The sequence below is a fragment of the Azolla caroliniana genome, unplaced genomic scaffold (assembly GCF_043228905.1).
Source record: "Azolla caroliniana isolate FFs.n. ecotype wild unplaced genomic scaffold, voAzoCaro1.0.p SCAF_1, whole genome shotgun sequence".
Lineage (NCBI taxonomy): Eukaryota > Viridiplantae > Streptophyta > Polypodiopsida > Salviniales > Salviniaceae > Azolla > Azolla caroliniana.
Window position 1 is genome coordinate 2,730,212 of NW_028230436.1, and position 58,062 is coordinate 2,788,273.

A 58,062-nucleotide genomic window follows, 5' to 3' on the forward strand; every position below is an offset into this window, starting at 1 on the left:
TGTGCCTTAAATCTTTTCTATGCTCAATATGGAGTTCAAAGACACATTCAACAATAAAAATGTAGATTGGTATGTCAATTTTCATTGTTAGAAACTTCAAGGAGAATGTCACAGGATGAATTAGGGATTTATCGATTAGCAAGGCAACATGTCCTTTTTTTGTATTGGCTTTTATCACATGGGACTATACAAGCTCATAACGATGCCATGGTAACCCTTGATTGATTGATTTTGTGGCGAAATGATATTAGGTTAGCATATATCCATATATTGTAATTCAACTTTCATAGTTAATACATAACTGACTACGAAAAAAAAGGAAGATTTTATTGTCTTCTCAAAGGTCAAATAGGCCTTATGGGACAGGAAGTGAAACATTTTCCATGTTGAAGATATGAAGTTTATTAGAAACTCTCAAAGTTCAAGAGTTTCGAGACTACCATAGTGTGGCTTTGTGACAAAAATGTATGAAGGGATAGAATCAGCTCTACCATGTGTGGTAGGCAAACTCATATATGTGGTCGAAGATAGAGTATTGTAGAGTGTCATGGTGAAGCAATAAAACAATAAAATACATATCAAGAAATGAAATCTAACAAATCATGAAAAGAGACAAAGTAAGATAATTTGGTCATGTTGATCCATCCCATGGCCATATGACATGCCTCATCTCCATTTAAAGCTTTTTATGGTTACCTTTTATGGCTCTCTCTTTTTGTTTATAGAGTGGGTGTCTCATTCTTTTCTTTTCTTTTCCCAAAAAAGAAAGATACTACATCAGTATTAGAAAACGCCATAAGGCTAAACATACAAGATATCCACAGATGCCCTATATTTTCTAAATTCTAATGATCAGCTTAAATAAATACTTTGGTGTTGAGTAAAACCACTCCACCGTATCAAAAAGCCGTCTATAAAATATACATATGTCCTAGATGTCATGAAACTCCAAACGCTTAAGGTCCGTTTGGTGCGTATTACCTTTTATACTATCAAACAACCCTTTGAGATTATGCACAATCTCTATCCAAATTCCCGAAATAATTTGGGCATGTCTTTTAGCCACATTTTGAAACACCTTCAAACATCGAGCCTTCCAAATATACCAAATTGTAATACTACTTACCAATTGCCATATTTGAGGTTTATTCGTTTGTATTTGTGGATTCAAAGGGATCAAATTTTTTTTTCCATCAAACCGTGTCTCATCACAATAGCATCTGCAACCTCCTCCTGTTCATATACCATAGGTTTATCATGTACCACCGCCCATAATATTGCACCCCATGTATACACTGCTCTAGGATATATTGGCGTTAATAATTTTATGATTCGTTTCCATATGTCCATAGCAAAACCACAACTCCACAAAGAATGTTTAGCAGACTCTATTAAATCCGTACAGAAAGGGCACATCTTGTCTACATTTCGTTTTTGCCACCCATTAACTGGTATAGCTTTATGAACCGTGGGTGTCTCATTCTTTCCCAAGTGATCACTGGTATTGGGCATCTCCTAGCCTTCAGTTTTGCAAAGTGATCTCTTAAAGTATCCTCACTTAGTCATTAGTCTCCAATTAGAGGAGGATTGTGAGGTTATATTTTAAAGTATGGAACTGCATAGCTATAAATCGCGAGGTTGTGAGGTCTTTAAGGATTCATCATTACTATTAGGTCAACTACTAGAGAAGGAAGTATGTAGTGTGTACTTAGTATATAGGGGTGAGCATTTGTATTTAATACTCTAGGCATTCCTCTCATATGCCCATCATGATTAATGAAAGGGCATGTGCCAAGCGGCCTATAGCCTATAAAAGATTGCCCATTGTAATTGGATAAAGGGGATTCAATCATCAATTATTGATGCAGAAGTAATTACATTGCTATTATTCTGTCTTGGGTCTCAACCCATACATGATCATAGATTAATCATGATTTGTCTCCAACATTGATCAACTGGGATGAGCAAGCACTTCTGGAGTTTGTTACATACATGAGATCCTTCGGTTCAATCTTGAGCCAAAAAGCTGTAGCCTGTGAAGACTAATTCACATTAAAGACTCTCAATGTTGTAGCCTTACTCTCTCTCAATCTCTAAGCCTGATTACCCACTCAGGTGTGTATCAGTCTTACTTAATTTGGTCTTCACGGGGGTATCGGTCCGAGAAGCCTTACTTCTATCTCAAAAAACGCATTCACTAGACACAGAGAAGTGCAAGAAAACATAAAGATTCAAATGTGTTTGATCTTTTCGCTCAACAGGAACTCTGCTCTGACACTAAATCATAATCCAAATTTGAGATTCTTGTTTTGTGTTATAACCATAAGAAGCATGGATTTCAATCCCCCCTCAAAAAACCACAACTCTGATTTAAAATTTTTAAGAAAATAAATTAAAACTTTGATAACTGCATAATGTAGAGAGATCGTTTCATCTTCAATGGAATTGAGACAAACATTATATTAATTGATCTGCGGGATGTGATCGGTATGTATCAATATCAAAAGTGAGATCTGCTTATAATAAAGCCACGGAGGAGCTTGCTCTATATGGGAAGGAAATAATCCATCAAAATATTTTAATCATGAGATTGAACCAACATAGAATTATTCTGATACCACAATTGCTTCCGTTTGTGTTGGATGAACCAGTTGTTTTTATAGCAGACATGTTGAGAATGAACGCACATGAATTGTTTGTGAGAAATGGCTTCATGAACGAATATCTCAGTGTTTGTTTCTTTTCCTATATACCCTCCTCTGGAAGAAGTAATACAATAATCATCAGTCTTCTATTTATATCCCTTCCCAAATCGAAGAAAAACCATAACAAAGTCGCTAAAAACAAGATAGCAAAGCTAATTAAAAAAAACAAACCAACCGCAGAAAAGCAACTTTAAAAAAACGAAACAAAAATTGATTTCATGTGGATTGAATGACAAAAAACAAATTATACATATATGTATGTATGTATTTTTGCCTTTTGTTTTTGGGGAATTAAATTCAATGAGTTAAATGTAATATATATTTATATGCACAGATTTCAGTCCTTGCGTTGTTTAATGATTTGTTCTGATTCTAAAAGAATGGTTCTCCAAAGCTACTCTCTCTCATCTTCTGTTTTGTCCTTTGTTTTCCAGCTACCAAGAAGAAGAAGAAGAAGAAGAAGAATCAATCCATCCTGCTTTCCTTGCTTTGTTTGTTTTTCTGGAAACATGTGTTGCGTCTAAGTCAAAATGGTAGCTCTCTACTATTCTTAACTTCTACTCTACTCAAAAACCCTATATTTAGCAAATAGCATTGAGACTAACTTTAGTAATCGACCGATTGATCAATGAGCTCCAAAAAGACCTAACTCATTTAATTGAATAAATCAATCAATCATGAAACAATAAATAGCTCTCATATAATTCCCACAAATGCTCATTTCACGTCAATTCCTGGTCATCATAACTAGTTACAATTGTTTTATGAAGGAGGTCACATCAAATCATCATTGCTACATCATTACAGATATTGAACTATATGTATAGACACAATACATGTATAAAAAATATATATGCTCAGAGAGAGAGAGAGAGAGAGAGCGCTCCAAACTATGTTATATTATTAGCCACTATATTTATGTATTTCATCTTAACAAGAAAGACCATTCTAATCTCTCTAAATTAAATAACATGGATGTCCTCTATAGATAGATAGATTTCTAGCTTTCTAGATCCTAGGACCTACAGAAATGTTCCCCACACCCCAATAACAACAAAGGAAAGTGTGTGGATGGCTTGTTATACATTCAAACCTTTGTATGTATAATAATATTATAGTTTAAATAATTCAGTCCTCTTTAACTATATGTATATACTATTACTTCTACTACTACTATTGCTGCTGCTATCGTATAGATGGCTAGCCTCATCTAAGTTCATCTATTGTCAATAGCTTTCTTTTTATCAGAAACATCATTTCCCTACTATATTACAGGACTATCCATCTATCTGTCTATCTATTATATTTTGTAAATCAATCAATTGTCTCTTCATACTACATAATTCAAGTTGTGTAGGGATTCTAATATAAATTTCGCACCTTCTTTTACATTACATTACATTGCATCCATCCATATATATTTTATCAACTCTTTTACATATTCTTATTTATTATTATACACACCTAACTATCAGAATTTCCTAGATTTGTTTTCACTCACTCCATTGATCTTATAGTAGGAAACTTGCTTAATTTAAATTGCATGATTATTTCCTTTCACGATAAATTAGATAGTTAATACTAGTTACTCAGTTTCTATTTTGATAGTATTAATTCCCACATTGTATCCATTATATTTGTAATATAACCTTGTATCTATCCATTTATTATAGAGATAAGCCTAAGAGAATGTATAGAAAATGGTCTGAATGTAGTATTAATAGTTATTAGATGCTCAGTTTTCTCTATTCCAAAAAATAATTATGAATATGGACCCTCAATACTCCTCAGATGATGAATCAGACGATACTTTGATTACAAAGCTAGCAGCCAAGGATAATTACGAGGTGCAAATTGTATACTATCTTAATAGAGGAGGGCAAATCGATTACCCTCATATGATCGAAGGTTCTATCCCTGTGGATGGATTGCATCTTAGAGGTGACTGATAATTAATTATTGTAACCAACCATTATTCCTAATCAATCCAAATCAACAATGTAGTCTCTGTATCAAAACTTCTAATTCCTCTACTAATCTCTTAGAATTAGTTTTGTTACATTTGTAAACGCTTCTGTTAATATTACTTTTCAATGCTTTTCGGATATATATAGCAATTATATTTGTCAGGCAATTTGTGATCATTTGGATGAAAATATAACAATTGGTGATAATCAGACAAACAGTCTGGTTCTAATTTAAAGATGATTGGTTTCGTAGATTTCAAGAAGTGGTTAGGTTTGGTCCGAGGAAACTCGATGCCGAACTCATTCTCTTGGTCTTATAAGAGGTAAAAAAAACGTAATTTAACCAGTTCTGAAATCCATATGAAGGAAATTATATGGCCTTTCAATAATTTTAACGTTTCTTTCTTAATGGTAGACATTAGACTTGACTCGAAGACTTGTGTCAAAAAGTTTTTCTGTTTTGCTTTTAACGTCTCTAACTATTAAACATTATGGATAGGAATTACAAAGGTGGTTTCATCTGGCATGACTTATCAGACAATGACCTCATCTGTCCAGTGCAAAGGAATGAGTATGTCCTGATGGGCTCTGAAACCCCACATGATCATTTCCAACACCAACAAGGTATCATGTTGTGAAAACACGCACATAATTAATTACATATATATAGAGTATACTATATATATTGTATGTATATAAATGTCAATGTAGTAGCAGAGCCATCGATATTATAGCACATGTGATATAGTATGTAATGTATATAATGGATGAATATACATATTTGCAATGTATAATAATATATGTATGCCATAGGAAAGTATGTATCAGAAATTTATGGGATAGTATGAATGGAAATGTCTGTAATTCCAATGGATGGGATGTCTACAGGGTCAACTTATGGGCAGCCACAAGGTAAAGGCAAGGATGAGCTTAGGATGCATGAATTAGGAAAGGATCTCAGCATTAAACCACATGAGTTAGTCTACAAGACTACCATTACTTCCAAGAGCCCACCTTTGAATATCAAGATAAGTAGCCCTAGGGATATCCCTGCCGTGTCGAGGACTATTCTTAATTCAGACTCCGATGTGGATCAAATGATCCAGAATATGAATTATGGAGTGACAAGGAACCTATATTCGACATACACACCGGGTCGAGAGTTTGTATCGAGAACCAAGCATAGAGTTCCGACATATCTGTCTTCGCCATCATCTTCGGATTGTGAGAATAACATGAAAGGGCCAAAGTGTGAAACCATGTCGACTAGTCTGGGTTCGAATATCCGACACAACCCCTACCAGTCGCCGATCAAGGATGCAAAGTTCTATGGGCAGATGGTGGCGATCGATGCATCCACGCAAACCGGAGAAAGCAAGAGGAGCTCCATAGACAACAACATTCTAGCCAAAGAACAAACTGTAGCTAGACAAGTGCCCACAACTTCAGCTATTTCGCCCGCCACAACTCTCTTCTACCCGCATGTAGTCGAAGTGGAAGGAGGTGGTGCAAAGAGTGTTGATCTACTTCCTTCTTCTTATATTGATCACTCTAGGGCTAGTATATTAAATGTGGCTAAGTTTAACAAGTCGAGCTGCCAAAATTCTTCCAATAGAGCTACTACTACCGATGCCCTCCCGTATTTCACTCCAACAAGTTCCTCTTTGTTTAACACCTCTACTACTTCTAGTGTGGGTCTTCCAGACTATCTCGCGACTAGCCCCAGCTCAACTCGATCCTTCAAAAGCATTAACTCCACCAATATTTCTCATTCAAAGAGCATGAATAAGTACTCCATCAATCCTCTACATTCCAGTAGCATGAATAGCTCTTCTTTGGATATAAGTCACCAAGGACTAGTGCCTAACACTAAGTGTGATGATCATCCTCATCCTAGTCACCATCACTCGAAGAGGAATTTTTTCGTAAAGTATTCTGATCTAATCCAGCATTTCCTCCCTAGTGGTCTATGTGGGGGGGATGATATTGTGGAGAGTAGTATAAGTAATGGTATTGATGAATATTCGTCAAGTACTATCCACACCATGAATGACATAAAACCTCCTCCCAAGATAGCCAACAATCATACAAAAAGTAGCAAAATCATCAGCAATACCACTACTAGTCTACTTGATGACCATATAATTGTTGACAAGGATATTGGGTCATCACATGGACCAGATGATCAATATAGACAAGAAACTGTGAGTCCACAACCAACCCTGAAGTCATCATGGCTTTCCTGTAGCTCTTGTTGATTATACATACATACATACATACATACATACATCTATATATATATATATATATTTATGTATGCAATATGTATTCATCATCATCATAAGTCTTTTGCTAGCCTCATATGGGATCTCTATTTAACACTCGGCCCATTCATTCTTGTTTTCACTGAATCTACTCATTATTGAGATTGTGATTGAAGTGTGTCATGATTTTGCTAAGCCTTTACAGCAATCCATTTAAAGTAAAGTCTGTTGAAATCATGATATCGAAGCCTTCAAAGTCTGATTGGATTAAAAGATTCAGTACTAACAAAAACAATGATTAGGAGTGTCCTTCAATTATATCACGAAGGCACTTACATACTAGACCTAGGTTTACCTTATATGTACAACCACATGTTAGGTGCACAACCCGCTGCAACTTACATCCATACTAGCAATCAAACTCAGAGTATGTTACAATGGATAATATCCAAGTGTTAATTTTGATGCACAAACCACACAAGACAAAATTTGCTCACGATTTATTCTTTCATCTTGTTATTTTTGGGCGATGAGAGTATAGACGTTGGTCCAAATAAAAGGTGGTTCGTCTCCTGTTCCTGCATTCATAGCTATGACCAACTGCCACAAATTACAGGAAATGACTAGAATTTTGGCATACTACTATTTGATTGTTTATTAAAGGTTATCATCTTACATAGGTAAATGTGCAGTTTCAAAAGAATACATGTTACATTACTAGTCATCTTAAAAATACTGGTCATAGTTTGAGAAATATCACTATACATATACATACTGATGGTCAAGCAATCAAATAGTTTAGCTTTCAACCACATGGGTGTATGTATATCCATGAGTTATGGCACGCTGTTTTCTCGAACATTGGTCGGAGGAAATAAAGTGGCACCCACAAAATTCCAAATACAAATTAATCAGGAGAATCCATGTACATGTTGGAGGTGTTCATCATCCAACAAACTCTAACAACCATGTTAGTGCATTGTATTACAACCTGCTGTATAGCAGCAGTAATTCACCTTGCTGTGCATTGTATTGCAACCTGCTGTATAGCAGCAGTAATTAACCTAGCTGTGCAATATATACAAAATGTTTATGCATTATGTATGAATATGTGTGTTGCAGAAAATTGAACAGAACTTCAAAATAGATTGGTCAGATTACTATGTGGATGCTTTTTCTTTTGGTTGCAAGGTTCCCGTTAAACTTTTTGGATTGGACAATAGGTAGCCCCCTCTAGGCTGCAATGCCATAGCAGACTTGGGACATATCAAAAGTAAAATTTGGTGTTTTTTCTTTTCAATTTCAAAAAATGAAGAAAAGACATCACACATAATGTTATGCCTACAATTATCCATTGAAACTATGACACTACCAATCTATCCGAATAGATAGATCAATTTATAACCGTGGATAGTATGGAGCAATGGCACAATCGAGCAACCACAGAAAACTATAAAGGCGATGAAATGGTACTGTACATGCGTAATGTAGGAATGAATGTTTTACAAAAAATTTAACTAGAACAATTAATGTCACATGGTAAATTTATTTTGAAATAATTTCAACGTGAGTTTTTAAATCGACAATAAGTTCTCTCTAAGAAGTGATGCAATGGCAAATTTAGACATGGAAAGAATTCTTTCAAGTTCTAAAAGTGGAGACAAGCCAAGAGACTTATATTGTGCCTATGATATTGGAATTGAGGTAACATTGATCACATAGACTAAATTGGTCGATTAGTAGTCGAATGGGATGAAGAATATGAAATACTAATGGGCAAATACAAAATTATGGCATGTCTCATACCAAAGCATATCATTTAGAAGATTGAACGGTGTCCAAATTCAAGTCTCGATAGAGTGCAATGATAACATTGCAATTTCGAGAAAGAATTGAGGGTGATTGCCTTGCCCAACTTTCCAATATTCAATTCAACTTGATTACTTTTTAAGTTATGTCATATTTAAAACTTAAAGTTTCCCAATATTCAATACACACACTTATGTAATATTCCCAAGTTTAGGTTCCCAATTTCGATACATCTTATGTGCTATATTAATATATATATATATATATACCATATATATCTGGTATACAGAGCCAATGTTCAGACTTCAAAAATGCAACTTACATCTTTATTACTTTGGGTCTCACCTTGTTTGTTCTTTTTATATGAAAACACATTCATCTATGAAACTCGAAAATGGGTTTCAAGCCCAAAATGGGTTTTGTGTTTAAGCATTGAATTGCATGTATCTCATCGCTGTCCTCAAACCAATAAAAAGCATGGTGTGTATGCATAGGAACCATAAATATCCTCACACCATGATTTCATCACAAATCGAGGCATGACTAAGGATCAATGTTGGTCAAATGATCATCACAACCTAAAATGCATAACAGAACTAACTAGTGAAAACTTTTCTTTGACATTCATTAAGTTTTGATTGGGATACAAATTTCTTCACCCCACGTCTACAATCAATCTTAATATTTTGTAGTTATAGAGTTTTTGGTGCAATATTCTACGATACAATTACATATGAAAATATCTTATTCAAACAAAATACAGGTAAGCCATCAAATCCTAGCTTTGTGTTGGTTAAAGCTCTTTTAGTAATAGAAAGGCATGGAATCTTCAACAATCCTTGATACATGTTCAAACCAATCCCAACATCATGTCTTTGTTGCAATAATATTACATCACTTTCAATAACCCCAAACTTTCATATCCACAATGGACAAAACATTATCAATGCGAAAGGTGAAAGTCTTAAGAGCGACTCTACAACATTGGAAGTCACCACAAAAAGGAACCCGAGATAATAAGGAACAGCTCTTAGAGAAATAAGCAACGATCACGACATCGATGAATCACATAACCAAGTTGATCATCTCAACGGGTTTACACAAAGAACCCATCCAAGCAAACCAATGCACCCCAAAGAATAATCGAAATCTCTTAGCGAAATGGGGAAGAATCATCACAAGTCCCATAATTAGGATGAAGCATTAGACCAGTTCTCGTAGAACATGCCCGTGGAATCAACGTAGGGGCCAACAAGTTCTTTAAAAGGGTCAGCGTTAAAAATGTAAATAATGGGATTGATTGATTAATAGGCTCCGAAAGCACAACCAAGGAAAGAGGGCATGCGTCCCGTCCTTCGGATGTGTTGGGCATACTCCGAGGTCTTGGCCCCTTGCTCCTCTCTCCTAGCCTCTGCAGCTGCCCTCCTCTCCTCCCCCTTCCTCTTAGTCAACGCAATCTTGTTCATCATCTTCTCTTGTGCCACACACCTTATCCTCTCTAGCTTCGCCTACAATGCATCACCACACAAAATTGTTTTTCTTTTTCCTTTTGCCTTTTGATTCAAACACATTAGGTGTAAGGAACAACATTACCACGCATACATTCCTTTGCCTTACAATGCACGACCGCACAAATAGTTTTATTCTATTCAAAAGATAGTGCGTGTGGTGGGGATGTAAGATATGAGCATTTTGAAACAACACATTGTGTTTTTACACCAACATATCCAAACCCATTAGAGATGGTGTAAGAAACAGCTAAATTCTATTACTATGTACATGATGCTTGATGCATGCATGTACACATACACATGTATCTATTGCATCAACAATGAACATACACCATACCACTTGTGTGCTTCTCCTAATTTTAATACTTAGCATCACCAATGAGTCTCTACACCCACAAAATCATTAAGGATTCACTACACTTTTTAATCACACCCTAATGAACTAACCTCAATCCTTCTCATTTCAGCCTCAGCTTTTGCTTTTTGGTGATTCTCCCAAGCTTGGATTTTTGCCTCTTCCCTCTTGAATCTGCATCAATGAACATTAACACTGATCGTCATAAACTTAAAGCACCTAATTTCTAGAATATCAATGTAACGATAAATTCCCATCAAAACTAGAGAAAAACAGAGTAATTGAGAATAATTTGTTACCGTGCCATATATTTAGCTTGTTCAGCTTCTTCCCAGGCAATTGCTCTGGTTTCCAAGACACTTCTCTTCACCTCTTCCAGATCAAGATTCTTCAATAACTTAGAAGAGGATTCATGGCTATCATCATCATCATTATTAGCATTGCCATCGTGTTTAACTCTCCCTGTAGCACTATTAAGCAGTTGGTCATCTTGATGATAATGGTGGTTATGATGATCGCCGGTGTCTAATTTCCCACTCTTTAATTCAAGATTTTCGTTTTTATGGTGCTCATCATCATCATCATCCATTGCAAAACCTTCATTTCCACAGTGAGGGATGCCGATTTCTGGGAAAATGTCCACTGGGATGGATTGATGTGGGGTATTGTCTTCTTCGAATGCTTTACGCGACGACATTCGATCCCGTTGTGGTGTGGAAGAGGCTGAAGAAACAGGGCTATTCATTGTGGGTGTGGTGGCTTGGATTGGTGTGGCTGTTAGTGATGGCTCTTGACTTGTTATAGGTGTCATCTCTGTGCCCATGTCCCTCATAGAAACAGAGAGTAGAGCTGATGGTGGGATTCCATAGGAAGAAGCTAATCATAGTAATAATAACAACCAAATGTCAGGGCATTGTAAAGAATCAAAAGACCTAATAAACCAAATTCAATAGCAAATTGGCATAAATATCAATTTGAATTGTAAAATATCAATGGGCATAAATTTTGCCTGGCACACCATTGATGCATACATTTATGTGTATAAGTATGGATGGGCAATGTAGGTAAGTAATGTATTCTTACCTTGATCCCATGGGAGAGATTTCACAGGTTTGAAGAAGGGATCATCGGCATGAGAAGATTCATGTGAGACAATACCAACTTCCTTCAGCACAGCATCATTGTATGTTGAGTCTTCTGGGACCGGAAAGAAATCGAAGGAAGCAACATCATCATCATCATCATCCTGCCCTGCTGGGGGAGAAGGGAAAGCAAAGATGTTGGAGGAGGGGACCATATCTCGCGAAGACATGTCATGGCCATGGCCATGGCTATGGTCATGGTCATGGTCATGGTCATGATCATGTGGATGAAGATCCACTCTACAGCTGCTGGCCATATTAACAGCCCCATGATGGGACATTAGGCCTCCGGACCCACATTGGGCTAAATAATAATCACTATTGCATCTGGCTAGGCCCTGTTTTGATCTGGATAGGGTTATGGTTGATTGTGGAGGTGTTGGAGGAGGAGGAGGAGGAGGAGTATGTTTGGGCTTACTTGCAACCCATTTCTCAGCGTCATCCCATTTGGATGGACCAAACTTATGGCCACTTAATAATGTTGGCCTTATCAGAGATGGGAGTATTAATCCTCCTCTCTCTCCAGCCCCTTTATGGAACTCAAAGTTTGATGGGCTTCCCATACCATTATTCTCTGCATAATTAGTAGTAGTATGAGAAGCATTATTGTTATGGTACACTAAGGTTGAATCCATCATCACTACCACATCACTATTGGGAAGTCTCCCATTGCTTAGCGTGGAATCCATCACATTCAATGAGTGAAAAGGGTTCAAAACTACAATTGTAAAGTATATAGAGATGGCCTATCATAACATGAAGGCTTTTCATGTGAAATCAGTAGACTATGTGAGGTTAAGATAGATGGACACAAGACTGATGAGGGGAGGGAGGGAGGGAGGGAGGGAGGGAGGGGGATGTTATTTATGCATTAGAAAAGAGTGGTTATGTGCTTAAGTTAAGCATTAAGATTATTTTGTTTGGATAAATGGTTAAGTACATAGATATCCATTGATACATAAGCCACTGAGTTTCTTCTCCTTCTTCTTCTTTTACTTTTGCTAGTCCCATTGTCAATCGCTACCATCAAAAGAGAAACTCCAAAAAGCAAACTCTAAGATAATAATAATGGGGAGAAGGGGGACTACCGAGAGTGAAAAAGGAAGAGATCAAAAACAAAAAGAGAAAGAAAGGAAAGATGTGAATCTACGCATAGCTATCTCGAATGTGGACAGTTCAAAGGAAGCTAAGCCTCAGTAAAAGATGAAGGAATTGTATATAAGTAAGAGTCACTGTTAAGGAATGATTGGATTTGGGGTAGAGTTTGACAGACATCACATACATATATACACATATCAAAACAATGAAAGTTGTGTGTGTATGTATATATAATACATTTATGGATATATATATATATATATATGCTCTGGATTCATAGCGTACTGTGTGATTTAAACCATTATATGTTTAGAAATATCTATCTCTGATAAGACCTTTCAATCAGATGTGTAGAAATAAAGAACATAATAAGTTAGTTACATGGATGATGATGATGCAGAGATTACTATTGAACAGAATTGGAAATGTGGTCAGAAATTCGAATCCTCCCCCCTCGAACCTCCCCCCACTTGGCATAATGACATAAAAACAAAAGGAAATGGGGAATTAATGTCTCTCTCTCTTCCCTCTTTCTTCTCTATACATATGTGTATATATATATATATATGTATGTATGTGTGAGGTTAGGTTTGAAATGAAAACCGTATGTATTATATATTCTATGGATTTGTTTAGAATTTATGCTGCTCGTATCTACATATCTGTTATTTTGTGTTTTAAATGCAGAGTTTTTGCCGTGAATTTTGGCTCAAGGTCGCGCTCACATAACAGACAGACAGACAGACAGAGACTCAAGTATGTGCATATTTTGACTGGACTTTTTCTTTACTTGATATTTGTATAGTTTTTTTTAATTTTTAAATGGAGTAAAGTTTAAACAGAGAAGAGAGAAGAAGTAGTGCATGAAATAAATAAGTAAAAAGGTGCCTTGAAAGAGAGAGAGGGACACAAAGACAGAGAAAGGCAATTATGTATGTATGTATGTATGTTATGTGTGTGTATGTATGTATGTATGTGCATTGTTTGTATGTATGTATGTGCATTGTGTGTATGTATGTATGTATACATTGGAGACGGGGGGGGGGGGGTTCTTTTAGATTTAATGACTTGGGTTTTGGCACTTCCTCTGTTTTGGGTTTAGGGTTTTTGGAAGGGGGGGGGGGGGGGGGGGGGGAATTGATTGAGGAAGCACTGTGCACATACAATCCACCCTCCCTTACTTAATTGTGCTATTTAATTCTCCTTACAACTAAAATTTGTATGACTTCTACCCCTCTCTCTGTCTCTCTATTTCCTCTCAAATACAGAGGTGTTATAGAGAGAGAGAGAGAGTGGAGTGATGAGCGAGCGAGGTGAATGCTATACAAACTATGTATGTATGTACATGAGTCCGTCAGGCAGCTTAATGAGGAGGATTGATTCTGGATTTATGATATTTATCAGTGCCCCTCCCCCCCCCCCCTTCTTCTTTAAATGAAAATGAAGAAGAGTGAGGGAGGGAGGGAGGAGGAGGAAGGTGGAGTTGTGATTAAAGTCAGTCAGTCACACACACACACATCTCTCTCTCTCTCTCTCTCTCTCTCTCTCTCTCTGTGAGTGCGTGAAGGGGCAGGACATGGCACATGTGTGTGTACAGTAGTACAGCCCCCGCAAAAGCAAGAAAAACCTGAGTTTTTTCATAATATGTAATATGTATGGTATGGTATGGTATGGTATGGTATGTAAGGTTGACTGTGTATTAATCCCCCTCCCCCTCCCTTGATGAATGAATGAATGAATGAATGAGTGAGTGAATGGGTGAGTGAATGGGTGAGTGGGGGCCAGCCAAGAGACGACTACCAGTCACTCAGTCAACATCAGAAACCAAAATTCAGTCTGATTAAAGTCATCACACCTTCTTCTTTAACGGCTTCTCTCTCTCTCTCTCTCTCTCTCTATATATATATATATATATTCTTCTCTCTCTCTCTCTATAGATATACTGTATACATATGTACATACATTGCATGCATACATACATACATACATACATCCAATCTGTGCATGCACACATTTGTTCGAGCTACGGACCACCTCTCTCTTGTTAGCGTTATGCTCGAAACATGCCCCTTGAACTTCCCTACAAACCTTTTGCCTCTCTATCCATATTGCATAGAAAACTCTCGCAAAGTTTTTAACCCTCTTGGTTGAGGATCTCCTTATGGCCAGCCTTGTGTCACTAGCTTGTAGGTTGCGGTTAAGTCAAAGAAAGCTTGCAAGAGTTAGCTACATAGCCCTTAGTCTATCACTACCTCACGTAACAATGAGAGAGACACAAACATCCCCTAGATTGTAAGAAATGCATGCTTAAAAGTAAAACCTCTTCAATTCCCACTTATATCAATTGTGGTGAAGTATCAAATTTGTTCATGGGCCCCTAAAAATGCATGGAAATCCTTGCTTATGTGGTTGCATGTGTCTGGAAGTCCCCTTGCATATTATTTTGAGCTTCCCTATCATGCCAAGAACTGAACTTGATACCATGACGCTCTCACAACTATTCGAGAAATTCTTCTTCTTGTCATTTAACTGAAAAGAAAATGCACATTGTCGAGAAAGATGATCTTGTCATTTCATAAAAAACCTCTTGATCATTTGAGGTGTCTTTTTGAGCGACACAACTTGCGGAAGTTGATGTGTAAATGTAACAACGTGTTTTGACACTATCGTTTGCATGAGTTGCTTTGATGCGATAGGTTCTCAAAATAGTTTTCTTTATGAGGAACATATTCCAATGCCAATATGTAAAGTTTGGATAGTAAACGCGCAAAGTGAGACACAGAGAGTGTTACTACATCATGATGGTTCAGTATACTTTGCATTTCCTTTTATGCTTTATATAACAATGCATGTGAGTACGAAAATCAAATAATATGAGTGGGACTAGTTAGCTAACATTGTTAAAATTCCGTTCTTCTATACACACATTTTGGAGTTTCCAATCAAATTACCACCTTGCATTGCACAATAAATACATAAGTAAATGTGGATAACTAGGTCACGATTTATCTTTCATAGATTTTACAAGAAATGCATGGATTTTAACGCCAATAACCAATAACATTAAAAAAGCTTCAGAGGTTCTACTTTACAACAAAAGTTATATATTTCCTTGTGTGTAAGCTTAAGTAAAATGGAAAAGCCAAATGATTGGGATCGCTAACCTCATGATTTGTTGCCATTCACCTTTGACGTTTTTCATCTTTTTCAACCAACAATCAGCCAATGAATGGTAGACAACATAGATAGTATCAATTTAACTTATCTGTGTTGAAGAGCTTCCAATTTTTCAAATTGGCGCCTTGTTTTACCATGGGAGGCAATATGTTAAATCCACGAAGCATGTAATCTATGCCTTCAATGCAAAGGTTTTGCAAAGTCACTCGACAAGGCATCTTTCATGGCTTTATTTCATGAAGCTTCATGGTGGCATGTTGCCAACGATGGTAAGTCATTAAAATGTTTAGAACTTAATAAACTTGTATGTATATTTAAGAATCAATGCTTTTCCTCTTCAAAAAGTTATCTTTATAGTTCAAGTTCAACATCACTATCTACATTGTTTCTTCCAAGAATACAATTTGGAACAATCCTAACATATCGGCATGGGTAAACTCAACATCAGTCTCCATCATAAAAAAATCTATAAGACTGTGAGGTCACCTATTTCTCCTACCTCTCTTCTCAATCCTAGCTCTTGTCTCATTATCACACAAATTTCATTAATAGAATTGTAATTGCAATTAGCAAAGTCTCTCACTTCCATCATACCTTCGGTGTCCCTAGTCCAAAAGGAAGCTATCACAAGTGAGCCAAGCCTTCTTGTTTTTATGTTTCAAAAGTGTTCATGAACAAGGCTTCTTGTGGGAAGCTATCATGAATGAGCCAAGCCTTCTTGTTTTTATGTTTCAAAAGTGTTCGTGAACAAGGCTTCTTGTGGGAAGCTATCATGAGTGAGCCAAACCTTCTTGTTTTTATGGTTCAAAAGTGTTCATGACCAAGCCTTCTTGTTTATATGGTCCAAAAGTTAGCATAGTCGAAGCAAAGCCACTCAAAATCCTTATTGCACAACCTTGCCAAGCCTTTTCTATTATATATTTCAGAAGTTACGATTTTATGTTGTCATTATTAAAACAATTGATAGTACAATAAGTGAGCTTCTACCTTGCATAAGGTCAAAATGTACAACCTCTTCTTTGATAGTTATACATTTCAACCAACTGAGCAAGACTGCATTTATTACGAACACAAATTTTCTACCCTAGCGTTCCTTAAACAATGTACATACAAAACCTTTGGCCACTTTCTCCTTAGGACGAGGAGATGGATAGACAAGATTCAAGAAGAATAATTAGCCTAAATAAAAGAGATACAAAAGATTAGGGTGATGACAAAAGCACATGTTGGAGAGATTAGAACTAGGAAAAATTAAAGAAGGATTTGGCTAAAGGAAAGAGTTAATATGGAAGATTGGGGTGAGGAGCATAGCACATGCCAAAGAGATTCTAACATGAGACATTTATGTAGAGCCTAGTTATGGTTGACATACTAGATGAGATCCTAAAGGGGAATCTTGTCGTTGCAAGGGACAACTAAGATTGTTAGACCCTACTTGTGGTTGATTGATTACATGTTGACCATATATAGGAGATGATAGTTTAATCAAGATCATATTATGGCATGACCAATTGGGCAACATGTCAAGAACTAGAAATGTTCGTGCAATCAATTAGTGATGCATGCTTTTCGTTATCTTTGTGAATGACACAAGGTTTGGATATGGAGGAGATGTTCAAAATGTGATTGATGACCTTGGTGGTAAAGGCTCTAGCATCCTACAATGGTAGGGATTTTAAATCTAATGAATTCTAAATCTAACAAGAGTTGACAATCATGCAGTCTAATGCAAAGTAATGTTGTCAAATAAGCCATGACCTAGTTATGTTGATGGTGTGTAACATGTGAATCTCCTCCATTTTGAGGTATGGGTGGAGGCCATGCACATCACTCACCATGGTATAGGTAACACTTGAGCTCTAGACCAAGAAAGGCTTCCTTATAATTCTCTACGTAAAGCATGTCAATCTACCTAAGAAAACCAAATTAGCACATCACTCAGGATCCTAATTAAGTAGAATCACGAAGATCTAATGGGATCTAAGGAAATAAAGTGTCAGGTTACAAAAAAGACCTACATTCCACCAAACACTTTGAAATTCAACTCAACCACAATCACTAAACAAGTCTGTTCCAAGCAAGGATTATGTGATGTTGATTTAGGAAACCATCTTGCTACCAAAACCAATCAGTAGTCGAACCTATATTTACAACAAACACTCTTGCAAACAAATCAAAAACTGCATGTGGTTAACCAAGAGAACTATATATTATAGAACCATCTTGCGTCCACGAAACCATACCATGGTGGTTGAAGACAGGTAAAGGAGCCTCCACATGAAGAGCGGGTTGACACTGATTCAAAAGAATTAGGCATGGAACCATAGGGAGAGTGGGCTTCGCCATGTAAATGGATTTATCAACATAAGCACAAATCTTGGCTCACCACCAAAGGCTTCAAGAAGTAACATGGAATTGATTTTGATGTAATCTACTTGCTAGTTGTGAAGATGACAATGTTGACGATGCTATTTTTAGTCACAAACAAGGGATATATGGAGCTTGGGCACATGGATGTGAAGACCTCATGTCTTCATGAGGTAACAACCTATTGGGTTTGCCAAACCAAGAATGGAGGGATGGAGAGGAAATGGGTTGATGGTATAAACCAACCTACCAGAAAATGGAGCCAAAGAACTCAACTAGTCAATTGACTAACAAGCACTTGGTCACCTTGGGCAAATGGCAGACCTCGTCCAATGTGAGTCCCTTCCCATCATATAAATCTCGAGTTATGTCATGGGCCTCATAGCAAGTGAACTACCCTCAATTTGTATCATGAGGAATAAGGCACCCGGATTTAGAAACCAAGCATGTAATACCTCATCTGTGGAGAAAGCAATGTTTTTTTCAAGGGTAAACTATATCTGATTCGTCCATTACTTCCATCCTTTTTAGATGGGACATTAACCTCTTACTCTTTAAGCATCGATAAAGCCCTCAAGTATTTTTCATGTCCAACACCACTAAGGTTCGGTCTTTCACTCATAGGACAAGGCAGTCCCTCTGGCGAATTGCACTACAAACTTCCATGTATGAGAGTACATTGGTTGGTGGACTCAAGCTTAGCATTGTACAAAAGTGTCTCATGGACTCAACAATGTGAGCTCTTGCATCTCCAAGTCCAAGTTTATCTTTTGCCCCTTCAGTTGTTACCCAATGGCATTGAACTCATTTATGCAAGCGGTGATTGAATCAGGTTCTTTCATTCAACTCTCAAACAACCTCCAAATAACACAGATGTTGTTCAATGTAGTATTCTTCTCATATGAGTTGTGGTAGATTCTTCCATGTCTTCTTTGAGATTCGAAGATTAAGCTCTCAACTCAACAGAATCTTCCCCTTTTTCTCAACAATTGATTAATCACCCATGTTTCCTCGGCTTCCCTTGTGTCTGCTTTTGCATTGCCTTCTTGCAAGAGTTGTTGAGCCTTCAAAAGCTCTTCCATAGCCTTTTTGTAAACAAACCTGTCACTTGAATATCATGCTGGAGTTAGGGCTAACCCACAGTTTTACGCAATCCCTCAAAGACCTAAAGTTTTTACACCATGAATACAGCCAAAAATACAAAAAATGGCAAGATCACAATGGTAACACAACACTCTAAGGCACAAGAAGATCACAATGCACCAGAGATTGGTGCTTTATTATACACGATAGTAGGTACAAGATTGTGTGCAAGAGTTCTCTATCACAAAATCACAATTAAAAACGACCAATCTTGTGATGGGCCAGAAGTTCCTTATATACATACTTTGATTTGGAAAGTTCACATTAGGTCGATCCAACAGAGATGTCCGTAAAGCATGCCCTATTTACATCAATGTTCATTACAAATGTTATTGATGAACGCGTTCTGACTCTACCAAGTCCAAGTGAAATTATACTTTTCAAGCACGGTGTGACCAAGCTTATCAAAAGTTTAAAATTTGCTTAGAATTACTTTTCATATAATTGTTAGAATACATCAAATGAACAAAAGCTGCATTGGTACATAAATTGATAATCACTAACCGAATCACAATAGTTAGTGCTCAAAATACAGCATCTGCAATCATGGTATCCTCATGCATAATAAACATAAATCTACTAGGTGCAATGTAATGTAACTGGTTATAAATTAAATAATGTAGTAGTTGCAGCACAACAGTTAAAAAATAATGGCACCTATATAAAGTTATTTACCTTTTCAAATGGCAAACATTACCACAAATTTCCATACCAAAATGGAATACTTGTACATAGAGCCCAAACATTGCTACAATTTTGATTGCTATGATTTGGTTATTTCCATACAGGACAATACTCTTTCCACACATCTAGCAACAACACCTAACGGACTCACATTTATACCAACATTGCCACAAATTCTCAGTTACTACTTTGTCATCAATGCATAGATGGTTCATTACAACCACCAAATCTTTTCCATTACTATTTCATAATCATTGCATAGAGGAGTTCATTCCATGCATCTGGAACTCCAGGCAAACACCAATGGCTACAATCTTGATACCCATGCATGTTAAGAAGGCCATAGATAGATGGGTGGCCATCACTTCGAAAGCCTGAAAGTCGAGTAATATTAAGGAGTTTCACTGGAAATTTCATTTCTGCCAGTGTCTTTTCTAACACTGGCATCTTCTCTGGGTACCTTGGAAGCCATGATTGTTTAGAAATGGGTTGAGTCGCAGTAAGGCACTCTCCACCTAAGTTCCATTTTCCACCCCTACAATTTTAGGACACGCAATGCTTCAATATATATGGTCTATCATAATTGAGTTAGTATCATGGATCCTGTTAAATACAATGGATCTCCATATTTGTAAAGATAAGTCATTTGCTTTCTTAATATATTGCAAAGACTTTTAATCTTGACACTATGTGGTAAAATGGTCAAAGTCATGAAAGAGAATCTAATCAACCTGTGGGTAATTTCTGACTAAAGTTCAAGCATATTTCAATCGTTTCCTGTGCCATCTCTGTGTTCATAAATAACTTCAAATCTTTTTTATTTGGGATCATGGTGAAGAGTATTTATTCAGTCATGCTATGAAAATTTCACTCAATAGTGAATCCATGACCAAGCTTACCTCCAGGAGAAATTGCAATATACACTTTAAACTATAATATGTGTGCAGTATTGAAATTCTTAACTCAGTATATGTAAGCTTTGTTTAATTATGTTTGATCATACTCATTATTCAAACAAATAAATCTCGTTTATATTTTGTTTAACATGTATGACATTATATTAATTGGACGATGAATCGCATATATGTTAACTTACTTGTAATGCCCTGGAGAATAACCCGAGAGAAACACCATAGTCTTCGCTGGGTCAACATATTTGTCCACCCAAGTTGCCCATGTCTTCATTGCCTTTGTAAATGCTACCATCAAATTCAGCTTGGGATGGACATTCTCCCCCTCAATGTAGAAATTCTTCCTTCCCTAGCACAAGAAGAAACTTAGTGTTTTGCTTAATATAATTCAGTGATAACTATGGTCAAGATGAAGTGTTTCCTGAATATAATACAAAGAGAACCATTGTCTAGACTAAAGCAGCCACCCACCCTCTAGCAGTTTTCCCACGAGTCCACCAATGTCCAGTTGTGAACACGAGAATGTCTGCACGTTTCCAATAGAAATGTGATTCATGTGCTCTATCCAATCTCAATCTGGAGATCTTTGAGTTATTATATTCCTCATCTACCAGAAACCGTGAGCTATAATACTCCAAATGGAATTCATAATCCTGAAACAATGCAAGAAAACCTGACCTTGAGTACAAAGTTTATGGGAAATTGATCAAATTGAAGGGGAAGGGGCATGATTATTAAAGGTCTACACTGCATAAAGTTTCTTTATTCTAACGATAATACTCTTCATACACCTCAGAAGAAATTGTTATGCTCAATCCTTAAACATTACCAATAATATATAATTCATATATGTAATAATGTATTTATACATAGTGAGAGAGAAATTTATATTTAACTTATTGGAACTCTTTCATTGCTGGAAAAAAATAGTTTTTAGCATCAATCAGTTGAAGAAACCATTTCGAGGTACACTTCATATAATAAATTTCAATGCATGCAAGTAATAAAAATGAGCAATGGATAACGTGAAGAAGGACACCTGGAATTTGAATATGTAGCTACTCTTATGCTTCCCGATCTTTTCTCCATGTATTTCAAACACTCTACTCTTGTTTGGTAACGTTTCACTAAGTAAGCAAAGCATGGATTCCCATTGGTTGCGGCTCAATGAATCACCCACAAAAACCATGCGCTTACCCTTCATCGAAGTTAAGAAATATGTGCCATTGAACCTGACAGAAAAGAAAGCAATCAATCAATTGCATTGCCTCTCGTTCTTATAAGATCCTTGATTTTTGTAAGACTCGGGAAACGTTAGAAACAAAAACGCCTAAAAGAAGGGGGGGGGGGGGGGGGGGGGGATGGCCGTGAGCTTTTCTTATTTCCTGATTTTTGTTATTTCCCCCAAAGAGGGATGAATCAACCGTATACTGGCTCAAATCGGCATGTACAGTAACTGAGAAGAAGGGGATGTCCCACGAATTGACCATATAATTGCTTAACCAGCACACATGACCGAGGAATTTAACAGGATTAAAACATGAACGGACCACAAAATTTAAGAGAAATGAAGAAATAACATATATAAAAGAAATAACATAACTGACCTAGGAATATTGCAACCAAAAGGTTGCCATTTCCAATGAGTGTAGCTTGAATTATGTCTTCCATTAGCAAAGCAGCTAAAAGACTCTTCAACATAAGGGCAAGAATCAGGTTTATATAAAGGATAGCCTTCATCGACAACCCATTCACCTTCAAAAGCATTGCATTCCTCTCTACTAGATTTAGCCCACGTTCTAATGAGGCTTTTCTGAGTGCTTTTATTGAGCAATGTATCAAAAGCCATCATTATCTGGAAAGCACATCCCAACATCACTAGAGATGCAATGCAGACTACCCATTTCTTCATTTTAGTTTCTAAACCTGGTTAGTTTCTTAAACTAACTAGTAAACCCTTCAAAGCCCAAGCTCACAATTCCTATTGTATTATTCTGTCAGAAACCCTAATTTCAAGCTAGTTTCCTAGACGTACCTAATCTCCGTGAACTAGTAGTGACTCGTGAGTAAGCAATTCCTAGAAGCCTAGCTTCAGACGAGATGGAACGCAAATCGGCCACTTCTTCATTATTTCAGAGATCCTGATTTTCAAATTTCAACTAGTGGCTACTAGCTAACTAGGTGGTTCGTTACGGAAGGGAACACCCAAAAAAACTGAAGCCACAGGAACAGAAGTAACTCATTCCTTCATTCGTCATGAAACCCTAAAGACCTGAATAGCAGCCTGCTTCAACCTGATTTCTACTAACCAGCTGCTACATAACTAGATTCTGATGACCACATACCACTAGATCTTACAACGATCTTTCCTGTCTTTCCTTTTCCTCTACGCATAAAATGAAGTCGAAAACACGAGAAATCTATCACAAACTTTTATTTATTTTTACATAACTGTTTATGTGGCTCTAGCCTTTTTTTCTTTTTAGTGTGTACGTGTGTTTGTTCTATTTGTGTCTGCATTTTCATGCCTTAACTTCGGAGGCTCAAACTTTTCTCATTCTCATTCTGATCATTTTTTGCGTACAGTTTTGAAAATTCAAGATAACCCAAAATGGAAATCCATGGCACAAACGGCGGTGAGTTTTAATCAATCATTCAATAAGAAAACCTTAGCACTTTCGAGTTTCTACTTTTGGTCTAATGCTCCTTTTCATCTTTCAAATTCAGAAGTTCCAATAATAATAATAATCATATATATAAATATAGTATAGACATCAATTTTTTATACAATCATATACATAAATATAGTATACTATAGTATAGCATCATCATCTTTATCTTAATTCTAATCAATAATCTATAATCCACTTTTGGGATTGGTATATAAGACTCTCAACTGTAAATTTTTATAACTAATGGAAGGAGTTTTAATTTCAGGAAAAAAAGAAATTAGTTTTAATTTTAAATTCTATAATCAATCCGAACATGAACCCCAAAGATCCGTCCACTTCCAACTGTTCTTAATTTTCAATGGGGAGTGAAGAAAAGTATGCTGGCAAATTATCAGAATTTGACCTTTTCCCAATGCTCGATAACAAACAATATATTTATCGTATTTCGCCCAATTAGTTTTTTCTTTTTCCAATATAGGAATTGTCTGAAATTTTGACAATTGTGAAAGGGGATGTTGTGGAAATTGTATATTTGTTAATGTCGGCATCATCATTTCCAAAACATCAAAAACACTAAATATAAATTAAAAGGCTTGCATTCTTATTATATAGTTCTAACTTCTACCTCAAACTCCGCTACTCCTAATACTACTTATTAGTGATACTTTGAACATTTCATGCCATGCCATGCCCCATGGCAAAGAATTTTAAGGTATGGAATCTTTATAGAACCCTAAAAAACACTCTGTGTGTTTGATTGAGAGAGAGAGAGAGGTTTTTGTGGGTGGGTGTTAACATTCCCTATGAAAGATCAAGACACTCTTTCTCAAGCAAAAATATTGACAAAATTGGTGTTGCAAATATAGCCATTGATTTTTAGTTAGGGAGGAGACAACTCTATGTATGTTTGGGGAGGAGAGGTTGATTGGTTGGTCTTTTTGTAGTGTTTGTTATGAGAGGGTAAAGCTATTCACCTTGGCAATTTCAATGGTTGTGAAGCCACTTGCTTCTAGTTAGATGCACCCAGCTATTATTAGTAATGCATGAGTTCACACTGTAGTTATGAAATGTATGTGTATACTGAAGACATTGTCAAAGACTAACAACCTCTAGGTTGCAGGGTGTGAGCTCATTCGCGCATGACGTTGAACCATCACATTTAACTAAGTGATTAACAATTGCGAAAGGCCAAACATATTATATATATTGAGCAATGCTTTCCGAAATTGTGCATTCACAAAGGTGATGTCTTGCTGGAAACAAAGTACAAGGGTGCACAAAATCCGCACATTACCTAATATTGACGCGAAATTGAAATGATAGGAATCTTTCCAATCGAACATGTGGTTGTCCATTGTCCGCGACTTTTATCTATCTTGTCTTGGTAATCCTCTCCCCTATTACACCATACATGCATTAAAATCACTCGTGTATAATCTTTTGATCCAAAATTATTGTCTAATTTATAACAACCTCATTGTAAATCCCCCTAGCCCATTGAAGCCCTATCCTTTTATGCTACATGTCTCCACGCTCGACCCTCTGTTTCAATTGTTTTCTTAAAAGATAGAGTTTCCTCAGGACTTTATAAAACTTCTCAAAGAGAATTTTGTCATTGACAATGGTTAATGCAAAGTCCAATGCATTTCTAAACTTATGACTCAAAATCAAAGGCATCATTTATGCATTGTATTTTACCACATGATAGGCCGTCAATTTCTCTTAATCCCCAAAGTTTTCTACCTCCTATATATAAATTACAAAATGAACAATTGTTTGTGGTTTAATACGATGATTGAATATTACATGCACATTGTATAGCGTCAATTCTTCCATAACATGTTTATGTTGATCTTTAGGCAACACCTAGCCAAATATATTTTATGGTGCGACCAGAGTTGTCCAAAGACAACGTGTGTAGATGAGCATTTTTTTAAGACAAACTTTTAACTACATCTTATTGTTGTTCAATACCATTTGATCATGGGTTTTTTCCATCACCTCTAAGCTTTGCAGGTGCTAATACATGTTGATACAAAACACACAAGCCGCAAAAGTGGAAAATCTAGATTATAAAAGGGTTGTGTAATTATTGAATAACATCATATTATATTGATGGAGAACCGAATAAAGAATGAAACTCACAAGATTCTCCATTCTCGAGAATCATTTACAATGTTACCTATGAGAGGATGCATATTAAATATTGAATATACAAGGGATGGATGACGTCTTGGTACATTACTAGTGTTCATATTGGTTCATAACCATTTACAAGTCATCAAACTTGTACATGTCCTCATCAAACTCATACAAGTCCTCATCGCTCTCCTCGAAAAATTTATATGGTGGTTGATTTTGTTTTCGATCCTACCATAATGCAAAAAAAAAACAATATTGGGATTCAGTCATCCCTTATCCAATGGAAACATGCAGTGAAAAATATAATCCTATTCTTAATTTCCCCATTCCACATCAAGAGTGACATAAACCATACATTCAACAATATCATTATATCTCGTCTACTACCCATTGCAACTTACCTCCCGACAAGAAGAGCTAAGTCAACAACAGGCCTAAAAAACAATCAAGCAACAACAAACCTATTTCGGGTGTTTATATTATATACATAACTAACTACTGTCCCATCATTGACACAACCTAGACAAGTAACTAATAGCCCACCATGCCATAATTCCCACAAAAAAGAGAGTGTTGTGAATTGTGATCCTACTAAAATCTACGAAGAAATGTCCACTTGGATCAACTTACTAAGAATTTCCTAGTTGAATTTATGAAGAAGTGTTTGCTGGGATAGAGTCAAACACCAATTCGCACACACACAAATTTGATGAATCCCGGGGGGTGTGTGTTTGGAGTCTTGGACAGACACTCAAATAACATTGACACAAAATCTGGACATACCTTGGGTAAGAAGCGCATCAATCCTGCAAGGCCAGCCCCATCGTCTTTATCACTATCACGGCCAAAACTGGTACCAGTGTCACTCGTGTCATCATGGCCCTCTTCATCTTCATCTTCATCTTGTCGCATCTTGGTGAAGAAGCTGGTGGGGCGACACAGTACGTTGGTCTTGAAGAAAGCGATGAGCTGCGACTTGAGAAGCTTGACTTGCTCCTTGTTGTTCTGAGTGGATTCCCATAAGGACTTATACCCTTTCACAAACGACTGCAGGTGCTTTGCCTGCTCAGATTCAGAGAAATCCCTGCAGAGTCGAGAGTAGCTCTCCACGGAGAGGGAATCATCCCAGGACTCGCGAGTGGGCTGTAGAGCCTTCACATATAAGATGACACCTAAGACTAGCAAAGAGTAGGACATGACTAGGGCCGATGTCCCTCTCATTTGGGTGAAGGCGGACACTACAAGCACCCCGAGTACCGCGACCGCGGCCGCCCCGGCCGTGAAGACCGAGGCCGTAATTGTGCCCGCCAGCCCGATGGCCGCCCCCACATTGTAGAGGAGGTTCTTCAATACCCCGTGCCCTCCCTCGGTCAGGAAGAACTCCCTCAGTATCGCCTTCTCCATGTCCACTGGAACCCTCCATATCTTGCCCAAACCTTTGGTCACCGCTAACAACATGTAGCCTAGTTGGGTCTGTTGCAACACTGGCATTGCCCCTAGTAGGCATGTGCCGAACAACTCCGACCTACAAGGTTACAGCCAAATAAGCATCATCATGTGATTCGTATATCGATAATTGCGCATCATACCCTACAACTTGCATGCCAGCCTTAGGATTAGACTTTAGTAAAAGAGAGGAGAAATTGGTCTATGTAGGATACCATTATTTGTTTGAAGAGGAGTTAACCAGGGAAAGGTAGACGTGATTCAATAATTCTGAATCAAAGCATGCAAATTTTGCTCTTTGGACATGACTAAAACCACTTCGGCGATTAAACGCATACACACACATGTCAAATCTAACACATGGAAGACCATAATAGGTTTACCATGTCGGATAGATGTTCGTTTGGCCGGTTATCCCGGCCAAAGGCTCTCTTCTACAATTGGTTTTCGAAAGAAACCCAACACAAATGGTCATCAACATCCTCCCTCTGATAGGGTCGTATATTTCCTTGAGCAGCCCATCACTGATGAGGAGCTATGTACATATTTGGGTGGACCTCGTATGTATGTATAGGGAAATTCCCCTTCATTACTTGACCTCTACCCAACCTACTAGACATCAATTTAATCCTTAATCACCAACTTAGGAACATAAAAAAAGCCAAAGAATGGAAAGCAAGTGTAAGAGAAGAAAAGACTTGTTCATCATCATCATACACCACAAAGACGACTTGAAATTGAACCCACAATCCAAAGTCCAACGAAGCACACAATTTATCATGGCCAGACCAAAATGAAATAGTGATATACCTCTTGAGGCTGATGATGAGTTGTGCAGAGGCATTGAGCTTCTCATTAAGGTCGGTGGCTTGGCAAGCTATCCACGTTGCATGGAGTTCCTTCCCGATTAGGGCCTTGGTTTGTTGTGTGAGGTCCTTGAGCCCAACAAGGTCACGTTGCCCCTCGATGGAACCATCATCCAATTGTTGCACATCGTTCCCTAGCCTCACCATTGTGTCACGGGAACGTTGTCGCTTGACGGGATCTGAGATTCGTCCCAACAATGTCTCCAGCCTCGAACCTTCCACATTCTTCTTCACCAACTTCTCGTGGTCGTTAAAAGTCATAATGAGGAGGACCGGTAGGTTCGGGTAGTTGTCGAGCATCTCGAGTAGGCCGCCATCTTCAAGGAACCTCGTGTCCGCGGCACTGAAGATATACCAAACCACATGGATCTTCTGGCTAAAGTCTTGGTTCATTTGATGTTCATCGAGGAAATGTTTAATGTCATCAAGACGGCTCGCTCCAAGCACATCCATGCCGTTGCTATCATGGAAGATCAATGGTAGATCTGGGTCGGGATGGTGCCATTCTAATGTTATGTCTTGGACACCCGCCGTCCCAACGGCTATAGTTTTGGGCCCTTTCTCTCCCACCACTAGCCTTATGACCGTAGTTTTACCGGAGCCCGACCGACCGACCACCATAATTCTCACATGTTTGAATATCTTATCCAGCTTCCCCTTCACTTCAGTGGACTCTGTAATTTTGGAATACAAATTTTCCAATGTGCTCAAGTTGTCGGTGTTCGTGTTATTCGGATCTTCTTCCGTCTTTATATTGCTACTAACTTTCTTGGATTTGCTGCTAGATGGATTGTGAGTAGAAGAGGACGATGGCTCATCCTCTATAGTATTGCTCTCTTTCTTCTTCTTCTTTTTTGAAAATGGCTTCATCGACTTTGGGAATGATAAGATGGGCATGGCTGAAGGAATATATAGGGTTAGGTTTTAAAGGAGAGAGAGTATTAATTACATGCAAAAGTGTAATTAGGCTTTGGGGTTATGGCAAGGAATCCATGCTAATCCTGGGTGGATTAGCAATCTTGTGTGTTAGGGAGAGAAATGAGTGAACCCTAAACAACATACAAAGAAAGGATTTTCCTTCTTTCTTGGGGTGGGGGGTGGTGGAAGACTTGACTGAGTCTCATGATAAGAAACATTTTAGTCAAGCTAGTGGGTACATATAGTACTACTACTACCTTGAAAGTGTTTTTGGCAAGTGGGGATAACACCTTATACCATTGTGTTGCTCTAGATATGATTCGGGAGTGAATTGTGGCTAATCACGATTATTCCCCAAGTAAATGTGCTTGGATACCATGGAATGAGGATTTGGCAAGGCAATTAGTGTTTCTAATTGCTCCGTGTTTTCCTTGCATTTAGCGTAAGGAACATTAAAAACAATCTAGGTGCAACCTATTCTTTTAATTACTTGACTTTCAAGCCCCTCAATATCCACATTGATAAGAAAATGCCTAGTATGATCAAGAAAATTCAAGTTTGACATATTGTCGTAGAACTTCTAGGATCATCGGCCCCCACCTTTCTCATTGACATTGAGGTTGATAATAACAATGATGCATAAATATGAAAAATAGGCATTATTTTAAAATACTCTTGATAGATTCTAAAAGATGCTTTGGCAGCCTAATTGACATTTTCTCAGCTTTAGAAGGGCGGGCTTTTGGCTTTTCTTAGTTATAGATCCTGAAGACGTAAGGGGACTAATTTGGTAATTACTGAAATGAGGAGTGAGGTTGGAGGTATTTTTGTAAATAACCCTAATTAGAGTCATTAAATTTTAATACATATTATTACTGCACGGCGTATTGGAGTGAAAGCCTTCCCTGCTCGATTTCACAGTCAGTAGTAGAAACGCAGTAAATGGATTGGGGCAGCAGGGTCTCACGACTAGTTTTGGCTAAATATGGCGATCTACCTAAGCAAGGCAAACCACAGGGAACAGAATCAACAGTATTGGCAGGCTTCCTTTTTTCTTTCCTTGAAGAAGAAGATGATGAAGAAGAAGGTATGCATATATCCACCGGAAATAAATGATTTAAAGACAAAGGCATGAAACTTGGGATAGTGTGACCATTAGAGGAAGTTCGATTTAGATCTTCCATAAGTTCCTTAAAATTTCGTTGATGATGTACTAAAAAATGCTATTATGATATTAGAGTCTGTTGCAGGATCCTACTTTCGAGGGTTAAAATTAGAAACTATATCAAATTCTATCACATAAGTTTCTATTTTGGAACCATATAAAAATATCATGCATAAATGCATTCCTTTTCCGTTTTGAATCTACCTCAAATGTCAAATGTATTTCATAATAACAAAATCATTGTATTTCCAATGTACGCCATATTTTTGCAAAAAATCCATTTTTTGTATTTTGCAACTAGATGGAATATTGCAGAAATGTTTCTTTTATAATTTTCCGGCTAACAGTTTACAATTATATCTAGAATCTTTATTATTACATGCAGAATGTATGTTTTAAGCAAGTAATAACTATTTGGTATCATAAAAGGAAAAATCCATCTTCACAATTCTGTTTTGAGTTTGTTTAATTTATTTGATTATCGTAAAAGAAATCTTCGTAATTTGACTATTTATGTGTAGAATTAGAGGTTTTTGCGATAGGAACAGGAACGAAATGCGTGGGACAGTCATGCATGAGCATTTTGGCAGATATTGTTAGTGATTCTCATGCTGAAATTTGGAATACTGTAATTCTTTTTCCTTATTTCAGTTCAAATGATGAGTATAATTTGAATTCGGATTTATGGTTATTATATTACTCTAAAGTGGGACATTTCTAAGAGTTTATTATTATTATTTTATATATTTCCTTTTAAAATACTTTCAATTTTGTCAGATAAGAATATTTCCTCTTACTAAGGTCTTGCTTAGAAAGCTTTTGATGTTTTGAGAAGTAGATGCGTGTTCTTTATGCATCTCAGACCTTGCCTATATAGCTATTATTCATCCCAAAAAGTTCACTTTCAATGAAGTTTGACTATTAACGTGAATTAAAAGGAAGAAACACTAGACAAAAAAACTGTTAATAAATCTTGTAGGGCTCAAATGTGTTGGAAAAGATGTGATATAGATATAATCTCATGCACCGAAACTTAGATATTCTTGTGGTTTCTACTTCATATTCAGAATTCCTACCAGAAATCAAGATGTTAAAGTTACACGATTTTAATTATTTTCATGATCCATTGCTAGAAATAACACGCGAAAAATTAAAATACTATTGTGGGTTTTTACTTTGTATTGAGATTTCGTGCCAAGAATCAAGGTGTTATAGATATACAATTTGAATTATTTTCCTGGGCAACTGCTAGAAATATAAAAACGTTTGTAAGAGAAGTCAATTCATGCAATCATATTGTGTGGTTGATGGCCTCCAAAATGCTGTATATAACAATACTTGAATTCATTTTAGAAGGGAGGAATATCTTGTTCTTTATTATTGTTAAAGAGAAATTGGAGTTTTAAATTCATGTTCTGGTACTTTTTAGTAATTTTTAAGACTCAGAGAAACTTACTCGTATGGTCGTTGAATTTCCATTTTTATTATAGATACATCTATTCTCAAATTGAAGCAATAATAAGGCGCAAAATTCAATTAAGAGTCCAATGAAATAATGCTGATATTCACAAGAACAAGGACTTCTTTGAGTGGGATCCAAAACAAAAAAAACTAAAGCTTCGTGCAAATATCCAACTACACATATACATCAGCCAACTGCCTTGTAAGTGCCTTCCTTATTTATGCAATTGTAAGAACTTTTGATAAACAATTGTTGGATGCTGAAATTTCCTCCATTTCTTCTGGATTTATTGTGAGATTAAGGTGGAGATGCATGCGTAATTCCATCTATTGATGTGGATAATATTCCATACTTCAAGGAAAATGGTTACTTGAGTGTTCAATCACCTGCTGGAGGGGCAGTGAGAAGAAAACCTGGTTGCGGTGATGCCACATTTCAATGAGCTGTAGTGACAAAATTGCTTTATGGAATCTCTTAGGCGTTGAAGGTTAGTTTATTGCATTCGAAACATTCAGTTTCATTTAGAAGTAGAACTATTTGGCAAGTTTCTTTTAAAAACATATAATTTCAAGTATAAAAACTTATCTGCAGTACATGAGTTAAAAGTTTACTGTTTCTGTTGCAATAAATACTAAGTCTGAACTCTATGCATGGTCATGATTTCAAGATTACTGTTGCAATAAATACCAAGCCAGACGCTTACAGGATTTAACTCCAATAAACCGGGAAAATATGTTAGTTTTAACTAACGGTTTTGAGTTTATATGCTGTTTGTTATTATTATAAAATGTAGCATCCCCTCTTTTTGAACAATAATGAATGCCTCATTTTTTCTTGAGATTTATAATGAACTCCAGTTTTGTAATGACAAGAAATGTTGTGTCTGTAGGATCCCTTCTTTCTGGATTGTTATTGGAGCCATTATATCTTACTAGCATCATAGTTGGCACGAATAATTATCGTGTAGAGAGTGGATCAATAATTGAATTCGATGAAGTTCTGCAGAGAAAGCAGTATCTTGATTCTTTACAAAGGTCTTTGTATGATCACATATGTGATTTGTCTTCTCATTTGCAATCTCCATTCAGAGCCAACCAGGCAAGAAATCTTAAATTGATTCATTTATAGTTGAATATATTTCGTAAAAATATGCCTTTCAGCTACAAGTCTTTTTTTATAATTATGGAAATGCTGTATGAGTAGCTCGCAATGTTCCGTTATATATATATTTGTAAAAAGTACAAGTCTCAGTGCTTATTATTGTCAATAGGAGTGTTGTATTATTAGTGAATTGTTTCTCTGTCATTCCCTTTAATTTTTCATTGGTTAGAAGGCCAGAGCCATTGTGATATTTATGCTGTTTTTGAAAACTTTGTTCAAAATTTTGATTTCAAAAGAAAATAGTGCTCTCAATCATATAAGTGATTGAAACTTGATATGATGGCATTAATTTCTAGAAAAATTCATGCAATGCAACAGAATACCAATCATGCATACTGTTCTAGGCTTACAATTTTGATACAGTTAAGAGTGTGGTATGGTGACAGGCAAGCATTTTTAAGAGTGTATATATTTCTCTTCATTGTCATTTATCCCCCAACTTGGACTTGAGACATGTTTCATATAAAACGATAAAGGTGACTTTTCTTTATCCTGTATATTAATTTGTTGGAACTTGGTTTGTTTTTTAACCTCTATTTGCTTTCTTTAGTTTCTACCTTTTATTTGCTTTCTTTCCAGGAGAGATCTGAATCTTATATGAGAACCAAGAAGGAAATTTTTAGCTGTCTGCCCTTCTCACATTGGTTCAGAAAGCCTCGTCAATTTAAAGAATTCAACCTGTTTAGTTGTGTAAAATAAAAATGTTCAGTTATTTTGGGATTAGGCTTTATAGGGAGAGCAAAAGTTCTTTGTGAATCAATTATATTTTATTAATTGGCAAAAGACAATAATTTAGTTTTACAATTAGCCTTACATGGACAGAAAAAAATTGTTGTGGTGGTGTCACATTTGAGAATCACAGGTAGTGGGTTAATGCAAATATCACTTGCCCACTAACCTGACGAAATTAAGCCATATTGCAGTGGAGTAAATTAGTTAGGTTAATGGGTTAATGCAAATATGGTGTACCTGTCAAAATTCAATGTTGCACGAAACCTTAATTGAGTATATAAGTGCTGTAATTTTGGCAAAAATTCATAATTGAGTATATAAATCTAAGCTTCAAGCCTCCAACAGTTTATAAGTGAATTTTAAACTATGTACACCAGCAATGCCCATTAATATATGGGTTTACTAGTGTAGAATTTTGAGATGTAGCATACTCTTGATTTGATCTATGGCAAACGTAAGCTGTTGGACTTTACAATGCTTTTGCTGAGATTTATCTTGGCTGAGCTGCTCCACATGGATGGTGCAAAGTTGAGATCTGGAATTCGAGTGGTGTCACCAAATTGAGGCTAAACACAATTGATACGGACTTGTTTGAAAGTGCGTTTGGAATGCCCATGGTGCAGAATGAAGCTTTTTGGTCCTAGTTGGTGCGGTTTTTGTTGATTATCTTTTCTAGATGTGTTAACGTTTTGTTTGTTACTTGGCTAAGATATGAGCTTGAGTTAGTAGGCGATGCTTCACTTACCACAACATGATGTTCACCGAGGTTCTAGATGACCTACTAGATGAAATAGGTGACCTGATTGCTGATGAGTGTGATTGGGCAGGCAAAGTGGCACCAAATGTGCTTGTAGAGGAACTGTGCCACGGATGATACATCACCTGGCAGGGTTTTCAGCTCCATCCAATTTAGATGGAACATTAACCTCTTACTCTTTAAGCATTGATGAAGCCCTCGACTATTTTTCATGTTCAACACCATAAAGTTTCAATCTTTCACTCATAGGGCAAGGCAGACCATCTCGCGAATTGCACTACAGACTTCCATGTATGAGAGTACTTTGTATGGTGGGCTCATGTATGAGAGAAACACCATAGTCTTCGTTGAGTCAACATATTTGTCCACCCAAGTTGCCCATGTCGTCATTGCCTTTGTAAATGCGACCATCAAATTCAGCTTGGGATGGACATTCTCCCCCTCAATGTAGAAATATTTCCTTCCCTAGCACAAGAAGAAACTTAGTGTTTTGCTTAATATAATTCAGTGATAACTATGGTCAAGATGAAGTGTTTCCTGAATATAATACAAAGAGAACCATTGTCTAGACTAAAGCAGCCACCCACCCTCTAGCAATTTTCCTGCAAGTCCACCAATGTCCAATTGTGAACACGAGAATGTTTGCACGTTTCCAATAGAAATGTGATTCATGTACTCGATCCAATCTCAATCTGGAGATCTTTGAGTTATTATATTCCTCATCTACCAGAAACTGTGAGCTATAATACTACGAATGGAATTCATAATCCTTACACAATGCAAGAAAACCTAAGCTTGAGTACAAAGTTTATGGGAGATTGATCAACCTGAGGGGGAAGGGGCATGATTAATAACGGTTTGCACTGCATAAACTTTCTTTATTCTAGCAATAATACTCCTCATATACCTCAGAAGAAATTGTTATGCTCAAAACATTACCAATAATATATAATTCATATATGTATAATAATGTATTTATACATAGTGCGAGAGAAATTTATATTTAGCTTATTGGAACTCTTTCATTGCAAGACAAAATAGTTTTTTGCATCAACCAGTTGAAGAAACCATTTCAAGGTACACTTCATATAATAAATTTCAATGCATGCAAGTAATAAAGACCAGCAATGGATGACGTCAATAAGGACACTTGGAATTTGAATATGTAGCTACTCTTATGCTTCCCAATATTTTCTCTATGTATTTCAAACACTCTACTCTTGTTTGGTAACGTTTCACTAAGTAAGCAAAGCATGGATTCCCATTGGTTCCGGCTCAATGAATCACCCACAAAAACCATATGTTTACCCGTTGTCGTGAAGATCCGTCACTACGTGCGGATCGTGAGGTGGAACCATCGGGGTCCTGGACCAGAAGGATTCGAAGTTTGCACTAACTTTAGCGAGAAAGTATTTAAGATAGATTGAGAGAGATTGATATGACGAAAGAGAGATATTGAGATAAAGATCGAACTTTTAACTTTTAGATTTAAGAGAGAAGATACATCAACAATAGGATTACAAGTTTCTTATTTTTCCCAAAATTTTCATTAGTTTTATTTGCTTGATTCCTCCACTCTTTTATAGATGCCCCTAGGCATATGGTGCATGTGAGGATGCAAGACATGCACATAATGCATGCAATGCATGCACGTAATGCATGAAATGCATGCTTGCCATGTCATTATCTAAGCTCTCATGTATGAGAATTTCATGTAAATCTATAATGATAGAAATATAACTTTTAAGGAAATGACTTGGCCTAGTGGTAAGTATATTGCTTCCTATCTTGGAGGTGTAATGTTCAAGCCTTGCTAACATCCCTTTTAAAATACAAAATACTACTAGGCTTTTGGTCTTGTATTTTACACCGAAAATCTTCAAAACACCATGCACCGCGATCAACCAACCGATCCGTCTGTCCCGACCGGTTCAATCCGTCCTGATCTGATCCTGTCTGTCGTCGTCCGGTCGCCGCCTCGACGGATTCGGCTGTCTCACCATCTTCGTCTGGTCACCGCCTCGCCGTATCTATCCGGTTCCGGTCAGCCATCTGTCCTGATTCGATCCTGTCCGTCGCCATCCGATCGTCACCTCGACGGATATGTCTGGTTCCGGTGGGCCAAAATCTTGACAAGTAGTTAGGCCACACCCATTTATCCGATTAGTTTAGCTCAAGTCACCTTGAACATTCTATGATCCACTTATAGATATGTACTAGATTTTGGTTGTGGTTATATACTTTGGGATCCTTATTTATCGTATCTATGTGGGATATCTCGTAGTTTTGTGACATATAGGTATTATTGGATAAAAACTCAAGACAGTAAGATTCAAGAACATGAATAATGACTTTCATAATTTCAACCTTTCAACATGTGAATTGTGATATAAGGTATTAAGGTTGTGGAAGAACATGGGCATGAATAACTAGCGATATTGACAAGTTAAGAATATTCAATCACGAGATCTTGGACCACATAATGGGAATGGATTTTCAAACTTGACATCAATTGTTCTTGTCCTAAAAAATAACATGACTCGCCCTTGCGGCACTCTAAAAGAATATGTAGATATTGTCCCAACATGTGTGTAGATGTGAGAATAGGTAGTTATGACAAATCATGAATGGTATAGGTTTGTATTCTACGCACATCTCTTGACAATACAAATGTGAACTAGGCATCATTGCTTATGTCATTATTGTTGACGTTATTCATTTTATCATTACATGTTTAATCAATGTTCATGTCATTAAGTATGAAACATTCTAGTATGAATGACATTCTTCTTTAACATCAATGAACATAGGGTGAGAAGCAACTACGATTAGAAAGATTGAGAATCAAGGATTCGATAATATAGATCTATTATCCAATTTATGTCTTGATACAAGTTCTCTCATATCACGTGTCAAAGTTTTGTATCCATCTTCGTTTTGCATTCTTCGGATAGTCTATTGGTAAGTTCACAAGGTAAACATTTCTTAATAATCACAACTGCAATAATAGTTCTTATTTGGTTGCTAAAATTGCTTTACCTATGCTTTGTTGAGCCTAAATTCAATCCTACTTTACCCAAACATTTGCACATATAGGCTTATAATCATTTTTGTCCAACAATTTTATCTTGAAACCCTTAGACGACATCAAACCTTCATGCAAACAGTTAATTCACACCAAAAGTCTAAATACCTCCTAACGACTCTTGTCATGGTGAGCCCGACGTACTTACATATTGTTAGAGCTTATGCGGCTATAACATTGTGAAATAATGTCAAAAACCACATTAACTACATTAAATGACAAACTCTTGATTTCGTGGAATATATATTATCAACTTGTGTCTCTTCCTTTTTGTTTGTCTTTGTCCACGTATCGATCTTACCTTTCTCTTTCCATATAAGTAAGGACACAACCATGACCAAACTCTACCTACTTAGTCTTTTCTATTTGATGATATAATAGATAGTGATGAATGTTTGATTCCTTGCAAGCGATCTATTTTTAGGTTCTAGGAAAAGTTTATTTATTCGATTACCTTTATAAATAAAAGCTTGTTTCTAGCTAGTATTTGAAATAAATAAAGAGCTTTCTCTAATAAATAATAATTATCCCTATATTTGAAATTTCCATGCAAGCAAAACAAAACTTTTTACAACACTATACACATAAAATAAAGCGCATATTTTAGTCATGGGCAGCACATGCAATGTGCAAACTTAGATTTTCTATCACAATTTTCATCTTGTCTAGTAACAATATCAAACCATTGGCGTGCATGTATTCGTGACAATGTTGAAATAAGTACAAGCATAATCGTACTAACAAATAGGTTGTCATAATAATAGGTTCATCAAGCGCACTCATGTCATGTTTTCTATCAATGAAACAGAAGTTGGAAATGATGTAGATGTTTGCATAATGTGCATTGCCTTTCAACCCATACTTGATCTAAAGAGAATGTTAATGTATCACACAATTTTAACCTAAAAGAGGTAGAATATTGTTGCCAAAACTAGATGAGTACGGTTTCCTAGATACACAGACAATCTTATTTGGAATAACCCTTACAAACCAGGGAATGATTTGTGCATTTACCAATATCAATCTATGAATTTTCGAGGAATCTTTAAAGCCAAGAATGTAATAATTTGGGAGTCGTGTCAAGGTTGGGTTTGTTGTCCCCAACATCACTAGCATGACTTCCTTAGTGTCACTTGGAAGTTAGGAGTCATGCGGATGCTTACAAACCTTCTAACTTTATTTAGCTAAAAGGATGGGAGAAAATTCGCACCTGCGTTTTTTTAATGGTGGATTAAGTCTAATAAAAAATATCAAAATGACATATACACTAAAAAACGTGTCACATCAAGCTTGAATATAACTATTTGCCTAAAGTTTGCTAGAAGTCCAAGACTCTTTCGGGCTATCTATCGCTTCTGAATATCAAATTTGAGTACACAATTTGAACCTCATTTAAGAAAGCTTTCAAGTGGGGCCTAATGAAAATTTATGGTTAGATTTCTCAATCTAAAGAAAAATAGTTTGAATTGTAGAGCAAATGCTAAAGCAAATAATCCTGGCCAACAATATTTGTCGCCCAAACTTCATGGTTAGTAAAAAATGTAAGACATCCTTAATTATTGTTGTTGTTGTTTTTAATCAAAATTGGAGACATAGGTGTTTAGGTGATCACGTCCATGCAAAGAGGAATGCAAGAAAAAGGGTTTATGTTACTAACTAAATTAAAAGAGGTTAAAGGAGCAGATTTTTATGTGTCTGAGGAGAGTGATTCATTCTATTTTTTGATGGTGTAGGGGCTGAAGCATACTTTCATGAGGGGAGAAGGAGAGCACATTGGATGTTGGTCATCGCGTCTTCCAATCTCAAGGACCTTCATAGTAAAAGATGACATTGTTGATATGGACAACGAAGCACATTATCTATTTCGGACAAGGATGAGTGACGATGGTATCGGGGGAAGAAGCATAATTTCATGATGGGATCCGGAGAGTAGTGTCATTATGTTTTTTGTATGTACAGGGCTTTCGTGGTCTACGACGAGGGATGGTTGAGGTGGACTTTGGTGGTAATCGGATAGATGTTGGATGGGGAAAATAAAATAGATTCTTTGTTTGATAAGGATGAGTCATGAGGTTGGCGGGGGCTGAAGCATACTTCACGATGGGAGAGTACACACTCATTTTCTTTTTTTGTTCTATGAGTGTTGATGGTGTGGACTTGGAAGCATTTTCTTGAGGGTCGACGAGAGTACATGTTTTGAAGCTTGGAGATTTTTAATGTTTTTAAGACACAACAACTCAGGCCAAATGTGTTGCTGTCATCGGAAGACATTGCTTGACTTCAGACATTGGAATTAGTTGATAAAGTGATCACATTACAGGATTTATGAAGCTAGTTGGTTTTGTAGGCATTTTTGTTGTCAAAGGTTGAGGGCAAATGTGGAAAAATGAAGTTCAAAAAAGTTGGATACTCTGAGATGTTGTTTATATGTTGACTATGGTCTTCAGTACTTTTGTCTGCAACATGAAGTTTTTAGAAACCATGACAAGGGGAAAGGAAGATGTGTTTCAAACGCTTCTAACTACAAATGTGGCCATTTGGAATGCAATCATGATAGAATGGACTTGTTTTTACATGTTGGAGATTGTTTTTACCTTTACATGTGGTCTCCTAGCTTGCCGTAGCAAAGGCTTGTGGAAGTGTGGAAGCTATTGACAAGGGAAAATAAATTCACGGTGACATTGCGGATATGGCTCTTGTGGATAATGATATGATGGTATTGGGCAATGCTTCGATGGACATGTATGACAAATGTGGTAGGTTTGGAACAGCCAAGGAAGTGCTAGAAAAGTTTGTTTTTCAAGATGTGAATAGTTTGGAATGCACTCATTATAACATATGTCCAGCATGGACAAGGCCACAAAGCACTTGATTCATTTGAACAAATGCAAAGCATGGGCATTTCTCTAATTTGGATAATGGTATGGCATCATTGTAATTTCTTTGCCTATAAAGATTGGTGAGGGGTTTTTTTCTTACTTATCTTACCTAGAAAGACTGGCTAGAGTCATTCGGCATGGCTTTACAATATTCGAAGTAATACTAGCCTATTTTGTACATGGCCTCTGGCCACTTTCATTTTAATACCAATGGGGGATATTTTTTCAGGAATAAAAAAGGTTACTTTTCCTTGCACAATCACAAGCAACCAAGGAAGTTGAAGTTGTAAATTAGTGTTTGAGCAATGGTATAGTCATTCATGAGAAGCGAGTTGATTTCTTTTATTACAAAGTACCCTTTCACATCAAGATAGAGGAAGAAGAGAAATAGTGTCGGTGCATCCATTTGTCTCAAATTCAAGAGAGATATATGGAACGGAAGACCAAACATGATCTATGGGATGGGACCAAGCCCTTGGCTAGGATAACATTTGGGTTCTCCTTGAATTATGAATTATGACATGGGGAGGGGATGGAGGGGGGTTAGAGAGAGGAGAGAGAGAATGATGTTAAATAAAACACGTGTGGTTCATGATGTACCCCTACAAGCTAGAGGTGTAGCTTGGTATATTGATTATTTACCCGTTAAGCCTAAACCGTTTTGGGCTCTCAAACCTGAACCGAACCAATCCCTAATCCGGTTTAGGAACCGGTTTGGGACAAAAAAGATGAAGAAACCCAAAAAACACCACTACAACTTCCTCCTACTCTTCTCCTCCTCCTCATAACTCCCACCCCCTCGGCCTTACCATCGATGAGTCCAAATTCAACTCCAAGTCCGACCTCCACGACTCCCTCTCCATACACTACTATGATTTGTCAGCTGACATCCATGAATCCCTTGTCAAGCTCCCTCTCCCTCTTTGTCCCTCCCTCTCTTGTCACTCAACAGTTTGTTGTCTATGGCTTCTTGTCTCTCTATCAACTTCCAAGTTATAACTTCTATCTTCTAAATGTCTAATTTCTAACTTTCTAAACCCTAATTCTTAAATCACATAAATGGCTTAAACGGTTGAGCCTTGCCAAACCGAGATCAAACTATTTAGGTAGGCTCAAGCCTAAACCAAGCTGAGTCGATAAGCCGTTTAAAAACCAGTTTAGCTAAACGGTTTAGGCTTGAGCCGAGCTGTTGCCGATCCCTATCACACTCTATGTGTTTGATTGAGAGAGAGAAAAAGAGAGAGGTTTTTGTGGGTGTTTGTTAGCATTTCCTACAAAAGGTCAATACACTCTTTTGTGGCAAAAATATTGACAAATTTGGTGCTGCAAATAAAGCCATTGGTTTTTAGTTAGGGAGAAGACACTATATATGTGTTGGTGGTGCAAAGGTTGATTGGTTTTTTTTGTGGTGTTTGTTATGCCCTTGGCAAATTCAATGGTTGTGAAGCCACTTGCTTTTAGTTAGAACCACCCAAGTCTTATTAGCAATGCATGAGTTCACATTGTAGTTATGAAATGTATGTGTTATACAGAAGACATCGTCAAAGATTAACAACCTCCAGGTTGTAGAGCAAGAGCTCATTCGCACATGTTTTTAGACCATCAGATTGTGAATTTCAAAACTATATAATTAACAAATGTGAACGGCCAAACATATGATATATACTCAGGGCAATGCTTTTCGAAATTGTGCATTAGCATAGGTGATGTCTTGTTGGAAACAAAGTAGGGCAAGCAAGGTTGATAGAACATGAAGGATGAGGGTGCACACAATCCACACATTACCGTAACATAGCAATATTGACTCGAACTTGAAATGATAGGAATCTTTCCAATCGAACATGTGGGTGTCCATTGTCTGCAACTTTTACTTACCTTGTTTCTGTAATCCCCTCCCCCGTTACACCGTACATGCATTAAAATCACTCGTGTATAATCTCCTGATCCAAAATTATTGTCTAATTTATAACAACCTCATTGTAAACCCCTAGCAAAGCCCCCTCCTTTTATGCTACATATCTCCACTCTCCACCCTCAGTTTCAATTATTTTCTTAAAAGATAGAGTTTCCTAGGGACTTTGATATTTCTTAAAGAGGATTTTGTTATTGAGGATGGTTAATTCAAGTCCAACACATTTCTAAACTTATGACTCGTAGGCAAAGGCATCATTTATGCATCGTATTTTAGCATATGAAGACCCATCAATTTCTCTTAATCCCCAAAGTTTTCTACCTCTTATATATAAATTACATTTTTTTAATTTTTTTTTCCAAAAAAAATAAATTACAAAATTAACGGCGTAGCCCTAAACCTTGTAATAATTTATTTCTACTTCCTAATTCTTTTTAGGAGGGATTCAAGGTCCTGCTGATGCTATATATGTGTGTGAGAATTTACCTTGTTTGTGGTTAATTTGAATATTGCATGCGTATTGTATGGCGTCAATTCTTCGATAACATGTTTATGTTGATCGCTAGGCAACAACTAGCCAAATATATTTTATGGTGCAACAAGACTTGTCCAAAGACAACATGTGTAGACATTTGGTGAGCGTTTTTTAAGCCTAACATTTAACTGCATCTTATTGTTGTTCAATACCATTCGATCATGGGGCTTTTACATCACCTCTAAGCTTTCCAAGTGCTAATATAAGTTGATACAAAACACACACACACACACACACACACTAAAAAAGAGGAAATCCTAGATTATAAAAGGGTTATGTAATTATTGAATAACATCATATTATATGGATGGAGAACCAAATAAAGAATGAAACACATAAGATACTCCATTCTCGAAACTCATTTACAATGTGTACCTATGAGAGGATGCGTATTTATTGAGCATACAAGGGATGGATGACATCTCGGTACATAACAAGTGTCCATAATGGTTCATCACCATTTACAAGTCATCAAACATGTACATGTCCTCATCAAACTCATACAAGTCCTCATTGCTGTCCTCGAAAAATTTATATGGTGGTTGATTTTGTTTTCGATCCTACCACATAATGCAAAAAAAAAACTAGTATTAGGATTAATGCAAAAAAAAAAACCAATACTGGGATTCAATCATCCCTTATCCAATGGAAATATGCATTGAAAAATATAATCCTTTTCTTAATTTCCCCATTCCACATCAAGAATGACATAAACAATACATTTAACTCTATCATTATATCTTCTATGCTACCCATTGCAACGTACCCCCCAACAAGAAGAGCTAAGCCGACTCCATGCCTAAAAACCAATCAATGAGAAACAAACCTATTTCAGGTGTTTACATTATATAACTGACTATCCCATCATTGACACAACCCAAACAATTGGCTAGTAGCCCACTATGCCATAATTCCCACAATACTAATTTACGAAGAATTCATACTCAACTCTTGGAAGAAATGTCCACTCGGATCAACTTACTAAGAATTCCTAGTCGTACTTACGAAGAATTCCTACTTGGATAAACTCAAACACCAAATCGCACACACGAATTTGATGAATCCTGGGGCGTGTGTTTGGACAGATATATACTCAAATAATATTGTCAAATCTGCACATACCTTGGGTAAGAAGCGCATCAAACCTGCAAGGCCAGCCCCATCTTCTGTATCACCCATGTTATCACTATCATGCCCAAAACTGGTACCAGTGTCACTCGTGTCATCATGGCCCTCTTCTTCTTCTTCTTCTTCATCCTCATCTTCTTGTCGCATCTTGGTGAACAGGCTGGTGGGGCGACACAGTACGTTCGTCTTGAAGAAAGCGATGAGCTGCGACTTGAGAAGCTTGACTTGCACCTTGTTGTTTTGAGTGGATTCCCATGAGGACTTATACTCTTCCACAAACGACTGCAGGTGCTTTGCCTGCTCAGATGCAGAGAAATCCCTGCAGAGTCGAGAGTAGCTCTCCACGGAGAGGGAATCGTCCCAGGACTCCCGAGTGGGCTGGAGAGCCTTCGCATATAAGATGACACCTAAGACTAGCAAAGAGTATGACATGACTAGGGCCGATGTCCCTCTCATTTGGGCAAAAGCGGACACTACAAGCACCCCGAGTACCGCGACTGCGGCCGCCCCGGCCGTGAAGACCGAGGCCGTAATTGTGCCTGCCAGCCCGATGGCCGCCCCCACATTGTAGAGGAGGTTCTTCAATACCCCGTGCCCTCCCTCGGTCAAGAAGAACTCCCTCAGTATCGCCTTCTCCATGTCCACCGGAACCCTCCAAATCTTGCCCAAACCTTTGGTCACCGCTAACAACATGTAGCCTAGTTGGGTCTGTTGCAACACTGGCATTGCCCCTAGTAGGCATGTGCCGAACAACTCCGACCTACAAGGTTACAGCCAAATAAGCATCATCATGTGATTCGTATATCGATAATTGCGCATCATACCCGACAACTTGCATGCCAGCTTTAGGATTAGACTTTAGTAAAAGAGATGAGAAATTGGTCCATGTTGGACACCATTATGTGTTCGAAGAGGAGTTAACCAGGGAACGGTAGACATAATTAAATAATTCTGAATCAAAGCATGCATTTGCTCTTTGGACATGACTAAAACCACTTCGGCAAGTAAATGCATACACACACATATAAAATCTAACACATGGAAGACCATAATAGGTTTACCATGTCAGATAAATGTTCGTTTGGCAGGTTATCCTGGCCAAAGGCTCTCCTCTACAATTGGTTTTCCAAAGAAATCCAACACAAATGGTTGTCAACATCCTCCCTCTAATAGTTGATCACAAAGGATAAATGGGTGAGCCAAGTAAATGGTACCACCTGAATTTTGCAATTGGGGTCATATATTTCCTTAACCAGCCCATCACTAATGAGGAGGTGTGTACATATTTGGGTGGACCTCGTATGTATGTATAGGGAAATTCCCCTTCATTACTTGATCTCTACCCAACCAACTAGACATCAATGTAATCCTTAATCACCAACGTAGGAACATACAAAAAGCCAAAGAATGGAAAGCAAGTGTAAGAGAAGACTTGTTCATCATCATCATACACCACAAAGATGACTTGAAATTGAACCCACAATCCAAAGTCCAATGAAGCACACGATTTATTGTGGCCAGACCAAAATGAAATAGTGATATACCTCTTGAGGCTGATGATGAGTTGTGCAGAGGCATTGAGCTTCTCATTAAGGTCGGTGGCTTGGCAAGCTATCCACGTTGCATGGAGTTCCTTCCCGATTAGGGCCTTGGTTTGTTGTGTGAGGTCCTTGAGCCCAACAAGGTCACGTTGCCCCTCGATGGAACCATCATCCAATTGTTGCACATCGTTCCCTAGCCTCACCATTGTGTCACGGGAACGTTGTCGCTTGACGGGATCCGAGATTCGTCCCAACAATGTCTCCAGCCTCGAACCTTCCACATTCTTCTTCACCAACTTCTCGTGGTCGTTAAAAGTCATAATGAGGAGGACCGGTAGGTTGGGGTAGTTGTCGAGCATCTCGAGTAGGCCACCATCTTCAAGGAACCTCGTGTCCGCGGCACTGAAGATGTACCAAACCACATGGATCTTCTGGCTAAAGTCTTGGTTCATTTGATGTTCATCGAGGAAATGTTTAATGTCATCAAGCCGGCTCGCTCCAAGCACATCCATGCCGTTGCTATCATGGAAGATCAATGGTAGATCTGGGTCGGGATGGTGCCATTCTAATGTTATGTCTTGGACACCCGCCGTCCCAACGGCTATAGTTTTGGGCCCTTTCTCTCCCACCACTAGCCTTATGACCGTAGTTTTACCAGAACCCGACCGACCCACCACCATAATTCTCACATGTTTGAATATCTTATCCAGCGTCCCCTTCACTTCAGTGGACTCTGTAATTTTGGAATACAAATTCTCCAATGTGCTCAAGTTGTCGGTGTTCATGTTATTCGGATCTTCTTCCATCTTTATATTGCTACTAACCTTCTTGGATTTGCTGCTAGATGGATTGCGAGTAGAAGGGGAAGAAGGCTCATCCTCTATAGTATTGCTCTCTTTCTTCTTCTTCTTTGAAAATGGCTTCATCAACTTAGGGAATGATAAGATGGGCATGACTGAAGGAATATATAGGATTAGATTTTAAAGGAGAGAGAGTATTAATTACATGCAAAAGTGTAATTAGGCTTTGGGGTTATGGCAAGGAATCCATGCTAATCCTAGATGGATTAGCAAGCTTGTGTGTTAGGGAGACAAATGAGTGAAACCTAAACAAAATACAAGGAAAGGATTTTCCTTTTTTGGGGGGCTGGGGGGTGGTGCAAGACTTCACTAGGTCTCATGATAACAAACATTTTAGTCAAGCCAATGTGGTTGGATACCATGGAATGAAGCTCTGGCAAGGCAATTAGTGTTTCTAATTGCTTTGTGTTTTCCTTGCATTTGGCGTAAGGAACATTAAAAACAATCTAGGTGCAACCTATTCTTTTAATTGCTTGAATTTCAAGCCCCTTAATATCCATGTTGATAAGAAAATGCCTAATATGATAAAGAAAATTCAAGTTTGACATATTCTCGTAGAACTTCTGTGATTGTTTTAAAATACTCTTGATTGATTTAAAAAGATGCTTTGAGAGCCTAATTGACTTTTTTTCGGCTTTAGAAGGGCTTTTTGGCTTTTCTTAGTTATAGATCCTAAAGACATAAGGGGACCAGTGTTGCCTTTTGACGGCTAATATTGCCTGTCATGAGAACAGTATTCCAAAAAATTTGCATGTCAAATGACGATTACTCAAAAAAATGTCCTTCAAAAAGAAAATACATCGAATATTTGTACTAAACAATATATTATATCCTTCTGTCCCTTGCATCTTTCCAAATTTCATATACATGATCTCATTGTATTTCTTCAATGTGTGGCCCATTCAATGAGACTCGCATAAAATCATTTAAATGTTCTATATTCAATCAATTTCTTTTCATCTCTTTGATGAGATTTTGATCAGAGAACCCTCTCTCACACAAAACCGTGCTAGATGGAATAACCAAAGTAGCATGCCATAATTTCATCAAATGAGGGAAACTATCTTTCTAATCCTTCATTTCACAAAACATATGCCTAGCTTCATGCATAGTATAGCCTTCACAATTTAAACTTAAAGTGTCAACAAACCTATAGAGTTCCATTTCACAAGCCTTTGCATCAGGTAACTTTTGAAGACATGCATTGACATCGACATTTGGTTGTAAGTGAGAAATCAAAATTCCCAACCATGACTTCGCTTTACTATCCCTAATCACATCATCATTTGCATAATGGCATGGGCTAAATAATTTTGCTACATTGAAGAGGCTTAAGTCAGGGAACCTTGCATATAGTCCATCAATAATTTTTTGCACATAATTTTGAGATAGTTTAATACAACTTTCAAGTGATCCATCTATAAATGGTCTCATTCCCTTAGATTTTGCAAATATTGGGATTTGTATCATTGTGACTTGCTTTATCAATATTAGAGAGAGAGAGAGAGAGAGAGAGAGAGAGAGAGAGAGAGAGAAACAAAAGAGAGGAATGGGCTGAAAATCAAAGAAGCCCTGAGTTTATTTTCAAACTATGCATATGTCCGGGCACTTCTTCTCCTTTATCATGTCACATAACATATGTTTACACATTTATCTTTCTCAAATAAAACTATACGCTATGGCCTATAAATTGTAATTTGTAAATACTAATACATGTACTATTGTTTTGGTCTTAGCCAAATTTGACAGTATTAACAAATTTTAAACCTTCATTTTTACGTTTTTATAAAATATAATCCCTGCAAGATTGACGGTTTTATTATCAAATTAACCTTCATATACGGTTAAATTTGCCAAAAACGGTCAAAACGGCCGTCAAAAGGCAACACTGAATGTAGGGGAGTATTTTGGTAATTACTGAAATGTTGGAGATTTCGTAAAACGTTGGGGTATTTTTGTAAATAACCCTAATTAGAGTCATTAAATTTTAATACATATTATTACTGCACGGCGTATTGGAGTGAAAGCCTTCCCTGCTCGATTTCACAGTCAGTGGTAGAAACGCAGTAAATGGATTGGGGCAGCAGGGTCTCACGACTAGTTTTGGCTAAATATGACGATCTACCTAAGAAAGGCAAACCACAGGGAACAGAATCAACAGTATTGGCAGCCTTCCTTTTTTCTTTCCTTGAAGAAGATGAAGAAGAAGAAGGTATGCATATATCCACCGGAAATAAATGATTTAAAAACAAAGTCATGAAACTTGGGATACTGTGACCATTAGAGGAAGTTCCATAGGATTGCGATCTTCCATAAGTTCCTTAAAATTTCATTGATGATGTACTAAAAAATAGTAATATGATATTAGAGTCTGTTGCAAGATCCTACTTTCAAGGGTTAAAATTAGATTCTATGCTCATTTTCCCCTCTCAATCAAGAGACTAGATGGAGAATACAATAATTGTTTGTACTTTGAACCTATATCAAATTCTATCACACAAGTACTTATTTTTTTCTATTTTGGAACCATATAAAAATTATCATGCATAAATGCATTCCGTTTCCGTTTAGAATCTATGTCAAATGTATTTCTTGAAAAAAAGTTCAATGTATTTCTAATGTACGCCATATTTTTGCAAAAATGCATTTCTTTGTATTTTGCAACTATATGGAATATTGCAGAAATGTTTCTTTTATATTTTTCCGGCAAACAGTTTACAATTATATCTAGAATCTTTATTATTACATACAGAATGTATGTTTTAATCAAGTAATAATTATTTGGTATCACCAGAGGAAAAATCCATCTTCACAATTCTGTTTTGAGTTTAATTTATTTGATTATCATAAAAGAAATCTTCGTAATTTGACTATTTATGTGTAGAATTAGAGGTTGTTGCGATAGGAACAGGAACAAAATGTGTGGGACAGTCACGCATGAGCATTTTGGGAGATATTGTTAGTGATTCTCATGCTGAAATAGTTGCAAGACGAGCTCTAATAAGGTCTGTCTTTGAAATGCTGTAATTATTTTTCCTTATTTCAGTTGAAATGATGAGTATAATTTGAATTCGGATTTATGGTTATTATATTACTCTAAAGTGGGACATTTCTAAGATTTTTTTATTTTTATTTTTATACAAAGACTTCCAATTTCGTCAGATAAGAATATGTTAATACCATATCTTACTAATGTCTTGCTTAGAAAGCTTTTAATGTTTTGAGAGGTAGATGGCTTGTTCTTTGTGCATCTCAGACCTTGCCTATATAGCTATTATTCATCCCAAAAAGTTCACTTTCAATGAAGTTTGACTATTAACATATATTCAAAAGAAGAAATACTAGACAAAAAACTGTTAATAAATCCTGTAGGGCTCAAATGTGTTGGAAAAGATGTGATATAGATATAATCTCATGCATGAAACTTAAATATTCTTGTGGTTTCTACTTCATATTGAGAATTCCAACCAGAAATCAAGATGTTAAAGTTACACAATTTTAATTATTTTCATGATCAATTGCTAGAAATAACATGTGAAAAATTAAAATACTATTGTGGGTTTTTACTTTGTATTGAGATTTCGTGCCAAGAATCAAGGTGTTATAGATATACGTTTTGAATTATTTTCCTGGGCAACTGCTAGAAATATAAAAACGTTTGTAAGAGAAGTCAATTCATGCAATCGTAGTGTCTGGTTGATGGCCTCCAAAATGCTGTAGATAACAATACTTCAATTCATTTTAAGAGGGAGGAATATCTTGTTTGTTATTATTGTTAAAGAGAAATTGGAGTTTTAAATTCATATTCTGGTACTTTTTAGTAATTTCCATTTGTATTATAGATATATTTATTCTCAAATTGAGGCAATAATAAGACGCGAAAGTCAATTAAGAGTCCAATCAAATGATGCTGATATTCACAAGAACAAGGACGTCTTTGAGTGGGATCCAAAAATAAAAAAGGTAAAGCTTCGTTCAAATATACAACTACATCTATACATCAGCCAACTGCCTTGTAAGTGCCTTCCTTATTTATGCAATTGTAAGAACTATTGATAGAAAATTGTTGGATGCTGAAATTTCCTTGTTTTCTTCTGGATTTATTGTGAGATTAAGGTGGAGATGCATGCATAATTCCATCTACTGATGTGGATAATATTCCATACTTCAAGGAAAATGGTTACTCGAGTGTTCAATCACCTGCTGGAGGGGCAGTGAGAAGAAAACCTGGTCGTGGTGATGCCACACTTTCAATGAGCTGTAGTGACAAAATTGCTTTATGGAATCTCTTAGGCGTTCAAGGTTAGTTTATTGCATTCGAAACATCCATTTTCATTTAGAAGTAGACCTCTTTGCTAAGTTTCGTTTAAAAACATAGAATTTCAAGTATAAAAACTTATCTGCAGTACATGAGTTAAAAGTTTACTGTTTCTGTTGCAATAAATACTAAGTCTGACCTCTATGCATGGTCATGATTTGAAGTTTACTGTTGCAATAAATACCAAGCCGGACGCGTACAGGATTTAACTCCAATAAACCGGGAAAATATGTTAGTTTAAACTAAAGGTTTTGGGTTTATATGCCTTTTGTTATTATTATAAGGTGTAGCATCACCTCTTTTTGGACAATAATGAATGCCTCATTTTTTCTTGAGATTTATAATGAACTCCAGTTTTGTAATGACATGAAATGTTGTGTCTGTAGGATCCCTTCTTTCTGGATTGTTATTGGAGCCATTATATCTTACTAGCATCATAGTTGGGATGAATAATTATCGTGTAGAGAGTGGATCAATAATTGAATTCGATGAAGTTCTGCAGAGAAAGCAGTATCTTGATTCTTTACAAAGGTCTTTGTATGATCGCATATGTGATTTGTCGTCTCAATTGCAATCTCCATTCAGAGCCAACCAGGCAAGAATATCTTAAATTGATTCATTTATATTTGAATATATTTCGTAAAAATATGCCTTTCAGCCTTTCAGAAACAAGTCTCTTTTTATAATTAGGGAAATGCTGTATGAGTAGCTCGCAATGTTCCGTTATATATATATTTGTAAAAAGTACAAGTCTCAGTGCTTATTATTGTCAATAGGATCGTTATATTATTAGTGAAGTGTTTTTTCTGTCATTCCCTTTAATTTTTCATTGGTTAAAAGGCCAGAGCCATTGTGATATTTATGCTGTTCTTGAAAACATTGTTTAAAATTTTGATTTTCCAAAAGAAAATAGTGCTCCCACTTATATAACTGATTGAAAGTGGATGTGATGGCATTAATTTTTATGGAATATGGATTCTGATGAATGGACTTCTGGTTTCTCCTTGGACAAAACAATCTGCTATGATTGTTGGAAGTTGAAATACTGTCACCATGAATGTTTATCTCTATTCCTTTTCATTTTTTTCAGACTCTCTTTATTTTTCATATTCTAAATTTGAACATCTTTCGTGGTATGAAAGTATGCATTTTAGATTTTCTCAATCTTTACATCTTTATATTGTGTAAGGTCAATAAATTTGAGTGCTGTTTGAATGTTCATGTGTTATTTCTATATTTTGTGATTTTTTCCTTGTGCCGTACAATAATAATAATAATAATATTCCGTCCTAAGTAATGGGAAAGTAGCTTTATTTTGAAAAAATAAATAAATAATAAAAAATCAGTAGGTTTCTTTATTGGGAGATGCAACTGTATCTATCCCAATGTCTGAGAGAACCCATGTGGACTCCAATAATGAAGTGGTCTCATATAATACCATCTCATCTATTCAGCCCCAACTGTCAAATTCGTTATCATCCAGTCTATTGAAATGAAGAGAAGGGGATGAAACTGTTGGTCAACCTCCCCAGATGATGATGGCAGGCAAATATCATACATTTCAATATCATTCTGTAATCCAAGTTCCAATATATGGAATCTACTGAATATGTGCAGTGTCATTGGTAATCAAAATTCTATTCTTGGTGGAGGTTTAGCGAAAAAGTTGAATTTGTGCAACAAACATTCCTATGATGGCCCCTTGGGGTCAAGGCAACCACCCCATATCTAGCAAAGCTGTTGGAAACGGGAATAAGATCCATTGGACAAAAAATGTATTGAACTAGTGACCTTTATCTAAGTGAAAGGACATTGATACATACCATTTACGAATCCAGGCCTGGGACTGTAGCAGCAAATAACAGAAGACAAACAAAATCAAAATAGTTGGGCTTGCAACAGATGCAAATGGTTTAAGAAATGGACTGTGTACACACTCATATAGGAGGATATGCCCAAGACAAGCATTGAATCACGTAGGCATACTTGCACTCATTGAACCCAAGATGTTGTCATCTCCATGGCATTTAAAGAGAGACATACGATCACCTGACAATGATTATGTATTTTTCTCCTTCAGAGGCTAGTGACATGACCAGACCTATGGGATTATCAAAGCACAATAGTCTACTCTGGTGATGAAGCCATTTGGCTTATTTGTTTTTCTTAAGGTAGCTTTTTTCACAAGTAGGGAAGTATATATATATATCCCCTATAGGGGGTGGCTCTCTCCACTTCAGAGAAGCTGTTTGAGGTTGGTGCACACCAAAGTATGAGGTGCTCCTCATTCAATCCCTTGGTTGGGGAAAAATGTTCAGATGAAGCCTGGTCTACTCACTCTCCATGGTCCATCCTCAATATCAAAATCATGTTTGCAGATGTGAAGGAACTTATATTATCATCTTCAGATCATTGTATCTTGTGTTCCACTTTCTGCTCAATTACCATTATGGGCACAATGGAGACCATTGGTGCACCAACCTTTATGATACCCTTTGTTATGAGTATGCAAAACATTGGTAGAAGATGTGTTTCTAGCACACAATTTCAGTCTCTTTAAGAATCTATCAAACATATAGCATGATTGTTATTTTGTGTGTAAAACAAGATTTATAGTAGTAGCAAAGAACCCAAAAATCAAAGTTAGATGGCTGTAAACGTAACTGATATTATTCACTAAAAAACTTTACAAGTATTTCCTAGAGAGAAAATTTCCAAAAATAAAATGGATTCCGAGCGTTGATGAAATACGGAAATGGTGTTAGAATTCGATTTCTTGTTTTTGAATTTTTTTGGCAGCCAAGATTTTACATTGGGTCGTATCCACCAAAAGAATTTCATATGCATGTGGAAGACTCAAAGCATCCTGCTTGTGGGTAGTGTGCAAATTTCTGTCCAAAAGTTGAAGTAATATATTTTGCATATAATTATTTTCCTGGGGATCTAGAACAAATCTAGTTCTTTTTTTCTTTTTATACTACTTGATATTGGTCCAGGTACTCCATAATCTGGAATTCTATTTCCTTCCATGAAGTTATTCTTGGGACAACTGGTAGAAAGCAAGGAACATCGATGAAGGGTTCAGTATCTCCTGCTACACAATCATCCATTTCTAGGTAATACCCTCAAAACCCACAACAAGGGAAAAATATGAAAAAAAAAGATTAGTTCAACAAAAAGAGTTTTTCTGGCTAATAATTTATCTTTTAAATAAAAACTGTTTTGTTAGTTAATGCGTTCCTCTTCCAAGAGAAAACCAGTCCTTTATTCAGTACTTTCCTCTTCCAAAGCAACATCTTTTCCTTGTCACTATTTTACTGGTCCAAGTGAAAAGGGCTTTTCTAGTTAAATTGTTTTCGATAGATATGGGATTATATTTTCTAGAAAAATTCATACAATGCAACAGAATATTGATCATGCATACTTTCTAGGCTTACAATTTTGATACAATTAAGAGTGTGGTATGGTGACAGGCAAGCATTTTTAAGAACATATATTTCTCTTCAAACTCGTTTATCCCCCAACTTGGACTTGAGACACGTTTCATATAAAACGATAAAGGTGACTTTTCTTTATCCTTTATGTTAATTTGGAGGAACTTGTTTTGTTTTTTAACCTCTATCTGCTTTCTTTAGTTTCTAACTTTTATTTGCTTTCTTCAAGGAGACATCTGAATCTTATATGAGAACCAAGAAGGAAATTTTTAGCTGTCCGCCCTTCTCACATTGGTTCAGAAAGCCTCCTCAATTTCAAGAATTCAACCTCTTTAGTTGTGTAAAATAAAAATGTTCAGTTATTAGGCTTCATAGAAAGAGCAAAAGCTGATTGTGAATCAATTATATTTTATCAATTGGCAAAAAACAATAATTTACTTTTACAATTAACCTTCATGGAGAGAAAAAACTGTTGTGGTGGTGTCACACTTGCGAATCACAGGTAATATAAGTGCAGTAATTGTGGTTTGAGTAATTGTGAGGATCTGTGGTAACTCAACCCCATCTTACTAGGAATCAATCCTAATGCAAACATTTAGAACCTTTTCTTAGACTTGGTGGATGGAATTAGTTTTCAAGGGTTCTACAATGGATCTTCAATTTCACTTCTCAACTAAAATGCATGGGTTTCTTGCAAACCTCTTGGATGGAGGTCTTTGTCACATTTGACATTTGGTAGTGTTGAAGAGCAACTCGTTTTCGTCTCGCTTTACAAGACCGTTTTGAACAGCTTACAGTAATAGTCTCTTATCTAGATGCAATGCCAACTATCCAAACATTGTTCTACATATAAATCTAAGCTTATGTTTTGCAACTTTATGGTTCATCAAGTCTCCCATAGTTTATAAAAGAATTTCAAACTATGCCCATAAAAGTATGTGTTTACAACTGTAGGATTTTGTGATGTAGTATACTCTTGATTTGATCTTTGGCAAACTTAAGCAGTTTGACTTCACTGCTTTTGTGGAGATTTATCTTGGCCGAGTTGCTCCTTCACATGGATGGTGCAAAGTCAAGATCTGGAATTTGAGTGGCATCACCACATTGAGGCCAAACACAATTGCGATGGACTTGTTTGAAAGCTCGTCTGGTATGCCCATGGTGCAGAATGGAGCTTTTTGGTCCTAGTTGGTGCGGTTTTTGTTGATTATCTTTTTCCAGATGTGCTGAAGTGTCTTGTTTGTTACTTTGCCAAGCTATGAGCTTGGGTTAGTAGGCGATGCCTCACTTACCACAACATGATGTTCACTGAGGTTCTTGATGAGCTAGCTGATGAAGTGGGTGACCCTGTTTTTGGAACGGATTGAAGGATAAGATCAGATTATGCATCCAAACCCCATTTTATAAATGGTTCAAAGGATAAGATCAGATTATGTGACACTGAAGCCATGGTTTGTAGTAGACCATGGTCCAAGAAAAATTGGATATTGTAACCAATCGTTTGGGTCACCCTTGGAACATCAGGGTTCATCATTCACTCTAGTTTGTAGCATTACAACGTTGAGAAAGTAATTAGTGGCAGATGTGGGTCTTTGCCCCACTCCAGTCATGACAAATACTCAGCTATTGAATGTTGCGTGTTGGGATGATGAAAAATGAGAAACTAGAAATCTTGGAGCAACATCATTGGATGAGCTAGTATACTCACTAAAGCAGCTTTGGCCACCAAATAGAGAAGCGTAGAGTGATCAATGTCAAAAGAAATTTTCTACGCTAACAAGTAGTGACAAATTTTGGTTATGTTGTAGGTCATCCCTAGAGCATCATGTTTTTCTTTGGACAATGTTGAGTTGGTGTAGTAGACCACTCATATCATTTCACATCATACAATTGCATTAACATGTTGCTGGTTGCAGAGTTGAAGGTGTTGACAAAGACATGAAAGTTTGGACCTGTTGTGTGTCACTAGATGTTGCGTTTACTGTTACAAATTATGCAACATTAAGTGTCACAAAAAAGATGACACTAAACATCGTATTTAGCATCACAAAGAGAGAGAGAGAGAGAGAGAGAGAGAGAGAGAGAGAGAGAGAGAGAGAGATCATTGCAATTACAAGACGAGGCAACATAATTCATGAAGCTGTGGAATTTTAAGCAAGTGCTCTCATATGTTTTGTGCCACATAAATGGGTTTTAGTATGTGGTCAAGGGAGTTGGTTATGTTGTTATGAGAAATAAGTCATGGTTCAAGCATCAACATTTTTTAGTACATAACTTGTGACACAGGTATTATTGGCTAAAAATTCAAGAGAGTAAGATTCAAGAACATGAATAATGACTTTCATTCACAATATAATTTCAATCTTTCAACATGTGAATTGTGATATAAGGTATTAAGGTTGTGGAAGAACTTGAGCATGAATAACTAGTGATATTGGCAACTTAAGAATATTCAATCACGAGATCTTGGACCACATAATGTAGTATCAAACACATATCTTCAACAAAATGAGAATAGATTTTAAAACTTGACATCAATTGTTCTTGTCCTCAAAAATAATATGACTCACCCTTTTGGCACTCTAAAGAATATGTAGATATTGTCCCAACATGTGTATATGTGAGAATAGGTAGCTATGACAAATCATGAATGCTCTAGGTTTGTATTCTACCCACATCTCTTGACAATACAATGTGAAGTAGGCATCATTGCTTATGTCATTATTGTTGATGTTATTCATTTTATCATTACATGTTTAATCAATGTTCATGTCATTAAGTATGAAACATTCTAGCATGAATAACATTCTTCTTTAACATCAATGAACATAGGGTGAGAAGTAGGTGCAATTGGAAAGATTGAGAATCAAGGATCCGATAATATAGATCTATTATCCAATTTATGTCTTGATACAAGTTCTCTCCTATCACGTGTCAAAGTCTTGTATCCATATCCATTTTGCATTCTTTGGATAGTCTATTGGTAAGTTCACAAGGTACGAATTTGCTAATAATCACATCTGCAATAATAATTCTTATTTGGTTGCTAAAATTGCTTTACCTATGCTTTGTTGAACCTAAATTCAATCCTACTTTACCCAAACATTTGCACATATAGGCTTATAATCATTTTTGTCTAACAATTTTATCTTGAAACCCTCAAAAGACATCCAACCTTCATGCAAACCGTTAATTCACACCGAAAGTCTAAATACCTCCTAACGACTCTTGTCATGGTGAGTTTGACGTACTTACATATTGTTAGAGCAGCTATACCATTGTGAAATAATGTCAAAAACCACATTAACTACATTAAATGACAAACTCTTGATTTCGTGGAATATATATTATCAACTTGTGTCTCTTCCTTTTTGTTTCTCTTTGTCCACGTCTCGATCTTACCTTTCTCTTTCCATATAAGTAAGGACACATTCAAGACCAAACTCTATTCGATGATATAATAGATAGTGATGAATGTTTGATTCCTTGCAAGCAATCAATTTTTTGGGTTCTAGGAAAAGTTTATTTATTCTATTAACTTTATAAATAAAAGCTTGTTTCTAGCTAGTATTTGAAATAAATAGAGAGCTTTTTCTAATAAATAATAATTATCCCTATATTTGAAATTTCCATGCAAGCAAAACAAAACTTTTTACAACACTATACACATCAAATAAAGTGCATATTTCAGTCATGGGCAGCACATGCAATGTGCAAACTTAGATTTTCTGTCACAATTTTCATCTTGTCTAGTAGCAATATCAAACCATTGGCATGCATGTATTCGTGACAATGTTGAAATAAGCACAAGCATAATCCTACTAACAAATAGGTTATCATTATAATAGCTTCATCAAGTGCATTCATGTCATGTTTTCTATCAATGGAATAGAAGTTGGAAATGATGTAGATGTTT

At 36.7% G+C, this 58,062-nt stretch overlaps 6 protein-coding genes and 1 pseudogene across 8 annotated transcripts; 3 read left to right on the forward strand and 4 right to left on the reverse strand.

Annotated features, from left to right (window-relative positions):
• Window positions 1-4,311: 4,311 nt before the first annotated feature.
• LOC147868303 (uncharacterized) lies at window positions 4,312-7,141 on the forward strand. Its single transcript, XM_087317636.1, has 4 exons — window positions 4,312-4,646; window positions 4,926-4,995; window positions 5,172-5,296; window positions 5,561-7,141. Exons 1-4 carry the CDS (start codon window positions 4,469-4,471, stop codon window positions 6,928-6,930), a joined length of 1,743 nt encoding a protein of 580 aa, XP_087173762.1. The 5' UTR covers window positions 4,312-4,468; the 3' UTR covers window positions 6,931-7,141.
• Window positions 7,142-9,594: 2,453 nt separating this feature from the next.
• Window positions 9,595-12,731, reverse strand: LOC147868304 (uncharacterized). The gene is made up of 4 exons (XM_087317647.1): window positions 11,695-12,731; window positions 10,911-11,487; window positions 10,704-10,785; window positions 9,595-10,253 (listed from the first exon to the last, which is right to left on the reverse strand). Exons 1-4 carry the CDS (start codon window positions 12,440-12,442, stop codon window positions 10,050-10,052), a joined length of 1,611 nt encoding a protein of 536 aa, XP_087173773.1. The 5' UTR covers window positions 12,443-12,731; the 3' UTR covers window positions 9,595-10,049.
• Window positions 12,732-19,120: 6,389 nt separating this feature from the next.
• Window positions 19,121-23,530, reverse strand: LOC147868305 (protein trichome birefringence-like 5). 2 transcript variants are annotated; one of them, XM_087317666.1, is made up of 5 exons: window positions 22,741-23,530; window positions 22,173-22,365; window positions 21,605-21,786; window positions 21,319-21,477; window positions 19,121-19,496 (listed from the first exon to the last, which is right to left on the reverse strand). In XM_087317666.1, exons 1-5 carry the CDS (start codon window positions 23,043-23,045, stop codon window positions 19,355-19,357), a joined length of 981 nt encoding a protein of 326 aa, XP_087173792.1. In that variant the 5' UTR covers window positions 23,046-23,530; the 3' UTR covers window positions 19,121-19,354. The 2 variants fall into 2 exon arrangements, with proteins under 2 accessions (XP_087173792.1, XP_087173784.1); XM_087317658.1 differs by lacking the exon at window positions 19,121-19,496 and adding an exon at window positions 20,201-20,757 and having other exon boundaries at window positions 22,741-23,522.
• Window positions 23,531-25,858: 2,328 nt separating this feature from the next.
• Window positions 25,859-29,317, reverse strand: LOC147868306 (uncharacterized). The gene is made up of 3 exons (XM_087317691.1): window positions 28,204-29,317; window positions 26,731-27,472; window positions 25,859-26,175 (listed from the first exon to the last, which is right to left on the reverse strand). Exons 1-3 carry the CDS (start codon window positions 29,154-29,156, stop codon window positions 26,077-26,079), a joined length of 1,794 nt encoding a protein of 597 aa, XP_087173817.1. The 5' UTR covers window positions 29,157-29,317; the 3' UTR covers window positions 25,859-26,076.
• A 686-nt stretch (window positions 29,318-30,003) lies between these two features.
• Window positions 30,004-32,932, forward strand: LOC147868307 (tRNA-specific adenosine deaminase TAD1-like; annotated as a pseudogene). The gene is made up of 5 exons (XR_015531231.1): window positions 30,004-30,264; window positions 30,864-30,970; window positions 31,897-32,005; window positions 32,107-32,291; window positions 32,694-32,932. The product of XR_015531231.1 is annotated as a tRNA-specific adenosine deaminase TAD1-like (transcript).
• A 10,352-nt stretch (window positions 32,933-43,284) lies between these two features.
• Window positions 43,285-46,625, reverse strand: LOC147868308 (uncharacterized). Its single transcript, XM_087317678.1, has 3 exons — window positions 45,538-46,625; window positions 43,988-44,753; window positions 43,285-43,425 (listed from the first exon to the last, which is right to left on the reverse strand). Exons 1-3 carry the CDS (start codon window positions 46,485-46,487, stop codon window positions 43,327-43,329), a joined length of 1,815 nt encoding a protein of 604 aa, XP_087173804.1. The 5' UTR covers window positions 46,488-46,625; the 3' UTR covers window positions 43,285-43,326.
• A 1,718-nt stretch (window positions 46,626-48,343) lies between these two features.
• Window positions 48,344-54,844, forward strand: LOC147868309 (denosine deaminases acting on tRNA). Its single transcript, XM_087317703.1, has 9 exons — window positions 48,344-48,606; window positions 49,279-49,399; window positions 50,237-50,409; window positions 50,511-50,696; window positions 51,099-51,307; window positions 53,512-53,588; window positions 53,709-53,828; window positions 54,186-54,273; window positions 54,376-54,844. The coding sequence occupies exons 1-9, from the start codon at window positions 48,465-48,467 to the stop codon at window positions 54,493-54,495; spliced, it is 1,236 nt and encodes a 411-aa protein (XP_087173829.1). The 5' UTR covers window positions 48,344-48,464; the 3' UTR covers window positions 54,496-54,844.
• Window positions 54,845-58,062: the final 3,218 nt, after the last annotated feature.

What these genes read in the sequence shown, in the direction of transcription:
- LOC147868303 (XM_087317636.1), top strand. Translation starts at nt 4,469, where the DNA reads ATGAATATGGACCCTCAATACTCCTCAGATGATGAATCAGACGATACT. An exon ending in GGATGGATTGCATCTTAGAG is followed by an intron (nt 4,647 to 4,925) that starts GTGACTGATAAT and finishes TTGGTTTCGTAG; the next exon opens with ATTTCAAGAAGTGGTTAGGT. An exon ending in TTCTCTTGGTCTTATAAGAG is followed by an intron (nt 4,996 to 5,171) that starts GTAAAAAAAACG and finishes CATTATGGATAG; the next exon opens with GAATTACAAAGGTGGTTTCA.
- LOC147868304 (XM_087317647.1), bottom strand. Translation starts at nt 12,442, where the DNA reads ATGGATTCCACGCTAAGCAATGGGAGACTTCCCAATAGTGATGTGGTA. An exon ending in CAAGCTAAATATATGGCACG is followed by an intron (nt 10,786 to 10,910) that starts GTAACAAATTAT and finishes TCATTGATGCAG; the next exon opens with ATTCAAGAGGGAAGAGGCAA. An exon ending in CTGAAATGAGAAGGATTGAG is followed by an intron (nt 10,254 to 10,703) that starts GTTAGTTCATTA and finishes GATGCATTGTAG; the next exon opens with GCGAAGCTAGAGAGGATAAG.
- LOC147868305 (XM_087317658.1), bottom strand. Translation starts at nt 23,045, where the DNA reads ATGAAGAAATGGGTAGTCTGCATTGCATCTCTAGTGATGTTGGGATGT. An exon ending in GCTACATATTCAAATTCCAG is followed by an intron (nt 21,787 to 22,172) that starts GTGTCCTTCTTC and finishes GCATTGTTTCAG; the next exon opens with GATTATGAATTCCATTTGGA. An exon ending in TATTCTCCAGGGCATTACAA is followed by an intron (nt 20,758 to 21,318) that starts GTAAGTTAACAT and finishes CTAAAATTGTAG; the next exon opens with GGGTGGAAAATGGAACTTAG.
- LOC147868306 (XM_087317691.1), bottom strand. Translation starts at nt 29,156, where the DNA reads ATGCCCATCTTATCATTCCCAAAGTCGATGAAGCCATTTTCAAAAAAG. An exon ending in CTCATCATCAGCCTCAAGAG is followed by an intron (nt 27,473 to 28,203) that starts GTATATCACTAT and finishes GTAACCTTGTAG; the next exon opens with GTCGGAGTTGTTCGGCACAT. An exon ending in TGATGCGCTTCTTACCCAAG is followed by an intron (nt 26,176 to 26,730) that starts GTATGTCCAGAT and finishes GCATTATGGTAG; the next exon opens with GATCGAAAACAAAATCAACC.
- LOC147868308 (XM_087317678.1), bottom strand. Translation starts at nt 46,487, where the DNA reads ATGCCCATCTTATCATTCCCTAAGTTGATGAAGCCATTTTCAAAGAAG. An exon ending in CTCATCATCAGCCTCAAGAG is followed by an intron (nt 44,754 to 45,537) that starts GTATATCACTAT and finishes GTAACCTTGTAG; the next exon opens with GTCGGAGTTGTTCGGCACAT. An exon ending in TGATGCGCTTCTTACCCAAG is followed by an intron (nt 43,426 to 43,987) that starts GTATGTGCAGAT and finishes ATTATGTGGTAG; the next exon opens with GATCGAAAACAAAATCAACC.
- LOC147868309 (XM_087317703.1), top strand. Translation starts at nt 48,465, where the DNA reads ATGGATTGGGGCAGCAGGGTCTCACGACTAGTTTTGGCTAAATATGAC. An exon ending in ACACAATCATCCATTTCTAG is followed by an intron (nt 53,829 to 54,185) that starts GTAATACCCTCA and finishes GTATGGTGACAG; the next exon opens with GCAAGCATTTTTAAGAACAT. An exon ending in TTTCATATAAAACGATAAAG is followed by an intron (nt 54,274 to 54,375) that starts GTGACTTTTCTT and finishes GCTTTCTTCAAG; the next exon opens with GAGACATCTGAATCTTATAT.